General features: G+C 35.9%; 7 protein-coding genes and 1 pseudogene across 34 annotated transcripts in view; 3 read left to right on the plus strand and 5 right to left on the minus strand.

Annotated features, from left to right (window-relative positions):
* Positions 1-5,085: 5,085 nt before the first annotated feature.
* LOC114826423 (protein EXPRESSION OF TERPENOIDS 1-like) lies at positions 5,086-7,629 on the minus strand. 2 transcript variants are annotated; one of them, XM_029106598.2, is made up of 3 exons: positions 6,441-7,629; positions 5,504-5,902; positions 5,086-5,311 (listed from the first exon to the last, which is right to left on the minus strand). In XM_029106598.2, exons 1-3 carry the CDS (start codon positions 7,096-7,098, stop codon positions 5,295-5,297), a joined length of 1,074 nt encoding a protein of 357 aa, XP_028962431.2. In that variant the 5' UTR covers positions 7,099-7,629; the 3' UTR covers positions 5,086-5,294. The 2 variants fall into 2 exon arrangements, with proteins under 2 accessions (XP_028962431.2, XP_028962430.2); XM_029106597.2 differs by having other exon boundaries at positions 5,086-5,902.
* An 8,479-nt stretch (positions 7,630-16,108) lies between these two features.
* LOC114826424 (probable cysteine protease RD19C) lies at positions 16,109-18,461 on the minus strand. The gene is made up of 4 exons (XM_029106599.2): positions 17,795-18,461; positions 17,575-17,694; positions 16,674-16,917; positions 16,109-16,587 (listed from the first exon to the last, which is right to left on the minus strand). Exons 1-4 carry the CDS (start codon positions 18,245-18,247, stop codon positions 16,310-16,312), a joined length of 1,095 nt encoding a protein of 364 aa, XP_028962432.2. The 5' UTR covers positions 18,248-18,461; the 3' UTR covers positions 16,109-16,309.
* Positions 18,462-21,455: 2,994 nt separating this feature from the next.
* Positions 21,456-28,010, plus strand: LOC139198214 (pectinesterase PPME1-like). 26 transcript variants are annotated; one of them, XR_011583503.1, is made up of 13 exons: positions 21,566-21,985; positions 22,618-22,659; positions 22,764-22,870; positions 22,946-22,999; positions 23,090-23,204; positions 23,308-23,383; positions 24,468-24,519; positions 25,202-25,280; positions 25,443-25,480; positions 25,643-25,728; positions 27,135-27,223; positions 27,548-27,671; positions 27,757-28,010. XR_011583503.1 is itself a non-coding variant. In XM_070826564.1 (7 exons), the coding sequence occupies exons 1-5, from the start codon at positions 24,793-24,795 to the stop codon at positions 27,196-27,198; spliced, it is 402 nt and encodes a 133-aa protein (XP_070682665.1). In that variant the 5' UTR covers positions 24,655-24,792; the 3' UTR covers positions 27,199-27,223; positions 27,548-27,671; positions 27,757-28,010. The 26 variants fall into 26 exon arrangements, 6 of the variants coding, with proteins under 6 accessions (XP_070682665.1, XP_070682666.1, XP_070682667.1 ...); XR_011583501.1 differs by having other exon boundaries at positions 21,609-21,985; positions 22,586-22,659; XR_011583497.1 differs by lacking the exon at positions 25,202-25,280 and having other exon boundaries at positions 21,456-21,985; positions 22,586-22,659.
* Positions 27,719-32,454, minus strand: LOC103402155 (disease resistance protein RUN1). The gene is made up of 5 exons (XM_029106479.2): positions 31,459-32,454; positions 30,234-31,335; positions 29,814-30,089; positions 28,556-29,722; positions 27,719-28,483 (listed from the first exon to the last, which is right to left on the minus strand). Exons 1-5 carry the CDS (start codon positions 31,938-31,940, stop codon positions 27,953-27,955), a joined length of 3,558 nt encoding a protein of 1,185 aa, XP_028962312.2. The 5' UTR covers positions 31,941-32,454; the 3' UTR covers positions 27,719-27,952.
* Positions 32,455-38,511: 6,057 nt separating this feature from the next.
* Positions 38,512-42,147, minus strand: LOC103410464 (DEAD-box ATP-dependent RNA helicase 32-like; annotated as a pseudogene).
* Positions 42,148-42,439: 292 nt separating this feature from the next.
* Positions 42,440-44,775, plus strand: LOC103420878 (transcription initiation factor IIF subunit beta-like). Its single transcript, XM_008358920.4, has 6 exons — positions 42,440-42,763; positions 43,009-43,117; positions 43,604-43,734; positions 43,834-43,908; positions 43,990-44,142; positions 44,284-44,775. Exons 1-6 carry the CDS (start codon positions 42,536-42,538, stop codon positions 44,398-44,400), a joined length of 813 nt encoding a protein of 270 aa, XP_008357142.3. The 5' UTR covers positions 42,440-42,535; the 3' UTR covers positions 44,401-44,775.
* Positions 44,776-60,458: 15,683 nt separating this feature from the next.
* On the plus strand, positions 60,459-64,066 carry LOC103440285 (protein WALLS ARE THIN 1-like). Its single transcript, XM_008378962.4, has 6 exons — positions 60,459-60,810; positions 61,048-61,110; positions 61,219-61,335; positions 61,490-61,952; positions 62,605-62,756; positions 63,501-64,066. The coding sequence occupies exons 1-6, from the start codon at positions 60,590-60,592 to the stop codon at positions 63,703-63,705; spliced, it is 1,221 nt and encodes a 406-aa protein (XP_008377184.3). The 5' UTR covers positions 60,459-60,589; the 3' UTR covers positions 63,706-64,066.
* Positions 64,067-66,313: 2,247 nt separating this feature from the next.
* LOC108173828 (protein NRT1/ PTR FAMILY 8.1-like) overlaps positions 66,314-70,345 on the minus strand; it is a 4,100-nt gene continuing 68 nt past the window's right edge. Inside the window, exons 2-5 of one of the 2 annotated variants that reach the window (XM_070827031.1) lie at positions 70,028-70,136; positions 69,069-69,286; positions 67,776-68,335; positions 66,314-67,214 (exon numbers count right to left, since the gene is read on the minus strand). In XM_070827031.1, coding sequence (XP_070683132.1) covers positions 66,395-67,214; positions 67,776-68,335; positions 69,069-69,286; positions 70,028-70,136 — 1,707 coding nt within the window. In that variant the 3' untranslated portion in view covers positions 66,314-66,394. Of the gene's footprint in view, positions 67,215-67,775; positions 68,336-69,068; positions 69,287-70,027; positions 70,158-70,345 lie in introns of those variants that run through there. The other variant, XM_029106601.2, reaches the window with a different exon arrangement.

Raw genomic sequence — 70,345 nt, forward strand, 5'->3', positions numbered from 1 at the left:
TTGAATACCCCTGAATTTGTAAAAAGAATTAAAATCATAAAAAAAAAATCTCAATTGAATACACCTCTAGTATTTTTGTAGCCCCTCATCCAAACAAGTAGATAGGCACAAAGTAAACATTTTGATTAGACTAGTGAGTCTCCTTTTGGATGAAAGTTGGACTCTTCATAATTTAGATCCAATAAAGTTATCTCTTTTCGTTAGACATTAAAATGATAAACACACATCCTTTTTCACACCCTTGTTTAATATTATTTGTTATTTTCGATGGTCAAAAACAAAGATCGATGTGTGAGAAGTTAAAATACGTGGGTGCAAATCATTAAAAAGCAAAACAATGATCTCTCTTCGGTGGCCCGTAAGTAGATTTGCATAAGTAAGTGGTGAATTGCCATATAACATTATTCTTCAATTCACAGCGTTACGAGTTCAAACATCATCACCCTTACTATAAATTAAAATAGATATCACTTGTAATAAAATAGATTTACAAAAATTGTAAATAATTAAATGCAAAAACGAAAGAAGGATGCCTTGAAGTCAGTGCCGGCCGGATTGAGGATGATGGCAGGCGTTATGGCCTTCTTTTAAACAAAAACAATCACAAGGATTAGCAGGAGCACCGCAAGTACATACAGATTACATACATACATATCCTATGTATATTCTCACAGTCACACACTGACTGCAACAGAAAACCTAGCAGTAGCAGCTACATATACGTAGCGGTAGCAGACGCGGATGTGTTCTGGACCACCGTCGTAGCTAAACGGCAATCCGCATGCGGCCTGGCCACAACCCTACGCTCCAACCTAGCCCTGCTCACCCTATATCTATATACAATATATAATAATCAAATATTGGAGGAAGAAATGATAAACCCTAGCTGCATTTGTTCCACTTGATGATCTCATAAATTCTACTAGGGTTTTTTTTTTTTTTTTTTTAACCATCTACATAGCTAGATAGAGAAAAGCGGAGGGATATGGAGATGGAGATGGAGATGGACTACGTGCACACGGCAGAGAGCTATACAACTCGATATCATGCCCATTTCGTGTCCCCTAATTAACGATGTGATCACTATTCTGCTCGACCGCTTTATGTGCTTCAACGGCCGAGCGGGTTAGGTAAGTTTTCAAAAGCAGGTGTTCACCTCTCTTTACACTCAAGTTTGAGTCTTTTTCTTGTGTAAAGCAATATATTTTAGACTGTCGTTGTATCAATAGAAATCTTGAAAAATAAGTTCCGCACACACTTTTCAATCTCTTTTTACATACCATTGTTACGTTTAAATTATCCTTTAATTGATTCAATCTGAAAATAAAAAAACTCCTGAGCCTATAACGTTTCCCTTACTATTTATTTTTCTCTTGTGCATGCAGGGATCCATATTTAAAATTTACTAATAGGGAGACTACTAGTACAGTAGTTCTTATATATATATATATATATATATAGATACCCCACATACATCACTGGTTACTATTAAACACGCATCTCTCTCTCTCTCTCTCTTCCCACGAGCCCTAATTGACTCGTGATGATCTGATAATTCCGAGCACAAAGCCAGAAAATAAGGGTGATTGATTGCATACATAGTAGTAGTGCAGTTGTAAGTCAGAAAGTCAAGTGGGAAAGACACCCGGAGAATTTAAATGACAAAGTAATTAGCAGTACGTATAAGTCCTTGATCAAACCCTTCATTCAACTTAGGTGGGTCAACACAGAGAAATTTTTAGTTGTAACGGGAATACGGATGGTATATCACATGTTTTTATGCAAGTGGAGGAAAATTTTAATTTTTAAGTTATTAACATTTTAACACACATAACCCATCATTTATATAAGGACACGTGGTGTACCACCTCTTGTGACGGTCACACTGAAAAATCTCTCGTCAAAACAAATACTGTTTATTCGTTCCATCTTGATGTGTCAATGTTTTCAAATTTCAAATACAATTAATTTCAGTGATCTCGATATCAGTTTGGTGGCTAATTAAGTTTCCTCTAATCAGTCTGAGCATTAGAAGGGCAGGCTGTTGTAACAGTATGACAACTTAGCCCTCGTTCAAATGAATTGTTTTTCATAAATATGAACTTAGCTAAGTTGATTAGAACTACGTGCTTATCTTGTGCACCTAAGTTGAAATCATCATTTCTCTATATCTAAGATAAATTAAATGTACAATACGGTTTAATCAAAGACAAAGATTGAAAACCGTTATTATTCCTCTACGACTAGTGACGCTATCTAGCATTACCCCAAGACAATAAGGTTCTCACCTTGCGAGGGTCTCGGAGGAAACGTCTATCGTATGCAACCTTACTTTTACTTTGCAAAATGTTGTTTTCAAAACTCAAAACCATAACCTTTCAGTCACAAAAGAACAATATTTTCGTTGCACTAAAGTTTGCTAGCGTTTTATAAATTTAGAAATTAAAAATCTAGACGTACGAGATTTGGGAAGTCAAATGATGGATATATATAGTCTGGCTGCCTATGTCTCGACTCCGTGTTAACAATCTGATCAATCAAAAACCCTTTTTCCTTCCACGGTTGTTTGACCGTGATCATTTGAATATATATATATATATATATATATATATATATATATATATATATATCTGTGTGTGTGTGTGTGTGTATACTTATATACGTATATATAGCCTTAGATTTGACATTTTAGGTTATACATGAAAGAACCTTTCTTTTTCCACATTTTGCTGAGCCAAACAAAGACCAGTCAAATACTAAACGGGAGGGTCAAAAACTAGGGTTCATCTTTTTTCCTGATGCATAAAGTGAGACACTGCTACGTTAACCTAGTTCTAGGGTTTACAGAGATCTAACCTTAAAGATTATAGGTTAAAAGTACAATAACTACTATCTAAACGTTAAGATCTCGAAATATCCACCGTATAATTATATATAAGCAATATTCATTCCAGAACTCATCCAAATTGCGGGTGAGAATCTTATGAAGAAGCACATCTTCTTTAACCAATACACCCATGCCCACATCCAGAGGTGGATGGAAATAGGGAGCAAGGTAGTCCTAGGATCAAGTCTGGAAAATATACATATGAAGGTCTTCTGATGACCTTCCGAATGTTTGGTATGGTTTTCTTTTGTACCTACTAAATATTCGATGTAATGCATGCATGCTAAGTATATCTCGACATGTTGCGTCAACAGCACTCTACAAATTCTTTCAATATCACTTATCAGATTGATTTGACATATGCTGATATCTATTGACAAGTGCACAACAAGCCATCCAAGTGAATAAACTTATTTTTCTTTTCGTGCACGGTTCCTATCCAAAAAACTTGTATTTAACATTGAGACCCCTCAAGATTCAAATTCTGAATCCGACATTGTCCACACATTTACCTAGTACTTCCCCCTTCAATAATTAAGAATATTTGTTATTTTTATTATGACATCCAAACGCTACCAGTTATATATGCATGTTTACCTCCTTAATTAGCTTTTTTTTTTTAAATAAATACCCAAACACGAAAGAAAATCATAAATAAATGAATAAATAAACACGCATACATAAGAAATTGATCATCATCATCAAGTGTACGTAAATATAACAAGGCTATAATGTTTCAAATCGGACGGTGGAGGATGAGGTTGCACACGTTAGGGTCAGAAAAACTATACAAAACAAGGGAAGTTTTGGGGTAAGCTTTATGTTCCCTTCGTGCTTACCAAATGTAGCAGTCTATGGAAGCGTCATTAAAGATCCTATTGAATCATGCATGGAATTTTGTACCTCCGCCTATATCCCCACTATATAGCTATACACATACATATATAAATAATCGAGATCCTCTCTGAATTTTCAAGTTCGAAGCCTCCGTACCCAAAAATTTGGGCCGTTCAAAGGTATATAGAGAGATTCAAACCCTTGATTTGTCTGATGTACGTAGGTCAGTAAAATCAATAAATTAGGATTGTAGGATTTTAAATGAGTGGTCCGGATCTCTTGATCGCCAGCTCCGAACACAGAGAATAAAAAAGGATCTCAAATATTTGTAAATAAACACATCACATGCACACACTTTCAGAGTCTGCATTAAACATTAAGAGATAATGCCCAGCAAGCTGGCTGGATATATAGGTCTTTTCCATGCATGTCACATCGATCCACGCTTGTCAAATTCAAGTGCCCAAATTATGCAGTTTTGCAGGCAAGTTGTTGGCGTTAATGCCTTTGTATTATCCTTATACGTAGCTAACTAATTAAAGGGTTTGTGCTCATCATACAGATACAGTTCTACACACAGAAACACACAGAAGAGAGACAGATATAGAGTTTATCTTTCTGGAATAGGGAAATGCCTACCCTGCCATTTGTCAATGCATGAGCATTTTGAAAGCCTTTCGAATGAGGAGAATAACGTACATAGAACGAGTTCACTGCTATCGTAACGTCACGATCCAATAATACAATAACATATGGAAATTTCTTTTCACATAGTGTTGTATTAGTGAACCGAAACAACACTGTGGCAGTAAATCTGTTCAATGTAAGATTTTCTCTAAAAATAGATGTAGAATACAAAACTTAACCTACAATTTCCGGAACGCCACCATGACATCTCAAACTAATAACAAAACGTCATGTGTAACTTTTAACACCGCATGATTAATTCGAAACACTAGAGTTTAATATGAGTCATTTTTCTAGACCTAGACCTTCCATGTCCTTCCATCCTTTCTCTCTCCCTTTCTTTTTGTTTTACAGAAGATGATGAATTTGGTAGGACCGAAAAGATCAAAACACGAAAGCATTTAAACTCAGAATATTGTTTGGGTAACCAAACACGAAACCTAGTAATTCATCCGGCAAGGGAACGGATAAACTGGAAAAGCGGCTTCGAGTTCACCGCCACTCAGAAAACCCAGATATGATAACACTACTCATATCTAATCACTAATCTAATTAAGATTTAATTCCAAATAACACATAACATTATCATAAACAAACAATTTATATGCAATGCGCACATATCCAAATGCATGCTGCACAAAACAAGTAACCAAACCACACACAAAAACCCACGATAAACAAATGTTTAATTTAGATTAATTCTAAATTAATTTAGATTATTAACGAGTCACCATCATCATCATTGATAAGAGTTATCTTCATCAAATAAATAACCACGAAAAATCAGAATTGAAATTCGAACAAAAACCAAACATCCCTGTCCATCCAAATATATATCGTCTTCGTCATTCATGAGTCGACATCTCGATCCAATTCTCCAGCCCTAGCTAGCCAGGTCTTCTACTTTGAGTGCATGAGATTAAATTAAGAAATTTAAAACCATGATAATCAGAAAAATAAACATCATCAGCTAGACAAATTAAGCTAGTAGCTAGCTGACAATAAGAGATTTTGGTTAAAAGCAAACAAGCAAATACTGCCATTTTTTTGTTTTCGGTTTTTAAGACCTCGGAGGCGGAAAGTATTGCGTACCAGCCATGAAAGCATTGAGTGGAGCTGGGAAGAGAGAAGGGTCAAGCAACGTAGTAGACGGATTGCCAGAGGTCCCGCCGGCAGCTGCGACCGTTACAAGATCATGTTGCTGATGATGTGGATGACCTCCTCCTCCTCCGCTTCCTCCTCCGTCTTGGTGGTGATCATGACTAGTACCTCGACCGCCCGAGGAGCTCTCACCTCCTCCTCCTCCAGAACTCGGGTAATACTGACCATCGATGCCCTGATCGTACAGAAGTCCCTTGAACACATGCCCTCCGATGTTGACAGCCGTTTGATACGCGAATTGCTCATCTACATCGTCCATTGCACTTACTTTTACGCAGCGGAACACCGCCGGTGAGCTCACTTCTGGTGGAAATGGATTTAACTCCAACCCTAGAATTTGTTCTCCCCCACAACAAAGAGAAAAATAAGTAATATCTCGTTGTTATTAATTATAAAGATTACATAAAACGGGAATATATGTAAATTGTGGTGAAGAAATTTCATGGGACTTTTGCTTCGTCAGGTTTACTAACAAACAGTGAAAGCAAAGAACAAGGATGTACAGAAAGAAAAGCATGGAGAGTGGGTGGCTGTGTGGATCCGATGGAGTTCACTATATTCCCACACGCAAACGATCTGTATCGGATTCGATGGCGGAAAAAATTCCAAATGAAATTTTAAATATAATTTTGTCCCTTAATTCCTCGTTGGATTCACACTTTCAGCAAGATCTACATCTTACTATATATTGTGGTTAAATAAGCAACAAATTTCTTTTTTTTTTCAAATTTCTTAATAATGTCAAGTGATTAATTCCGAAATTTCAGTAGATTTCCTCCCAAAAAAAATGTTTATAATTTATAATTAAAGCAAAATTTTGGTGCAATTCTTATATATATTTGTTTGTATTGAAAGCCAAAAGTTTTACCTGACGTGTTGGAAGGAATACGAACGCAGGCAAGAGAGTTATCTCTCAGCCTTTTGGGGTTTTCACCTCGAAACTGTATCTGCTGTTCTTGCTGTTGTTGCTGGTTTTGGTTTTGCTGTAAGGCAGAGAATTGTTCCTGCCGCTCCCGTCGTTTCGCGGCGGGAACCCACGTGCTCTTCACGTGTGTTTGGCACTGAAACCCTCGGCTCTTGCAACAGGTCCGGCACCTAAGGTGCGGACAGTCTTTCTTTGCTTGGTTCCCACAGTCCTGGCAGTTCATGCTGCCGCTGCTGCTTCCCAACCCTCCTAATCCTCCTCTCATCATCGTCAGCCTCAACCCCGCCGACAGATCATCCGCCGAAACACCGTCGTTGTTGTTGTCCAGGTGTCTATGGTTGTAGCTAGGATCCACTCCAAACGAGTAGTAGTTCAAATTTTGGTGTGGGTGGTATTGTGACGGCCATATATCAAACCCCTTGTTGTAGATCTCAGCCTGCGCCTCGCCTGATGATCTGTACAAAAACAAGTTCCCTCCTCCTCCTACAGCCGCCGCTTCCGCTGCTGCTCCTCCCACTCTTCCACTCTGATCCTCTCCCCCTTGTTTGTCACCGCTGGTCGGGCCTTGATCTCTCCCTCCTAAGCAAAACAAGCCTGCCATTTTTTTGATGACCTCAATTTTGGGTACAAATCCATATTAATTAACCACAACTTGAGTTTCCTTTTTTGACCCTGTGATCTTATCTGTGCGCTAGTACTGTGCGACCGTGTGTTTTAAATCTCCGCGATCTCCTTGTGGGGTTTTTGCAGCTTTTTGAGGGGCAAATGTTGGGAATATTTTAGCATTAGGGTAAGAATACTAAGCACTAAGAAGAATATTAAGGAAATATTTTTTGGGTTTTGTTGGAGTTGGGTAAGGTGAGTAACTGGAAGGGTTTAGAAATGAATCTAGTGGTGTTGTCGTGGAGTTCGAAGCAATAACAATATTGGCACGGAATTAGAGCCCTGCAAACGCCGCCATGGAAACTGCACCAACTCTGCCCCTACTGCTGCTCTTTCCCTTCCTTCCTCATTTAAGACAGCTGCCCCAACTTCCCCCTCTCTTTCTCTCCCCTCCCTCCCTTTCCCCCTCTGAACCTGTCCACTGTATGCAAGTTTTAGTGAGAGAGAGAGAGAGACTCTGAGCGACTGGGTGATCAACTAAACCATCTGTAAGTCCTTCCAGTTTCAATCAACCTTCACACGGCCCGATCCCGACGTCGTATCCTCACTCGACGGTCCTCGTTCATCCACGTGTCGCCTCATCAGCTTTGCCTTATTCGTCATTGCACCGTAAAAACCGCTTACTACTTTTTCTGAACAGTCTCTGTAATTAAGATATTTTTTTTACCCCATTTTGATTTCTCAATCTACCCCCCATCATGAGCAATTTGTTGGTTTATCTACAACATTTTTTATCTTTACGTTATTTTTTCACTCAAATTATATTTTGAATTTTGTTAACATGAATCTAAAACCAAAGGAGAATAGGTAAACGGTCATGTAATGTCTGAATATATAATCTTAGTGTAATTTTTCTTGTAACGTTGCATGAATAGGCCTAGAATCTAAAACGATAATCAACTTATTTCATCTAAGTTGTTTTCTTAAAATGAAACACATCAGCACTATCATTTAAAATTTACCATAACATGTAAAATAATACAAAACGTTATATGTGTTCCTGACTCCTAAAATTTTCTAATATCACATCCGTATACAGCCTCACACTTCATGACAGACCTATATCTAGAAGCCATGTGTACTTTAAGCGCCCGTGACATTATCCAACGAGTTTCTAAGGAACCCTAGAAAACATCATCTTCTTTTTTTGGGTAACGTAATTTAGATCGAGATTTACGAAATTCTAGGGGGCCGTATTTGTTTTGACGTCGCTGGATGCCTCGTGTCCCACTAAAATTCTTCGGGTAATCATTTTGTGATTGACTAATTGATTCAAAAAATTTGGTGTTTTGTGATTTAATTTGGGCGGTTGTAAAAAAAAAAGGTCAACATCTTTGATGGCAATATTTAACAGAATTAGGCTTGAAGGGCTGTTCCTATGTACTGTAGGACACATGCACCCCAGCTCCATGTTGGTTATATGCCAGCAGGCACCAAATTCAATTTTTTCAAATCCAAATACATTTATCGATAACATTGATAAAAAGTTAAAAACAACTCGATTTTGATTTTCCAAATAATATTGTACTCTACCCTAAATTACAAAATTGGAGATTTGAATTTCCTTTTTTTAGTGGAAACGAGATTCGGACTAGTTGTAGAGAGAGATAATAGGCTCGTTTATAAATATTTTTAAAATAATTGAAAGTGTTTCTGGTAAAAATATTTTTAGAATAAGTCATTTGTAAAAATATAAGTGAATCTTGAAAAAACACATATCTAGTGTTTATTGCAAGCAATGATGAAGCCACCTTGGACCCATGGGGGCAGATGTCCTCACTTAGTTTTTTTTTTTTTTTTGGGAAAAAAATGTACATATTGGATATAGCAAACTCATGTGATAGACATGACATCAACATTAACTCTTCCAGTTGCTAATGCCACCGTTGAAGAGCATATTCAGACGTGAAATTTTTGAAGAATCAATTGATAAATCAGAAGAGAGATTCATGGATAAATGATAACATGGTTATTTTTATAGGTAGATAGTTAATGGAAATGGAATGGTTAGTAAAGTTGTCATGCAACGCTTTTAAAACATGAAAACGTGTTGAAGGATATTGTAATATGTTATGCGAGAAACCTTACGGATTTAATATATACAAGTGTTTTGTTTATTAAATTTTTGATCTTTTTAATTTGTGACTTTGTTGTTTGAAGATGCCCTCATCAATACAAATCTTTGGCTTCATCTATGTTTCCAATAAGTACTTTAAGTGCTTTAGAAACTCAAAAATATTCTTTAAAACGCTTTTAATCATTTTAAAAGCAATTTCAAACAAACTCAATAGTTATTACTATAGTCAATGTGATTGTGTTCAAGTCCAACGTTTGAATTGAATCTCCGTGACATTTTAGCTGGTACAATATTATATATAGTAGTAAAACGTTTTTAACGTGGGATTAGCGTACCAAATAGTCCCAACGATTTGCAATTGGGTTTAGTCAATATATATGAGACTAAATCGTAGTCTAAATGTTTCAAAATATTTTAATTATTTTAATATGTTACTGTCACTTGTTTTCAATCACACTGTTTTGTTGCATGACCTTTATGGGTAGTAGCGCAAAGAGTATGTATTTGAATAGTGCTTTTTTGCACAAAAATATATGTAGAAATGAGACACAAAGGTGATGCCAAAACATCAACGAGACACAAAGGTTATATAAAGATTTAAATTTTTAAATGAATATCTACGAGTGACAAGAAAAATCTATATGTTACTAAATTGAAGGTATCTTTTCCCCTTTTTAATTTAAAATGTCCTAAAGTTTTATGAAACATTAAAATGTCATAGCTAGAGCACTAACGTGGTATGTTTCATGGTAGATACTAGAGACATTGTACCCTATCCCATGTATGATTATGTTGACAGGTTAAGATATTGAGGAATTCAGCCACATACTTTTTATGTTCTTCTTTGCTACATAATCTTTCATGATATCAAAGTAGATTATTTTAGGTGTGAAGCCAAACGGCTAAACGTGCTTTACGTCATTAGATTTATGTTGTTCTTGTGTTAGGTTTGAAAATTCTCTACGAGCATGTTGAATAATGAATCCTACATTGATGAGATGAGAGATTTTGCATGAGTTTATAAACAAGTTGAGTTATTCTTCATATTGCCAATTGGATGAAGAAAAAAAAAACTATAACTCGTATATAATTCACGAAATTAGTCAGTGATCATTAGCATGAGTTCAGAGGAAATACAATTTTCTTATCGTGCAAAATGTAGTCAGTAAAAAGACCTATCGGTGGCTAATAGGGTGGTAAAATGCATGTCAGTGCATTAGCTATATCGACAAATCATTTAGCCATTGTTTTTTTATTACGAACAATATTACTAAGTTGGAACAAGGAAATGAGAGAATTTGACATCGAAGGATGTAGTGGTCCTGAATTTCTATTTACATTCTTGCGGAGGATGTTAACATTTCAATTAGATTATAATAAAGTCTATTTTTCTGAAAAAAAATAATAATTAATATAATATACTATTTAAGTTTTCTTGTAGCAAGAGTTTTCTACAATAAATAATGGGTTACCAATTCCATGAGGTGGAAAATATAGGTTGGAAGAAACATCAGGAAGGTTAAAATGACTTTATAAATCTTCTCAATCCTCATAATGGTGGACTTCTATAACGAAACCATCAGCTGATCCATAATTATAAAAATAAAAATAAAATGAAAAACTGGGTTTATAAATATAAATTGCCTTTTCACCAAAGACGTTCACGTGAAGCCTCCCAAATTAGTGCCCACTAATTATTGGATTTCCGATTATTGATCGAAATAAGTACAGACTCCGGCCGCCTTAGCCGTACGCTGACCTTGACTCTGGCGAGTGAGGCCCGTCTAAGCAAAGAAAAGCTCCAAATGTCCATCAATGTTGATTAGCTGTACTTTGAATATATTCAGATAAATTAAGCTGCACTTTAGTCAAAAAAATACCCTCAAAATTAGGGTAAAGGGTAGACTAGGGACCCGAGGCAATGGGGGTCTTGTCTCTCCCCCAATCAAACTTTTGAGAAAGAGACAGGGTTTGTTTAGGAATTGCAGATGGGAATGTCAAAAATGTTTTTCGAAAATCGAAAGTGCTTTTAGCAACATTCGGTGTAAATTGATAAAAGTGTTTGTGATTGTAGAATAATGTGTTCATTTCTCTTGAAATTTTTGTTGAAGCTTGTTTGCTAAATTCGCTTGTGAATATTCGTACGTTCTAAAAAAAATTCAAGCATGTTTCATTTAAGTTGAATTACGTCATTATATAAGTTAACATTATACACCCAGCTTTTGTTTTTTATCAAGTTTCATTCACCAAGTAATGTGTTAGGCTCTCGTTTGTTCAAACTTCAATCCCATCTAGACTTCTTTTATTATAAAGTTATGATGATGTAAAATGGGGCAATAATCTATTGGTCGATTATCAAAAATAAATAATAGAAAGGTTGAGAATAAATCGCGGGAAAAGAAACTAATTGGAGATGATGAATTTTTGTGTGCAAGTCCAATTGATGAGTTTTTGTGTGGAAGTCCCAATTATTGTGTCTCAGAGATTCTTCTTTGTTTCACTCTCGAGCCCAGTGCTTTCTCCTTCAAGTTGACTAGCTTCCCCCTTAACCTCAAATATTCATGCTTAAACTATACCCACGTGGAAACTTGATTACCCTTCTTATTTTATTATCAAGATTTTGTTAAATTATATATATATATATATATATATATATATATATATATGTGTATGTATATATATATATATGTGTATGTATATATAGGTCATTTATGCAAAGGGATTCTCATTTTTTTTCCCCAAAAATAAGGATTAGGTGTGGGCTCACTCCACACCGAAATTCAACGATCCGAACTGTCTATTTTGTAAGTCTCAATTCATAGATTATCATTGCAAAAATTCAATTCAATCCGAAACCATTTACCTATTTAATTATCATGATAAAATTTTATTGTTTGTTATATAACAAAGTAGTCGTTAATTTTTTTAAACCCAATTAGATGTCTTAAATATTTCCTATTTGGCTAATATTTTGCAAGGATGATCTATGAGGTGCAACTTGAAAAATAGACTGTTCAGATTGTCAAAATTCGATGTGGTGTGGACCCCACAACTAGTCCTCATTTTTATAAATAAAAAAAAATGAGAATCCCTTCCCTTGAAGATTTCCTATACATACATATATATATATATATATATTAGTATTTAAAAAATAAATAATTATTGACGCTCCAAAAGAATTATTCAACACTATTCACATACTTATTTTAACCTCATGCACACCCTTGTTAATTTTGTCGTTGATTTTTTTTTTTTCAATTCATATAATCTGTTGGCTGAAAACAAAGAGGGGTATGTGAAAAGTATGAGTGTGTGAATATAGCACTACCGTTCTAATAATAATTATTCGCCAAATTGCACTATGCAATTGAAATTATTCTCATTTTTTACACCAAACGTATGTATTGATTGTATACAATTTCGACTAGTTCATCTTATTATTGGAGAATGTAACAATTCCTCCTTAATTATACATATCGTTTCATTTTTCCTAGTAACTTTTCATTTTGGTTATGAATCTTCCTTAACTTTTAATTTATGTCGATGTTTTCATGTTAATTATGTCAAATTCGAGCGTATTTTGGTCCACGCTGTACAATATAAGCCTTTAAATATGCAATATAACAATAAGTTTCAGTTCATCTTAATTTTTCTTCATAACCCAATAATTAGAATTCCAAATATTTACTAGTTTAGTTTACCTTGTGAATGTAACAATTTGTTGACTTATATGCCTTAGGTTTTTGGCAGTGGTTCAGGTGAGTGTGATACTTGTATATAAGAATTAAGCTGTCTGAGTTTGATTCTTATAATACTATTCTTACACTAGTGTGAGTTCAATAACGGTAAGAGTAATGATTGGAAGAAGATGGACCATTAATCTGAGTAATCTCTAACAACTCATACAATCTAGTTCGTCCATTTAAATTGAAAAAGTGAGCCGTTGGTTTTTTTTTTTTTTAATTTATTTAAATGAGCTAATTGCTCATTAAAAATATAACACAAAAAAGTTGTGTGTGTGGTGGAAGAGAGAACACCATCATGGCTCTCCTGTTTTTGAACCTTAGTTACAACAAAGAAGAAAGACTTTTTCTCTTCATTTCTGACGTGACCAACTCCTACCTTTTTTTTAAACTGTTGTATGTGCCACCCAAGCATTTTATTCAGCAAAGGGATGATGTATTACTCAGCCAATATTTTTATACCATATGTTTGACACCATTATTATTATTGTTATTTTTAATTCCTATAAATTCATACTATCTTAGGAAAGTATTTCATAATGTATTATGAACTTGTAGTCGCTTGCACTTTCATCTCATACCATCAAATTCATTAAATTACTAAATAAAAAATTCTATTTTTTTTTGTAACCTATGTTGAATAATAAACCTAATCAAAATAATAAACTTCAAATCCTCAATACAAGTATAATTTTTGTTGTGAGTGTAAATAGGCATTACTTGTATGATATATAGTAAGCTTAGGGTTAGTTTGGTATGCTATGCTTTAAAAAAAAAAAAACTGATTATGTTGTGACATGAGAATAAACAACTGTAAAATAAAGTTGCTGAGTGTTTGGTAATTTTTTTTTAAAGTGCTTTTAATATAAAAAAAATAGTGTTTGAGTGTTTGGTAAACTTTAAATTGCTTTGAATATGTTAAATGACTAAAAAGGATATGGTATTTAATGTGATACAATAATTGTCAAAGACAATAATGTAGGGCAAATATTGTAATATTGCAAAACACCGGGGAGGGGGGTGGTATATTTGACATTTGAAAATTTCATTAAATAAGCACTAATTACTATATGCTTTGAAAAAAAAAAAACAATTTAGAAGCATGTCAGACTCTGCTTCTATTTTTCTACTGTCATTGACAACAGTTTTTTTTTTAAACACTTTTTTTGTTCTATCAAACACATTTAATGTTCAAGATTTTTTAATAAGCTGCTTTTATTAAAAACACCACCATCTCAAACCGGCCCTTAGTTAAATCTGCCTATTCAACCTAGTATGTTGCCTAGATCCCGTTTAGCCGCATAGGCGCCTCAGTTTACCGTTGGATTGACGTCTAACGTCCCTTAGTTAAGATTATCCAAAATTAAAATTCTAGATCGCCCACTAATTCAACTCATTTATGTTATAACTCATTTAGAGGGCTCATAAATAGATTGAATGTCCAGAGGACAAAGATAAATAACGTTCGAAGTTTAGGGGAAGATGCTGAAGTTTTGCTTAAGTACCTGCCTAATACGTAATTACGTATGTAAAGGTGAGCCCAGTGCCAATAGATTTTTTGTAGGGTGGATCCAGCTTGAAGTTAGGGGTAGGGTCATAGTGGCACTGCATGTGGCCACTGCCCGACATGATTGGAATTTAGATTTTAGAGTGAATAATTAGAGGGTAGGTTCCCCTTTAAAAAGTAGATTTTTTGTATATTAGCCGATAATTAAATGCTTTCATGTCTCACGAAAGGTTACAAATCCTTGAATCCTCCTTTGCCAAAGGAAAAGGATCCTCGCCTGGGAATCTCAGGATCTCGTAATCATAATCGTTCATCATATATTGTACGGTCAGTTTTTGTTAGGTACTATTTATATTTGATTTTAAATTTTAAATGATTTAGGACCGCACGATGTTATATAAACGGTCACGATCACAAGATATTTGGATGCACAGGAAAAGGATCGGGTTCCTTTGCCAAAGGCCTAGAGGAAACAGACACACATGAAATAATGTAGAAGACATATAGGTATTAAAAAAAAAAAGGAAAGGAACCATGGATGCAAAGGTGCCCCCCTCGGCTTTTGATAAAAATGAGAATAAGTATTCTTAAATTTTAAAGATAGTGGGAAGGAGAAATTCGAAACTCGACATCTTGGATGTACGGAAAAATGCTCATAAGTAATGCCGTTTGCATATCGAATCAATTTTAAGAAGTGAAATGCTAATGAAACTTTCTTAGTGAGACTCGCAATGATCTCTCTATAATCTTACAGTTTAACGTTAATTATCATTATAAAATATTATGCTAAAAATATAAGTGACATAAAATCCGTAGATAATTCTACTTTTAAGAAAGCTTATTTCGCATTTCTCTTTAAGAAAATGAGTTAAGATTAATTTTCATCAACATAAGTTGGGCCTACGGAGTATGGCTTATGAAGGAACTGGGCATGCCTAACTGACTACGTAAGCAAGCCCAAAAAGGGATGAATATGCGTTTACAGTTACACTAAATACCTCGAGAAGTAATATATGGGTTGGAATACTTAGTTAGGGCAACAAAACCACCTTCTTGCAACTAAACTCAAAATTTCTTTCTAAGCAGGTTGTAAGTGGCTTGCAATTCAGCTTGTTAGGAGCATGCGCTCATGTACTTGAGGTCTTGTTTTTCAATCACTTTCTTTGTAGATTAGACTAATTAAGTATAGATTGTCATATCGTTTGTAAAAAAAAAAATCCAAGCCTAATTTTGTGTCAACTAGTCTAATTTCAATCCAAGGGTAAGTAAACCAATTTTGGGCCCAAATATGTTGAAAGCCTACAAAAAATATGTAATCGTAAAAACCGAATTGAATAATTTAATTTCTCCTTTACAAATTGTAAAACCTGAACCAAATGGTAATTTCGGTTTGATTTTCAATTTTTGGCTAAAAGCAGAATATAAATGAATTGAACCCAAACATACAAGTCACATGAAACACTCAAAAACCTAAAAACGATATTATAATTGTAACGTATAACGTTAAAACATTACATTTTCTCTTGCTAACGACTCTAGAGCCAAAATCTAGGATTTTGCTCTTTCCGTTCTCGTTTACACAATCACACTAATTATAAAATACTATTTACAACACAAAGCATAATAATTAAGTAAAAATTCCATAAGATCAATATAAATACATAAACATTATACAACTTCAACCATCACTAAACCATGACATAAACATAAACTTATTAGCCCCATCTATCTGTATTATCTAGGAGATCGGAGCACACAAGTATATTTACAAATCCCCCAAATTCCTAAACAGGGTACAATAATAATACGGTGCCGTCGTAAACTACTTGTTGGATGTACGCAGAGCTGCAACCGTTGAGACCAAGGAATCCACCCCACAAGAATTATAACCCCTGCAGATCTTGTAATATCCCTGCTCTCCCCAGCTCTGTCCCCATGAATTCTTCAAGATCCAGTACGGCTTCTCCTTAAATCGAATCGGAGCAAAACCCGAAGAACCATAACCCACCAGAAGCACTCCGTGATCAATTCGCTTTCCGCAGATGTAAGGGCACGAAACTCCGCCTACGTATGTTTGCATGAACACCGCATTGATCCCAACTGCACCATGCAAACCAAGTTAACGATTCAGTAAACGGAAAACAAAAATGTGAGAATCAATTTGAAGGAATGCCACGCTGAAGTACCTGCAAGAGGGCCATGGTTAACCAAATTTGCAGCGATTTGATCTTCGTCGGTAGAAATAACGCTGAAGTTATTCACGGAAGAAACAACTTTGCTCTTGTCGAATTTGCAGGTGTCATCAGTCCCGGTATAAGGATAATCTTCCTCTCGTTCTAGCCCGCCAGCCTTGAGTGCGTACTCAAAGGCATTGTTCATCAGCCCGCCATTGCAACCCGAGTCACACGAGCCATATTCTTCCGGATCACACTGCAAAATGTTCAGGCTTGATATAAGATAATGCAATGAGGATAGTCAAATCTATGCAGGATTAAAAAAACCCAACTTCCCAAATTAACACACATCGCCACCACCCTCGACCACGAGATAAACTTACCTACACTTGTTAAACTGCCACAGTGACATTACATGTGTAGGAAAGTTCGTCTTCGCTATCACAAGTACAAGTATCCGCAAAAGAAACTTAACTACACTTGGGATACCGCCACAATAGCATCCCAAGCGTATAAAAATTCTTCTTGTCTACGAATAGTACAAGTCTAAGTTCAGTGTTTTTTAACCATGAATGTCAAACAGTAAACAGTCTCAAAGAACATATATTTCTCTTTGTTTACAATTTCCTCATTAAAAATCAAATTTTCAAATGCATTTAATTGTTTTCAGATAGTAAATGATAATGTAACACGATAGAAATTAGTGAAGCAATTAGCTTAATCTTTCCAGTTTTGTTCTTCTCAATGAGCAAAAAGTTCAAAACTTTAAGCACAGCAAAGATCAAATAATCATTCATTATATAAAGAAAACAATATATATTCATACACACATACATATATACAATATCTATACACACATATACATATATAAATATATACATATACAAGGAAAGGAAAGTATGTAGATTAGAACCTCATGGTCACAGTCAACAAGCTGCTGCTCACTCAGACTGACGAGTTCCCCTGTTTCCAAATAATGAGCTCCTTCCAAAGCTCCCGTCGCACTAAACGCCCAGCACGACCCACAAGAACCCTAATTTTCACCATCGCATCCCAAAACGAAAAATAATAATCCACAGAAATTCCATTTATTTTTTTCAGATAAATAAATAAAATTTTAGAAATATTTGTACCTGGTCCTTCACCGGCGTGACAGCACCTTTGTCGCGCCAATCAAAGTCCGTTGGAAGATCATTGGTGGGAAGAATCGGAGCATTGTTCGCGTCGGCCGGAAGCCGGAGACGACGCTTTAGTCCGAGAAAGTTCCTGCGAAACTCCTTGGGAGTGAGATCAGAGAACTTGGTTACACCGTGGACGGCAGAGGGGTCGAGCGCCTGGTGCCGCTTGGCTCGGCGGAGGTTGGCCTTGAAGACGCCGAACCTGTAGTCGTGCTCAACCTGAGTCGCATAGGTCTTCCCGAACGTGGCTTTGAAGCTGGAGAAGTGCTTGGCGTGGAGGAGATGATCTTCGTCAGTTTCCGAAACGACTTGTCGGATGATAGGGTCGGCGTCGTTGGAAACTGAGGCGGAGGCGAGGGCGGAGGATAGGAGGGAGAGGAGGAGGAGGAGGGAGGCGAGACGATCCATTGTTAGTGGTGAGTGTGACCTTGTGAGGAAGTGAAAGGAAGTGAGTTCTATTGGAGCGGGGAGATAAGCAGATGCTTATGGTTGGTGTTTTGTGCGGGTGGGCTTCCGAGAAGATGGGGAATTTGTAGAGACGTGGGTTGTTTTGGTTCGTACGGTTTGTCAGCAAGTTGAGCTAGAAATCAAATGGAAGAAAGAGATGGGTTGTTTCCTTTGTTCTACGTACGACTCTATTATTCATGGTGTGATGGCTACTACTACATTATTGATACTTGTCTTCTATCAATTATTATCTCCACTAAAATTGAGAACTTAGTAGCACGAGTTTATCATGTGACATTTCATATTAATAAAATAATAATTTTATATGAAACAAGTTCGTCGTTACATTTACGTGGCGTTCATTTTCCAATAATGCATTGCTGAGTGCAAGTTTTTCTTACATAACAATGTATTATGCTATTATTGGATCGAAACGTCACGTTGTAGTAAACTCATTTTATATAAGTTGCTTTTCATTTTTAAAGACATATAGACAAAATTTTTTACATATTTTTATCTCATTGACACATGACGTTACCATAATGGTAAACCTATGCCATATAAATTATTATCTTAAAGTGACACCCCTCTTTAGTCGATCATGTGACACCGTATGTGTGGATAAGCATTCATATATAAGGCATGGGTCACGAGCACTATCTCGACACCCCTCGAGTTGATCTTGAGTTCAATTCAAGTGATCTCTCTTATCTCGAGTATTATATTTGTTTGTTGTTATAGTAGTCGAGGGGTAATAAGATGGGCACGAGTTTTCGATCAACAAAAAAACTAACCACTGACACGTGTATGACTAAGCATCTACAATAATTAGAACATAATTAAAAAACACAGCATGCACAACTTCATGAACTGACCGACCCTAATAAAGCATTTAAAAAGATTGTCTTATAACTAAGAGCTGCTTTCATGGAACGGATTTACCGTCACGTGAGGCTTTAATTTAATAATACATTACCATGTGAAGAAAAACTTACACTTGATTCTGTATTATTAGAAACAGAAAGCCATGCATTTATTCCATGCAAGTCCTGTCTCCTATAATTGCGAGTACATGGAACTTAACAATTTGAGAGCAATAGCTTCTTGTTCCTCCAAAGATAATGAGTCAGCAATGAACCCCGGTTTATCCCTTTTTTTTATCTCCCCATCGCTCTCACTATCAAAGTATATCTTTGGCCTTTTGCGGGGTCGATCTGCAGACGGCTCTCCTTCCGAATCTGAAACATCATCCTCCTCCTGCTCGTCCGTGTTCCCTCTCTTCGACTTAATCTTATCCTTTAAACGCTTCTCGCGGCAGCGATGACGGTATAGAACCTTGTCATCCTTGTCCACCTTCTTCAAATCTTCCCTAAGCTTCCTATAATATTCGTTCTTCTTGTCTACGTTAAAAAAGAGAGAAATTTCAGGGCAATCACTTTCTTTGGAAGAGAAGATCTGACACGAAAATCATGACATCTGACTCGGTCTGTTGATCAAGATGGCAAAGCAAACAGAAAGTGGTCAATTAGTGATCAATTCTATTGAAGATTTGATAATCTTAAACAAACTAAAATAATCGGGGAAAGAACCGCGCCGGCAGGCACTATTGCTTGTTTAAAGTACCTTGGCTAATATATGTAATGTCATGCTAGAATTTTCGTTGCAATCAAAATTCACTATCTTGCATCATTGGTAAGTGAGAGGTCTTAGGTTCGATTCTCGCTAAAGGCGAATTTGAACCACAATATTGATAGTCACCGAATCATACTAAAAGTCGTGGGACTTCAACTCCAATCTGAATTAGGATGACAAACTTCGCTTTCTTTATCAGACACTAGAAGAATAGTGGAAGCGAATGAATTTATGAGGGCTGGCTTATAGATGGATGGCTTCCTAATTTGTATTGCTACCATGTTTAGCGTTACTATCAATTCTTCATTAATCCATTCATGGTAAATCAATTTGAAATTTCATTCATCTCCTACAACTTATCGATTTGTCCATTTTACTATTTAGGTTTGTCGAAAAATTGCTCAAAGAGCAGACTGTCAGTGTGATTTGAGCTGGTTGTAAATAGTATCCTCTCTTTGTAAATAACACTTTAAAATCATCTCTCAGTGTAAACATATTATATGTAAAATAATATCACCTTAAACGGTCATAAAACCCCGGCATCGTGCGGGGGCTCAGCTGCTATTTCTAGAGGGAAATAATAAAAAAGTGGCAAAGCAGAAAGGACTTTTCCTTACATTAATATGTTGCAGGTTTTAAGTATAATTGTTATATAATTCACTTGTTACGTAATTTTTCGCACACTGCCAAGGTTTTAAAAGACGATAAGCGCTAGTTTGATGGTTGACTGGGGCCTAGCAGCCTAGGTGGATCTTTAATTTTTTGTAACATATAAATATAAATGCCTACTTATACTGAAAAAAAAATACATAATTGTAATGTGGTACATAAGTTGCTAAGTAGAATGACATACATATTATAAAGTATTAGGACGTATTGAAAACATGAGGAGCAAACATATAATGACTATTCATTCAAGTATTTAACAAGTATCTTACATGTATTGAAAAAATAAAATGCAAAATGAAAATTATATATTTTTTGTCTAAGTGAGAGTCACGATCTAGGCAGGTGCTTAGGTAAGTCTAGATGGGTGCCTAGACGAGTTTAGGCGGGTTAGGCACTCGTCTAGACTCGCCTAAACACCCGCGTAGATCGTGACTCTTACTTAGACATCAAGTTCATGGACGATTTATGTTACAATTTGTGGTAGAGTCATCGAGTTCATGGTAGGATCGGGATTAACAGTGTTTAGGATGTAATAGTAGGTATAACACCGGTGATGGGAATTTCACCATGGAGGGGCGGCACGAACCAGGATCCTTTCCTGAGCAATTCTCTAGGGATCTCGCAATCTTGTTCGTTCATCGTATATCGTATGGTCAGAAATCATTTAAAAATTAAATTTTAAAATTCAAATATGAATAGTACCTAACGAAAACTGACCGCACGATATAAAATGAACGGACAAGATTGCGGGATCCCTAGGATCCCTAGGGAATTGCTCAGGAAAGGATCCTTGTTCGGGCGGCACATTCTCCATGGGAAGGGTTCATAAATTATCTATATACTAAAACCCGGTGGAAAAGTACTGTTTACCAACAGTAAAATGACGGAATTGCCCTCAATCAACTTTCCTTGCCCCGTAGTTTTTCCGTCTTGGCACAGTTAAATTACACATTTGTCCACGTTGGCCGCGCGTCCATCATGGTCTGAGCCTCTACCTCGACTGCAGCTTCTCGATTTTTCCATCCGTATCCAGTTCTCTCGTTCGCAAATCTCTGCTTCCGTTTCTCTCAACTTGCCTTCTGTCACTCTCAAACGCCGGGCAAGCTATCGACCACCCCTTATCTACCTTCTTCTTCTTCTTCTTCTTTCGCTTCATCCTGTGCAAATCTGAGAGACGCCTACCACAGTTGCTTCACTGGGTCCTCTCAGCATAAAATTAGTTTTTATTATTACCCTTAAACCCTAATCTCTCTCTCGCCTCGCTCTAAAATCCATCTGAAAAAGGTATAATGGGTATTGTTTCTGTTTGCAGGTTGTACTCGGCAAAGTCTGTGAAGGACCAATAAATGGATTCGAAGATGAACCAAGTCAAGGGACACAGAGCTCAGAGTATCGGAGGTATAAATTGGCTGCCCTGAAATTTTTTTATTTAATTAATTTCAACAGGTATCTAAGAAATTCTTAGTATGAATAGTGTCTGTGTTGAGTCCCTGAGCATCTTGATTTTTTATATTAAATGATCTCTGTAGTGTCTGTATATTTGTGCATCCATGCATTAAAATGATTTCTGTCATTCATTGTTTCCTATATCCGAATTTAAATCTATTTAATTTTTTAAATTGATCTGGGATGTTGAGAAATTGGAGCTCTTCTGGGGTCAAGGCCATTTTGATTTGGGGATCTGATGCGAAGAAAATGAAATAAAATTTGGGTTTTGGATTGATGTGGTGTTTGGTTTTATTTCCTGTTATCAGTGCTTACCACCTGTTTGAGAAAATGTATTAAACATTTCTTTGGGCTTTTTTTTCTTCAGATTATCTATATGTTTCGAATGTTTTTTGGTTTGTCATGTGTATAAGAATGTGAAATAGACTATCTGAGGTAATCAATTTGAACATAGCATATAGAACCTTTTGAATTCAGGTTGTCTCCTTTTTCCTTTTATCTTTCTATTTATTTATATTGGGATTGGTTAATTTTTTTTTTCTTCCGGATTAGAGATTTTAACCTTCTGCACTTCAAATTTGAAGCACGCTGTAGTACAGAGTATACAATTCCTTGCTGGCTATGAGGTTTGTTATATGTTTATTTCTTTGTTCCACTTTTTTAGTTAAGGGTTCTTTTTTATTTGACTTAACTTTGATTTTTGAAATGGTCCCTGCTGCTGCTAATGAAGATTTTTCAAGAGGGTTTTGCCTTTCTGAAGAGTTACTTTCAAGGATAAAAATGAGTGTTCCAAAGAAAGCTAGGAGTTCCGGTGATGAAATTGAACTTATCTTCTTGGTAAGGAGTCTTCATTTTTTTTGGTTTTTAAGATGATAAAAAATTATTTGTTTTCTTATTTGGTCTTTTGCCAAGGGATTGAGTTGCTTTTGCGACGGAGACATTTCAGAAGAGAATGAGACTTTCCATGTAAGATAGAGATGATACAAAACTGTAAATGGATGTCTTATTATCTAATTAGGTTCAGTTTGTATTTAATACATATAATTGTATTGGTAGGTCCGGAGTACTTTCTCTGCATGCTTAGGGTAAATTGTTTGCCTATTATGGGAGCAACTATTCCGGGGTTGATTGATAGGGTGAATATTGAATCTGTCGACATTAAAGGGACTTGGTTAGTAAGGCAAAAGTTCAGTTACTTTATTTTCACGGAACTAAGAGAATAATTTTATTCTTGTATCAAAGATTCATTCATGATCACATATTTATGTGCACAGGTCTTTGATTGGTGGTGACCCATAGCAACAATTTGCAATGTGCTATGAATGTTTGCAGATGTGCTTCAACGTTGAGGTCAATTAATTTCTAAACTCATGATTACATTGACTAGCCTAATACCTAGGTATAATGCAAAAGAGTGTAGCCTTAACCACACATGTGCATAATGTTGTTTTTACTAATCGAAGCAACTGCTGACGTTGTTGTAAACTTTGCTTCTTCCTTTATTCTTTCAACGTTGAGGATTATTTGGTTGTTTTTATACAATCAAAAGTTGGTCATGAAACGTGAGTGATACGTTTCTATACAAGTTTCGGTGGGGCACCCCATAGAAAACAAATTTTCTGTTTGTGTAGCAATGTAGTTGAAAGCTACCATATTTTCTGTTTATGCTGAGCAAAACTATGATCAACATCAGCTATATCCATAGAAAACAAATCATCCATTGTGTCCTTATTTGTTATGCTACTTTTTTTACAGTTTCATAGAAAACAAATTGATCGCTTTCACTTTTGGAAGCAACTAAACTCTTTTACCAAATCAAAATCTCTTTTTCAAGTTTTAATATTTCACTTTATTTTTTTGTTTTTGCCTTTTTGAATGGGTAGTATTGTTATTTTGGAGACATGCTACATGAATGCATTTATATATTGTTGTATTAACAAAATATAAATTTTCAATTTCAGATAGAAATGAGTATATTTCCATTCCAAAGTTTGGGTCCATTTGAAGCTAGCAAAAAAATTAAGTTTGTGGAGCAAAAAATTAGATATTTTCAAATCTGATTTTCAGTTTTCTCATTTACACTGCATATTGGTTGATGCATTGATAAGAAAAATATCTACTTACACTTTTCAAATGTAAATATTAGTTAACTAATTTTTTAGTTTAATGGCTGTTTGTTTGGATGCATAAAAATCTTCTTTTTTTTCAAATGTCCTTTTGAATGGATAATCAAATCGATATAGATTTTGTTTTTATCCTTTGCTTTATCTGTTTATCTTACTTATTTGAGCTAAACGCAAATCCCACTATTACATAGTTAAGCCTGAAATTAGAACACAATTTCTTTACATGAAACTGAAGTTTTCTCTAATTGAGAACTTTCTTTTTGTTCAAATTGTGTTACAAATTTTGTGTTTTTTTTTTCTTTTAACAGGACTTAAAAGAGATCAAGTATGCAGGGGATTGGTAGGATCAACATATAAGAGGTAGAGGTCAACTCTTTCTCTCATGTTAACTTCTACTATGATCTTTTTGTTATTAAATTTTGGTGGAAAACATTGTTTAGTATAAACCTTATCACAATACAATAGGAAGATGGATTAGAAATAGAGAGGTGTTAATTTGATTTTCTGTTTACTTTAGCGATTCTGGATAATGATCATGAATGTTGGTGATATTGCATCTCTGTTTTTTTTTTTTATCTTTTACACCACGATTATGCATATTGTTTGTTTCAAGCATGTTATTGTGATAGCTAAATGATTCATATTGCAGAACATGCTTACAAAATTATAGCTTTAACTGATCACTCATCTTTAATCTCTCTCCCTCCCTCTCACTATTGCAGTAACTCCCGTTGTATTCCATTTGCTTTTTTTGCTGCCGGTCTGCAAGTAAATCTTTAATTTCCATACAAAGTTTGCATTTTTCTATTCCTGACACAATTATTTGACACTAAGTTTTTAAGTTGGTGTGTGAGTGCATTTTCCACTGATCTTTCTGTTGAACTCTCACTAAGTTCCGATTTTGATCGCAATATTCTTTGAATTTTCTCCTCTGTCCTATGTTCCACTTATTTCAACTTCCAATTTCTCCACACTAAATCTTCATGGTTTAAGGGCATTGTTCTCATATTATATTATTTTATTTATTTTAACAAAATTGTAGACGGTATACTTCTTCCAAAATAAGAGAAAAAAATGTGTGATTGTCTGCAAAACACTTACCAAAGACAGAAATATAATATGTAAGTATATCTTTTGTATGTTTACATTTTAAATTTTCCAGATTGGGTAATGAATATGATTAAATTTATTCCAGCAGCTTCTATCATGCAAATATGATTGATAAACTTGACGTTTATCCCATTAACTTTCTCTCAATGCATGACATGTTTTTGGTTTTCTAGCTGCTGAGTATGGAACGCCAAAGAACCCACTTAATCAGGTAGCTCCACATATTTTGAGAGATTTTTTTTTTTTGAAATTTAATTTTGGTTAGTTGTATATTTCGATTTTGCTTCTCTTGAGGTAAAAATGAGATTATCGACTCTCGCTAAATAACTGTCTTTCGATTTGTTTTCATTTTATGTGTTCCTTCAATAAACAGCTACATATCAACATCAACAGCATCAACGGTGTGTTGCCAATTCAATTTGCAAGGAAGCTTTTGAAAATGCTCAGGGAGAACAAGAGGTCAGAAATTTCGTGTGGATTTTATACTTTGGAAAACGTTCTACTCCTGTGTATATTTGATTTTTATGAGGTCAAATAGGTTATGTATTAGTTGTGTGTGTTGATGTAGGGATGTTGGGTTGTTTGAGTTGATCCTAGCTGATTTTGATATTACTGATTCGTCAGTGTAATTAAGTTGATTGAATTCGATTTTGAAGCTTGGGAAGAGAATTGGTTCTCAAAGTTTGATTTTCATGTGTTTGGTTTTTTTGTTTAATCAATTCTTTGCTGAAAAGTTGTATTCCGTTGAGCTACGATTTTTCGTACGTCGGCTTTATCGATTTAATCTTTGGTACATGAACATCTTTCTAACGTTTTCAATGTAAATATTAGTAATCTTCTATCACAATGAGCAATCTTTTATATCTTTCAAACATAATCTTTCTCCCGCAACAACGCGCGGGTAGCATTTTCTAGTTATCTATTCTAAAGTTGAGGAGGGATTTGACAGTAGCTAAGCTACAGTCAAATGATTGGCTCTCGATTTTTCTTTATTTACATCAGTACCATCATATCTCGGGCTGGGTTGGAAGGTAATTATCAAAAGTTAGGAGAGTAATTTTGTCCGTAGGGTTTGGGATGGATTGGGTGGCTTAGCGCAAAGAGAGGGAGATGGAGAGAGAAACGGTGTTGTCATTCGGTGAGGGTTTCGGGGATGGGAGGCCATGCTGCCTCTGAGATAGAGATAGAGAGTGAGGGAGACAGAGCGACAGAGAGAGAGAGGGAGACTGAGGAGTAGGGATCGCTGCTGCTGACGACTTGGTCACTGACTCAGATCTCCTCCTCAACGCCAATGCCCACCGAGTCCAGTGTCTCGCTCTCCAAGCTCAAAGAAGGTAGCTTCGCCGACATGATCGATAAAGCTTTGGAGAACGAGTTCAAAGAGAATGATTAGAACGAAGGTTAGCAGTAGATCCGATGTTCTTCCTCTTTCTATGAATTTTGGTTCAAATTAGGGTTTTAGGTCGAAACCCGAAACGAAGAGAGAAGAAAATATGAAGGATCTTTGGATTTTATGTTTGGCTGAGAGGAAAAGATTACAAATTTGTTAAGAAAAGTTCGTTATGGCAAAATTTCATTCTTAAAAATCCATCAGATCATGCTTAAATTGTTAAATGCACACTCTCTTCTTTCTGTCTCGCAGTGGAACTCTCTCCCCCCCATACTCAACCCTCTGTTTCTTCTCTGTTTAATCAATTCTATTAAGACCAATATTAGTTGTGAGATTAAGAAATTTCGTAAATTGTTTTCGGTTCAAGAAATTTCTTCTCTGTTTCTTCTCTGTTTAATCAATTCTATTAAGACCAATATTCTTTGTTGGTCCGTGAGATTTTCATTAGTATTGAGTATAGTGGTTTTTGTGGCAGGTTTGCATGGAAGATGAGAAGACGATCTCTGTATCCTTCGAAACACGTATTTCGGAAAGCTTGATGATTCGCCTATGTTTCGCAAACAGGTTTGTTCTTTTCTAAATGTTTATATTTAGTCTATTTACACTCAAGTGTTAAGTCATGCTAATATAGATGTATGCAGGTTATCTGTTTTCACCATAATTTTCCTATAATTTATGAAGAATGTATAGGAACGACAATGATTGAGTGGATTATGTGAGTCTCACCATATAAACAGTGGATTCCACCTGATTGTACCCCCTCTCAAAACATAGTTTGGGTGGATTAACTAAGATATATGTAGTTAATCTTTTTGTTTGTCTATGAGTCATGGTTTTGAATTTTTGATGGTTGGTGACTAATAATGTAACATATAATTAATGGGACAGGCAGTGGCACATATTTGGACAGGGCTTGGAGAGCCGGACCCCAGATGGTGTATGCGTACACCAGCATGACCAAGGTGGTTGACCCTGCCGGCTGGAGCGACGATAACCACCCCGAACGTGACAAGTAAGCAGATTATGTCGATTAAAACATTATTAAGCGTTTTCATATGATTAGTTTTGAGAGTTAATAATATAATTTGAAAATGCAGAAATGTGGCCTACAAAGAGTACAAGTGCATGGGTCAAGGTTTTCGGGACCCTTGATTTTTTAACGTGCAAGTCATCAACAGAAAATCGTGCAACTTGGTCTTTGACTCCTTTGGAGGAACTTCCACTTTCACTGGGTCCTGCTTCATTACTGTATTGCTCACATGTTTTCTTAATCACGTCTCGTTGTACAGTTTTTCATTCCTCAAAATCACAATTGGTAATATCCTCACACAAAGAAATGCTTCTGTTGGAATATTGTTTCATCATTCGGTTGAGCTCTTCTTCTGTATCTTGTTCATACACTGTTCGGACTCCGCACTTCTTCACCTTCAAGCCTGTCTCGCTTGTGAAACGATACCGAATCTGATCCCAACATTTCTCCTTCCCATGCTGGGTCTCATTGATAGATAGAAAGGCCAACCAAAGGTGATCTGATGCTACTTCCTCGGTAAGCAAATAACTAAAAGGGTACTTAGGAGTGTTTGAACCAAAATTGATCAAACATGTAATTTGATGCCTATGATGTCTTAACCATTTTACTCCACGATTGGGAGCTGAAATATTTTGAGAACCTACAAATAGAGCGCAAAAAGCAAACCCCACCGCCTTGCTATTGCTTGAGTGCGAAGGTAGCTTCTCAATCACCGAATCTCCCATGCTTTGGTTATTAAACCACTCAGGAATTTCACTTCCAGGAATTACTATATGCCAACACTGAGGGAGCTCCTGCACAAAGGAACAACGTAAATAAATGTACACAACTAAGGAGACGAGGGAGGATAGGAGAGAGAGAAATACCTTTTTGAATGTCTTTAGCATTGAATACATTATGGCATTGCAACCTTGATTTCCACCCAAACTGAAGCAATTGTCAAAATGGCTCCAAAAAGTTCCTAATCTGCGAGCATCTGGAAAGGCTGGCAGTTGTTGAAGCCTTTTGCAATTTTTCAAGTAAAAAGACTGCAGCTTAGAAAGCCCACTGATGCTTGCAGGAAGGCTAACAAAATGGTTTCCGCTAAGACTTAGCATTAGTAAAGAGGACAAGAAACCAATATCCTCGGGAATTGCTCCTTCACAAAGACTGCAGTTATCGAGAATTAATTCCCGCAGCTTAGAAAGCCCACTGATGCTTGCAGGAAGGCTAACCAAATGGTTTCCGCTAAGATTTAGTGTTTCTAAAGAGGACAAGAAACCAATATCCTCGGGAATTGCTCCTTCACAAAGACTGCAGTTCTTGAGATTTAAATACTGCAGCTTAGAAAGCCCACTGATGCTTGCAGGAAGGCTAACCAAATGGTTTCCGCTAAGATTTAGCCTTACTAAAGAGGACAAGAGACCAATATCCTCGGGAATTGCTCCTTCACAAAGATTGCAGTTCTCCAAATTTAAATCCTTCAGAAAGCATAAATCTTTCAACGAAGCTAAGACCACACTCGCAGGGTGAGAAATCTTTGCTGGAAATTCACCAAAAGTGAAGAAGAAACGCCATGATCTAGCTGGTGGTGCATTACTTCCCATAAAATTTGATAGTACCAAATTTTTCACTGAAACAAGGGAGGATTCCGTCTCTCTCAAAGCAGTTCCACTTAAATCAATCTCCTCCAAACTCCTACGTATAACTGAGGAAGGGATTTCCTGAACAACAGTTCGGCTTAAAGAAAGTCTCCGGAAATTTTTCATTTCTCCAACAAATTCTGGAATCTTTTTCACTTTTGAGCAGCCAGAAATGTCAAATACTTCAAGAGATTCCATTTCTACCTTGTTTGGGAGACTCATAATACTTTTACAGTCTTTAAGATTTAAAATTCTAAGCCTTCTGAGAAACGCAATGGATGAATGAATCTTAGCTAAATTTGTACAACCTTCAAGAACCAGCTTCTCGAGATTTTGAATACTTGTGAAATCTGGGGTCCTTGTCAAGTTGTGGGAGTAACTTAGATCGATAGACTTCAACTTGTCCAAGCGCTGTACAAAATAGAAATGTTACAACAGTTCATGTTCAGAAACTACAATTATTGTAATTGACAAAGTAAAAATCAATTGTCCAATCATCTACCTTTATTCCATCCCAAAGGTGATCAATTTTGCTATGCCGCAGACTAAGTTCTGTAAGTTCATCCGGTTGAAAAATTGGTGGTAGACATTTGGAGGGATACCAGCTCCATTTGAGAACTTTTAAAGCATTCGGAAGATGCTTGGGGCCCTTAGAAAGGCTCACATCATGAATGTCGAGCAACCTCAGCTTACACATCTTAGTGAATGCTTCAGGATTCCAGTGTGCCTCTTCAAATTTACTCAAGCGTAAGACTATGCCTTCAATTGCCTCTGATCCCTGATAAATAAGATTAAAGGCTCTTACCATGTTAAATAGTATTATAGTGTCCTATACAAGCTTTGGTATTTTCATTTTCATTTTAAATAGTATTATAGTGTCCTATACAAGCTTTGGTATTTTCATTTTCACGCAACTTCTTACCGTATTCTTGGTAAGCACATGCAAGATATCTTTAGGAAGCCACAACCGACTACGACCACCTGGCTCATCGTAAGACTCTTGTCGAACAATCTCCCATGCCATTTCTTGTATCAAATCATGCATAGACAGAGAATTGTATGAAATATACAAGAGAGATTTCTCAATAAGAACTTCAATCACAACGCGAGCGCCAACAAAGCCACAGTTTTCTAGTCCTTCAATTACTCGCTCCTTTTCACAAGACTTATGGAAACATGCAATGTCAAGGAAGATTCTCTTCTCAAACTCATCTAGTCCATCATAACTTATTTTCAATGTTTCAATAATTTTCCTATCAGGAGCTTGCTTCAGTTTATCTAGTGCACTCTTCCATTCATCTCGACCTCTTTTGTACAAAAAAGACCCTAAAGTTTTAAGAGCTAATGGAAGACCACTTGCATAATTGATGAAACATTTAGACAGTTCTAAAAAATCTTCTTCCAACTCATCATCTTTAAAGGCTTTCCGACTAAAGAGAAAAAGAGCTTCATCTTGGGTTAATGGCTTAACCTCATATACCATCTCTATACCATGTTCAACTAACAAACGTTCATCTCTAGTTGTAACGACGACTCTACTCCCAAAACCAAACCACTCTTTTTGTTTGACCAACTTTTCCAGTTGGTCTAATTGATCCACATCGTCGAGTACGAGAAGAACCTTTTTATTACGTAAACACCTACTTATACTAGTGATTCCACTATAAGCATTCCAAATTTGTATGTTATTTTCCCCTAAGATTTCAGAAAGAAGCTGCTTTTGTAGATGAACTATACCATCCTTAGAGCACACCTCTCTAACATTAGCAAGAAAGCAGCTACCTTCAAAATCATGAGAAATTCTCTCGTAAACTAATCTAGCTAGGGTTGTCTTACCCACTCCACCCATCCCCCATATCCCTATAAAGCGAACATCGTTTGCATCTGTTTCTAAAAGCAAATCTATTTCCTCCAGTTTAGAATCGATTCCGACAAACCTCTCTGAGGAATCCAACATTGACAACGTAGGATGCACTTCCTCCCATAGTGTATTGACGATTCCTTGGATAAGCTCTGTTTCATACCTACAAGAAGAACAAACAACGTAAGTAAAAAATCATCACATCCTAAAATAAAGTGCAACGTTGAAACTCAATAGTAAAAAATTGTTCTTCAGCTATAAACGTCAGTTGTTGCCTCATGCTTACCTACAATCCTTTGAATTCCACCCAGCGAGATTAGCCACCCTTTTTAACGACTTTCTCCACTCATTTACCTCCTCCATGTGTTCTCGATAATTTACTTCATGTTCCGCAAAGGCCTCCCCAAAACTCCCTCGTTGATGGCGTACATCAGAAGGATCCACGCCATAAAAAATGGGAAAAATTCTCTTTTTCTCTTTCATGCAACGAACAATATGAGTAAGTTCTCGCAAACACCAACTTGAAGAAGCAAAGTTCGTAGAAAGAACTATGATTGCAGACCTTGATTGGTCAATTGCCTTCAGGAGCTCTGGATTGATATCTGTCCCGCTTTCAAGTTCTGGTTCGTCCCTGAAAGTCCTGATTCCTCGCGCCTCCAACTGTTTGTATAAATGATCTGTAAAACCCCGGCGGGTGTCTTCACCTCTGAAACTCAGAAACACATGGTATTTCCATGGAAAAACTGCAGAAGCAGAAGCCCGGGCCATTTGGCTGCTCAACGCAGATCGGAAGTGTTCCAAGCAATCAGCTCTAAGCACTGAAGTGACACTTGGACAAGCCGACGATATGCCCCGGACACGGATTGGACACGGTCAGGACACCCGTCAATGGGTTGGAAACACCTCCGATACGGGTTGAAATATTTTGAGGCAGTTTTTGAAATCTTGAAATCTTTGGGGCAATTTGGAAATACAAAAACCGAAGCCTAAAACTTCAGTCTCTAATCTAATCTGCGCCTCCCTCCTCTTCTCCCACACTTTCGAAGCGGTGGATGATCTCAAATGGTTGGCTGGTGGAGCGAGGAAGGAAAGGAAGAGAGGTCGAGGTGAGAGCAGCAGAGAGAGAAAGCAATGTGAAGGATAGAGAAAAAAAGAGGATCTGATGGAGATAAGGGGAAAAGAGAGAGTGGTGATGGAGTTGGTGGGAAGGGTATCATATATAATAAAAATAAAAATAGAAGTAGAAAAGAAGACGACGAAAGTACTTAATTTCCAAGAAAGACTTGGTTTAAGGTGTGTTAGTCAGATTGGATTTTGATTCAACGCATCAAAGCACATGCTGCTAATTATTTTTTTCTTCTTTAATTTATGGGCCCCTCACCACTCTTCTTCCTTCTTTACTGTCAAAGTCACCTCGTCCTTTGATTGGAGCTCAAATCTTTCCCAGCCTCTCTCTACCACAGACATCACACCCCACCCACAAACATTTATTTATTATTTATTATTTTGTTTTGTTTCAAAATTTTTGTAATTAGTTAAATAGGAGATTAAAAGTCTTGTTTTAAAAAGATAAATATATTATTAACATTTTTATTAAATGCTTGGTGGAGAAATAAGACACAATGAAAATATCGGTACTCTTCTTTAGTTTTTGGGTATATTGCATTATCTCTCAGGTTGGCTGAAATTACAATCTCATCCAACATTTTAAAAACAATGAGAAAATCATAGCAATGGGCATTTAACTTGAACCGGTTCATCAATTAAAAATTCATGATCATTGGTCCCTTAACACATCAAAAAGTTAATTATGGTCTTTTTTTATCAACTTCGGGATTCCGTCAAGTTGAGTCATGCTAGAAGAACTATTGATACAATTGGGTAAAAATTAAAGAACCATTTCTCCAATTGAATTAAAATTGAGGGACGATTAATTTCTACAATTTTTCTCATTTATTTTTTCATATTCTCCCTTAATTCAACCTCAGAAACTCAGAAACACATGGTATTCCCATTGAAAATTTGCAAGAAGCTAGGGCCATTTGGCTGCTCAACCCAAATCGGCAATGTTTCAAGCAATCAGCTCTAAGCACAAAAGACTAGAAGTTATTTGCCAAATATTTCAACCTCCAAACTGATGGATTACTATTGAATAACTAAAATGATGAAAGGAAAAGATGATTCAATGTTAATTGATGAAAAGAATATGATAAGTGGAAAAGAAGACGACGAAAGTAGTTGGAACGTCATCTTTGAAAGTGATGGAGTTGGTGGAAAGGGAATCATATATAATTTCCAAGAAAGATTGACGATGTTGCGTTCTGCCATTCTTTACTTTGTTTAATTGAATAGTTTGATTTTAACAATTTTTAAAAAATAATCTATTGCGTTTCTTCAAATGAATTTCCCTCTATCATATCACTTGGGAACTACTTTGTCTCTTCCTATCTATTCAGTTTACACTACTGCAGTTGTCAGTTACCACCAAATTGTTTCTTTCCATATTGTAAGAGTGTGTTCAGGGAAATGAGGTATAAATTAAGACAAAATTCGACATTGACAACCTTAGCTGACATTAATTTGTTATCCATTTATTCTTAGATTTAGAAGTGGTACTTAAATTTTCACACAAACTTAGATTAAGTCCCTAAACAAAAAGTTCGTTAATTGAGGTCTTAGAATTTAGCAAATGTGCACTATTGGACTTTGAGTGAGATTTTCATCAATTGTATGTAAAATAACATAGAATGCACAATTAGTCCCTAAACTTTGACCCTAATTTAGATTTGGTCCTCAACAAACATTTAGAATTGATACGTGAGATCTACTTGTACGCCATATCATCAGCTTAACAAAAGAAATTTACAAAAGTTAGTGGCAAAAACCAATAGTACACACTTTGTTAAATTTATTGAACTGAGGACAGTTTTTGAAAGACCTGACAAACTGAACCAAACCTTCTTTGTTATATTATGAATTTTCTTTATTATTTTTTATATATGTAATATTTATTATATTAATTGCCATATTTTTTTTTTTTTTTTTAAAGATTTGTTGTGTCTATTATCCGGTTGTGAGAATTTAAGAGATTCTCTAATTATATCCTTTCATCATATATCGTACGGTGAAAAATTATTGTAATTTTTTTATTTAAAAGTGAATATAAACAATACTTGATAAAAACTGGTCACACGATACACAATGAACAGATGTAATTAGAGGATCTCCTCGAAATCCTCAAAGAGGATCCAGTTGGATCCTCTCTCGATACGTTGTGATTGGCTCATATAATGCTGTGCTGGCAACAATTGAACAATGTGGTCGGTGGAGAGGTCACCTTTCGTTGGGATATTGAAAGATGCAGACCATGTGGAGTGTTACAGAAGAAAAGCAAGAGTAGACTTGCTTTTTGACTTTAGAAGCATTTGACTAGAGAAGCTAGTGGATGAAAGGTGATTGATGCCTTTGGCTTTTTTTTAATGCATGGAAATGCTTGCGTTGGGGTATGCTAGCCGAGTGAGAGGGCAGACATCAGGGAAGCATCCAAAGAGATGGCTAGAGCATTTGGCTCTCCCATGGGCACGGTTGAGAGAAATCAAGAGAAATCAACAGTGAAAGGTCTCTAGTGAAATAACTTGTGGGATAGAGTAAGGTTCTTGGGAAACTTCTCTAGGTGGATGTACAAGATATTTAGAATTAGGTTATGTCGATTTAATTTATGTGCAACTTATGCTATTATTCTCGTAATAAAGAACAATACCTGATAAATGTTATTGTTGCTATTAATATTAAATTTTCCAGTTAATACAACTCATTGTCGTTTACTAATATATTATGTTCAACATGTGGCAAAGAAAGTCTTCTTTTAAATCCATATTATATATGTTACATTATCCCATGCAAACTCACAAACACAAAATTGGACATTATTCTTTGCAACCAAACATCCATTCAAAAGGCTCAGAGAAAAGCAAAACTGGACCTTTCCCAGAATGACCAGAAAACTTGTCTAGGGATGATTTCGTGTTCCACAGGATCGAATAGCATTACAACGAGCCTTGAATCCACTACCTAGAAAATAGAAATGCTAGAGTTTAATTTTGAGAGACTTCATGTACTAAAGCCTGCACAACAGATACTCATAGACCTCATAGTAAGTAGATCAAGATAAAAATAGTTTTAGGATTTCAAACATTCTTCTTTATTATTCTTCTCCCTTTTGGAGGTGGTAATATATATACAATCATATCTCTTGTAGTAATAATTAATGACTCCTAATCAAATTAGGAAATACAATAATAAAGGACCAGTTCTTCCTGTCCATTATTTTCTCCAAGAAATTAATTACCGAGTTATTGACAACTTCTTTTTCATTTTTCTTTAAATGAAAAAACTCCGAACCAATCAACATAAAAAGGGAGGTAGAGAGAGGCTAGCTTCGTGTAAGAGATGAGGAATTTTCTAGTTGGTTTAGGTGTGTTAGGTGAAAGTGAAATAGGAGAGAAACAGGCTATTTTTTAACTTTTGTTAGGCTTGGACAAGATCAAGGCTGACCTTGAGAAATTGGGGGCCCTAGGCGAGCCTTCGAGTTGGGGCCCTAAAGTTCTTTGATACCCGACTCGTTGTACATTTATATGCATAAGAAAAGGTTTCGCTAAATACATGAAAAGGTTCATTTCTACATCAAAAATCATTAGAGTTCATATCCAAAGAAAAAAGATATGCAAACATTACTTAAATATTACACGTCTCACGTTTTTAGACGCAAATGTGCTAATTACGTTGAAATAATCTAACTTTTCAACCAATTATTTTTCAATTGACAAAATAGCTAACCCATTCAATCTTTCTTGTGGCATAGTTGATCGAATATACGATTTGATCAACTTTAATTTTGAGAAACTTCTTTTGCAGAGGCAACTGTAACTGATATGGTTAACAAAATACGATAAGCAACCCATGCATTCGAGAAACAACCATCTATTTGTCTTATATATTTCAGCACTTCCATTGCTCGATTTATTTCTTTCGGCAAAGTTTCTCACAAGATGCTTAGCTCTATAAATAAGTCGTTTCCATCAATATCAGAATGCTCACCATGTTTCGCATAAACAATAAGCATTAAAATAAACAAATCACAAACCCTAGAATCGAAAATTTTAATTATATTTACAAACACAGCACCCACTCACAAATTAAATTATAGAACAAAAAGCAGAAGAGAAGAAAAGCATTGATCGGTGACGGTGAAGAGATTACCTGACCTCTGTAAGTGGGAAAGAATCGATTCGCAGGTGCTGACTTGCGTTAAATTCCGAAAAAAAAGAAGTTGAATTGTTGCTAAAGTTGCACCCCACCCAAGTCACTTTGTACGCCAAGTTTCAAGACAATTATATTTAAATATTTTATTAAATTCAAACTCTAACTATATATATATATATATATTATACACACATATTTAAAAAGAAATATTTTGGTCCCCCCCCCCCACCCCCACCCCCACTCAAAACGCTGCACGGCAAGTTCCAAAAAAATATTTATAATCTCATATTTGGATGTTTTACTCAAACTACAAAATTATACATACATACATATATATATATATATAGAAAATTGTTATTGGCAGTCTAAAATTCTCATTCTACATTCCAAACTTTCTATATTCGAAAAGAAAAATACACTTGTATAAGAGTGTATGATGAGATTTTTGAAGTGTCAATAACACTTCCCTAACACTTCCCTATATATAAAAAAAAATAAAAAATTTGGGGGCCTTCCCGAAGTGGGGGCCCTAGGCGGCCGCCTACTCGGGCTACCCTCAGGGTCGGCCCTGCGAAAATGCATACCTTGAATTTGATCGAGCGGACCACTGTCATTGTTGGTATCAGCCAGCCTTGCTAGTGGTGGTAGCGTGTTGCCTTCCTCGTAAAAAACAACTCTAGTTCCCACTGGTCTATGGATATTGATCTTTAACTTCTTGAAAACCCGAGTTGATGCTGTACAATGCGACCTGCGAGTCACATAAGTATTATGGGTTCAAAGTTCGTCGGCCGGAAGTGTGCCGACGAGGACGTCAGGCCCTTAAGAGGGGTGGATTGTGAGATCCCACATCGCCCAAGGAAGTGGATCCTATAAGCCTTATATGTATATTCTCATCTCTACCTAGCACGAGACCTTTTGGGAACTCACTGACTTCGGATTCCGTAAGAACTTTGAAGTTAAGCGAGTTCGCGTGAGAGCAATCCCATGATGGGTGACCCACTGGGAAGTTCTTGTGTGAGTTCCCAGAAACAAAACCGTGAGGCCGTGGTTGGGGCACAAAGCGGATAATATCGTGCTACGGTGGAGTCGAGCCCGGGATGTGGTGGGGGCCCGAGCCGGGATATGACAATTTGGTATCAGAGCCAGGAGATGGACCCGTACTGCCACGTGATTAGGTGGGTCCCCGTTTGGCCCCACGCGATGGGTGAGTCTCGACATGGCTCCACGTAGGCCAAAGATGCCATGTGATTGGGTGGGTTCCCATTGGCCCCGCGTGATGGGTGAGTCCCGACATGGCTCCACATGGTTGCCGATGTGTGGATCTCCACGTGTGACCCATAAAATGGGGTCTCACGTGCGGGGGAGTGTTGAAACTCAGTGTGTCCCACATCAGACATAGGGAAGAAGAAAGAGCAGTTTATATAGAATTACCCCACTCTAACTAACATCGAGGCCTTTTGTGATAAAACCCCACACATGAGGATTGTGCAGGTGGTTAAGTGGGGACAATATCGATGTTGTTGGAGTGTGCCCTCGGCCCGTCGACCTGAAAAATTCTACAAATGCATCCACTATTACTAAAGCTGGACAAGATCTTCTTCGATAACCAAGTCATGTTTAGCTTATAGTTTTTGTTGACTCCATGAAAACTGAAAACAAAAAACTATAGAGTAAATTGTACAAATGGTTCCTCAACTTTAATCAAATTGGAGCAATGGTCCCTCAACTAAAAATCCATTACTTTTGGTCCCTCAACTTATCAAAACGTGCAGCTATGGTCCCTCAACTAAAAATCCATTACCATTGGTCCCTGAACTTTAATTCAAGTTGAGAAATGATCCTTTAACTTTAACCCAATTGTAACAATGGTCATTCCAATATAACTCGTTTTGACAAATTTTTTGATATAGTTGACGAAAAGAACCATAATTATACACTTTGATGAGTTAAGGGATCCTAATTATATAAATGGTCATTCCAACATAGCTTATTATGACAAAATTGATGAAAATGACTATAGCTACACATTTTGATAAGTTGAAGGACCAATGGTAATGGATTTTTAGTTGAGGGACCATTGCTCCAATTTGATTAAAGTTGAGGGACCATTTGTACAATTTACTCAAAACTAAAATGTTATCATACTGCCCTTTAAGCTAATCATCTGAGTTAAAACAAGTATAAAATATGCAAGAAACTTACAAAATATGTTCAATTTTTCTTCCTTCCCCTTCTGCGGCATGTGCTATATCATTTGTTAGAAGAGGATCTTTATCCCCTTCCTCGTCACTAGAATAACCAAGATCAAGCTCCTCTTTACGAAGCAGCTCCAATTCATTGTCCTTGTCCAAATGCTCTGGTTCAACAGTGGGAGATAGTTCTGATACTTTCTTGGATGCGGACTTGATTTTGTTGTTTAAAAAGCGGATTCTGGGGGTCGATGCAAGACCTATCGATGCAGAAAACTCATCAATTGGTAGTTTTGTAACGTCGAAAATCTCTTTGTCCTTCTTGTCAACAGACTTCAGATACGTTTCAAAGGCATTTTGAGCCAGACCGTGTAGATCTGGGTCTTGGACTATAGAATCTGCCAACTTTCCAGACACTGATTGCACTACGTTCTTGTTAAGCTGAGAAATCAGTGGAACAGCTAATTTAGCGTAGGCCACAAATCAATGGCAGGAACAATAGAAAGATGTGGAAAATAGAGAAAAAGTACAATCACTTTACCTTTATTTCCCGTATAGGTATTTTTGCCGCTTGTAATTTCTCAACCATTTTTTCTTCCGACGGCATCAGAAATAAAAGTGATTTCCCTACCGAGTCATAGCGTGCGGTTCGACCAACTCTGTGTATGTAAGATGCAACATCTCCTGGACAATCCACCTGCACATGCGAAAAAGATGCAACATCACAAATTCCATCAGAGCTTCCCTTTACCTTTCTAGCTTATGGTGAAGACAAAAACTCACCTGAACAACCCAGTCGACTCCCTGGTTGAAGTCAAGGCCTCTTGAAGCCACATCAGTCGAAAAAAGTACTGAAGGTTGTTTACTAAACTCTGAGGCCGTTGCCATTCTTTTAAGTTGATCCAACTTACCATATAAAGCCATCAAGGATATTCCAGGACGAAGTGTTGTAAATGCTTCATATACAAATTGTACCTATAAATACACCAATTCGACAATCATACTTAGTAAATCATGGATCGGTAGCACGTGAAAAATGTACATGAAGTATTATTCAGCAAATATGATTTTTCAAAAAAGTGTACTTTAACGAATCATTAAGAAATGTACAAAAGACGATAACATTTATCAAAAAACACAAATTTACATAACACAGGTCGACTTACCTGCTTTCTGGTTGATAGAAACACTAGAATCCTAGATTTTAGATTTTTTTTTTATGAACCTCCACAACATGTCTAACTTTTTGTGAAGAGGAACGATGACAAATGTTTGCTGCAAATTACTAGGAGCGGCTGTCGCAGACTTCTCATGCACGTTTAGAAATTCTGGATCCTTCAAACATAGAGCTGCGAGATCCTTAACATCCTTCGGGTGAGTTGCCGAGAAGATTAAGGTTTGCCTTTGCTTCGGTAGCTGTGAAATGATTGCATTCATCGTCTACTTAAAACTTGGATCGCTGAGCATACTATCCACCTCGTCAAGGACAAAAACCTGTTCCACAGCCGTGAAAGTCCACCCAAATCAGCAGTAAAATAAATACATACATACGCGCGCGCGCACACACACACACATATATATATATAGGAGAAGCTTCATAATAGGGATGCCTTTTCTACTAATCATGGAAGGGGATTGCATGTAAGATTGCATATGAGCCCAAACATGTAATGCTATATGGTAATCTGAACCGTTCAATTTTGAATCATTAAATGGTCAAACGGTCTTGGATTTTGACGATTTTTTGTAAGGATGATGTTGGATAATGGCCAAATTAGTGGCCAAGTGGACAACAAGCCAACTCTCCTTTGGGCTATTAAACAGACCAAAAGAATGAAGGACATAATGATGTGGGAACATCATTAGGAGGTTTTCCTTTATGATGTGGCCACATGAGTGACAATTATGATGTTTGTTCCTTTTGTTTATATTAAGGCATTTGGTTATGCCTTTGGTTTTGGGGGTTGGGAACGGCAGATTAGAGAGAAGAAGAGGTGGGATACTGTTTTCTATCCTCCATTTGTGCCATCATTCATTCTAAGATATTGTGCTACATTTTGTGGCTTTTGGAGAGAAGAATTTGATATGTGTTTCTTCTTCTCCATTTGTCCTTTGTATGAGTGAGAGCTATTGGGTTTGAGAGTTAAAACTCTATTTGTAATCTCCTTTTGATATTAGTGGAATTTCCTCGCCGTCTCGGAACTGGACGTAGGCTTACGCCGAACCAATATAAATCCTTGTGTCATTTGGATTATTTGTCTTATCATATTTTGCCGTTGTAGCTTATTGGTTTCATATTTGAAGCTTCCGCACAACAGATGATTCTTAGAAGGGTATCTAAAAACTAGATGGTTTTGATTATTGAAGCCGACTGTCGGAGTGCCCTGAACAATGGATCCCTCTTAAGAAAGGGGTCCTACATATATAGAGACAATGGAGAAATACTACTGTCATGGATACCCAAAAAAAGGGGACAACTTGAGTTCCAAGATAAAAGACTTGACGGTTTGAGTTGCACGAGGTTAAGTGAGAACAAGTTTGAGTTCCAAGCTAGTGTGGATGTAATTAAGTCAAAGAATAAAGCAAATTAAGAAGCAAGAAGCAACTGCAGATTCAATACAATATTACTGAAAGAGATGATAAAGTCGACCTGAAGCTGTGAACAGTCAAAATGCGGCGTTTCATCCATGTGCTGAAGAAGCCGGCCGGGCGTGCAAACCAATATGTTGCACTCATTTACGAGTGCCTTCTCTGCTTCAACATGTTTTCCTCGGCGACCTCCAATTAGGAGGGCAGCACTAAAACTATGGTGCCTCCCCACCAGTCTCAACACATCAAATGTTTGACTGGCTATTTCCCTTGTTGGAGAGATTACGATGCTGCCCACCCCATCGTGAGGACACCATCTCTCTCTGTACAATTTTTCCACAATCTAAAAACAAGGCAAAGGCAACTAAGTTCTTAAATTGTTTAATAAAATAAAAAAAATAAAAAAAAACCAAAAAGACGACGCCACCCAACAGACTTACCGGAATAACAAAAGCAAGAGTCTTTCCGGAGCCAGTCTTGGCAGCACCGCGAACATCTCTGCCGAATAAGGCGTGGGGCAAACACGCCCTCTGAATATCGCTCATTTGGACATAGTTCTTGGATTGGCGTAAGGCGTCCTTGGTCTTCTTAGAGATGGGCAGCTGGTCGAACCTGGTGGCGCCGGCGTAGCGCGAAAATCTTGTGGAGTCGAGGCGGCCAGCGCGGGCGTCCAAGGGCAAAGCGGGGAGAGATGTGGGGTTGGAACCACGTTCGGGTTGCTGGGATTCGATCCACGATTTCAGAAGCTCGACTTCCTGGAGCTCCGAGTGTTTACTTTGCATGCGAGATTTCTTTGATTTGGGTTTTCTCATTGTCGCTTCGTTGGTTGTGTTTCTACTTTGAACTGTGGAAATACGATCAGAGAGTCAGAAACTGACAGATGCCAAGATCGACAGAGAGAGAGAGAGAGAGCGAGCGAGAGGCAAAGGTCTCCAAGGTAAATGGTAGGGTTTAATAATAAGGAAAACTGAACTTGAAAACTTTGAGTTTTATCGATAAGAGAAAAATAAAACGTAAATAGTATCATGATTAACTTTTTAATATCAAAAAATGTGATTTTTTGTTAAAATGAAGAATCGGAAGCTTTTCTTTAAAATTCTTTTTAATAAAATAGAATAAACTTGTAAATTTGGGCCGGGCCGAGCAGTCCAGCCGTCCAACCGGGCTATAAGATTTTAGGCCCATAAGTTTACAGGTTGCTCCCTATAAAAGCTGCAATGCAGGGGATTATAACCCAAAAGCCAAGACAGCGTCCCCGTCTCTTGACTCTGCGGTGAAGCTTCAAGTCTTCCTGGCCAGTGACAAACAAAATCCCTAAAAACTATGGGCGTCGAGAAGAGAGAGAGAGATTCGACGGAGGAGGAGCGCGGGAACAGCAGCAGCAGCAGTCGGATGGATACGGGGAGGGCGGAGGCTCCGGTATGGCTGATGAAGTGCCCGGTGGTCGTCGCCAAGTCGTGGAGCTCCCACAACCCTTCCGATCCCCACCCGATCGCCAAAGTCGTCCTCTCTTTTGACCCCCTCCGCGCCGACGACCCCTCTGCCATGGAGGTTCTTATTGCTTTCTATCAATTCGATCGCTTGTCGGAGTTATTGATATACAATTTTGAATTAGGGTTAGAAATTTGAAGGATTTGGGGTTAGTTCAGTTGACTAGTAGCTTAATTGAGGTTATGACTAGTGATTTTAGAGCAAAACCCTAATTGTTGTTATGCTCTGCCACTGATTGATTGGTTTTCGAATGCTCCGTTTGCATTCTGCATTTGGTTGATTATGATTTCTGGTTTTGCAATCAGTTCAAGATGGAGATGCCTGGCTCCGCGGCTGCAAATTTGCCACAAAGTTATTCCTTGAATATGTTTAAAGACTTCGTTCCCATGTGCGTTTTTTCGGAAACAAATCAAGGTGAGGTTTAGGAATTCAATTTGCTGACACTCGTTGTGTTCGTAGATTTCCTTTCGTAAATATCTAATAGAGTTGAGATTCTTCATTTTGTTTACCGCACATTTAAACGAATGATCAACTCCTTTGATTGCAAAAATTTCTTCTCTTTCACGATGTGTTTAGGGTTTAAGATGAAGAAGAGGTTTATGCAGGGTTTAGACCACTGCACATTAGAAAAAATGCCGAAAATTGAGTCTTGGGCTGTATAAATTGATTGGTTCCAAGACATATGATGCATCTATGTTATAGATAATATGCAGGGTGACCTGCAGAAACTTGTTCCCTGATAAGTATAGCTCTATTGATGGCCAATTTGTTCATCAAGTCATAAGTTATATCTCCTGCTTTTGTTTTCCTGCTCACCATTTTACTACCCCCTCTCTTCGATGTACACCGTTTAGTATTGAGGTCGATAAAAATAGTCAAAAGCTTTTGCTTTCATTGTAGGCAAAGTTTCCGTGGAAGGTAAAGTGGATCACAAGTTTGATATGAAGCCTCACGGTACTAACATTGAGGAGTATGGGAAGCTGTGTCGTGAAAGGACAAACAAATCCATGATCAAGAACAGACAAATACAGGTACCATTTTCTTCCATGTGTTTCTGATACAGCAGTTCCGATGGTATATGAATAACAGATTTTGATTGTCTCTCTTGTTGCTTTTATTTTATTCCAAAGATGATCGACAATGACCGAGGAATACTTATGAGGCCCATGCCTGGGATGATCGGTTTGGTTTCATCCACCTCAAAGGTATCCGTTTGCTTCCTATTCATCCATTTCTACAAACTAATACCAAAACAAGGAATAATTTTCTTGAATTATCTATTTCAGGATAAGAAGAAAACGGCACCGGTTAAACAATCAGACATGAAAAGGACTAGAAGAGATCGTGGGGAACTGGAGGATATAGTGTTCAAGTTATTTGAACAAAAACAACCAAACTGGACCTTGAAGCAGCTGGTGCAAGAAACCAATCAACCTGCGGTTAGTATTTTAGTCGTTTTGTTTATGCTTAAGCTAACTGCTATACTCCGTATTTTCGAAAAATTTGGAATTAGTTTCATAAATGCGACCAATAATGCTTCAACTTTGCAATCTTACAATTTTTGGATGTTTCATCTGCAGCAATTCTTGAAAGAGATACTGAATGAGCTCTGCGTTTACAACAAACGGGGAACGAACCAGGGTACTTATGAGCTCAAGCCGGAATACAAGAAATCTGTTGAGGATACTGAAGAATAAGTTTTACACTCCGCCTAATCGAGCGTCATCCATCCATTGTTCTCTCGAGAACAGGAAGTCGAAAATGAATTAGCAAGAAGAATAGGCAGCTGGTTGTGTGGGGCAGCAGAGTAACAACATCAAGAAGAACTTTAACCCTCGAAACATTGGAGGCAATAGTCTAATTTTCTTTTTCCAACCTGAAATGTGCAACTATAATGTGTTTGATCTGACGAGAGAGATAAATGCTTCGATAAACTAAACTTTCGAGGCAAGCGTGTATAATTCTGTATCAGCTTGTAAGATAATACTTTCACTACGGTTTTAGCTAAATAGTTTAATTACTTTTGATACTTTGCTGGACAAATGAAACCATAGATGCATTGTTTTGTTGAATGATCTTGGATGCCTTGTTCGGTTGTTCCTCTGTCGTCGTTTTTGTTCACTCAAGTTTCGTCTCTAGAAACCTATCAATTTTATTTAAAATAAAAACTCTTATATCCATATATAAAAGTATTACATAGGGCTTAGTGATTTCTTAAGAAAAACAATTATTTTCTTTGGGTTTGAATCCGGTTTGGAAACAAAATAATGTGGTAATCAAGCGACTGTCGAATCTCGCTTTATTGTGCTTATCTAAATTTCAGTTTGTCTCAAATACAAGGAAATGGGTATAGAGAACAATGAATTCATAAAAAATAAAAGAGTATTCTTGGAAGTTTAGTAAATTATTCTGGGTGTCTAAAGAAATATGAGAGTAAATTGAGTGTTCAGAAAAACAAAGCTGTTCAAAGAGAAAATTTGGGTTTACACAAAACCATTCTAAACTTGACTACTTAAGGGCTGATTATCCAATTGATAATGATGTGGGCTATACGTACATGCTAACTGGCCTGCTAAAGGCCCAATCATCCCTATTGCAGAGAGACTTAAATTAAAATGGAGATGCCAAATTGACAGTGTCCTATACCCAAATCACGTGTTATTATGTGGTTTAACTTTTATACTTGGTCTTGCATGATCGGTTTGAGTCAATCAGCTTAACGTCTTTGTTTCATGTAAGCATTCTCTGATCATCCACAAATCATATTATCATTGTTACACTGGCGGAGCTACACCCACGACTACAGTGGGCTATCGCCTAGAGAGGATTTTAACAAACTGCAGCTATAATAGTTTATATATGAACTTCTTGTTGCATATTGTAGGTATAATAACTCATCCAAATCATGCCAAAACTAATAGTTAATGTGTTTCTTAATTTATAAATAATACTTTTTTTTGTCAAATAATACTTTTATTACCTTATATATAATTTTATTATTTTTAGGCTAAAAGTAAAAAATGGTAAATTAATACATAATTAGGTTTCTCCTACTCCCCATGCTTTTTACCCTATTCGTTCAAAACAAAAAAAAAAACCTCTACCCTATTCCACAAAGTTGCGTTGCTTTCCCAAGAAAAGAAAAACTATGAATCACCATCAAATTATTTTCTAATAAAATTCAACACTAGGTATGTTCTTCATCTCTTCATTTAACTTATTTCTTGATTCAATTGTTAGGTTAATTTTTTTTTAGTCCTTGAATTTGTCAATTAGGGTTAAAGATTTTGGGAATAGTCCATGTTTCATGGTTCTTGAATTTGTAACTAATAAAAAACGCTCGACAACAATATCAATTCTGATAATAACAAAAGATTTTAATTCCATTACAGATATCTACAACACAACTTGAATTGGTATCCCCTAACCTTTTTTTCCTTTGGGTACTTGTTATCAACAAAAGTGATAATATTTGTTCTCTTTCTATTGCTTTTTTGTCTGCATGTTTTATTTGTGTAAAAATTAATTGGAAAGTAATTAATAAACTCATTTGGATTAGTGCTTCACGTTCTTACTTTATGTAGATTATTATATAATTTTTGTAGGCAAAAAAAATATCATATGATTACATGCTAATAATTTTAGTTAGCCCACACAAGAAAAATTTTCTGGCTCTGCTATTACATTGTTAGTACAATGGTGGTTGTGTTGGTTATAAAGTTCTGAAAAGATATCTTACATAGTTTTTGTGAAAGAAAAAAATGTGCAACATCTGCTTTTTATTTTTATTTATTTATTTATTGATATAAGACTAAATTGATGAAGACAGATCGAAGAATTATAGTATAAAATGTAAAATGACTCAATCAAGCAAATGAAAACTCTGCATGTCTTTGACCGCTTTTTGAAAAAATGTATGATGAACATGTATGAAAATGGTATACGAAAACCTAACTGGTTGAAATGTTGAGAGCAGCGGCCGCCACTAGAACAACACGTAGAATATTTTGGATTCAAAATACCATGATGCCAATAGGGCATGGGGATATATATCTATAATTTTCTCCAATACCATCATTGCCCGCACTATTTCTATGCAAAAATGCATAGATATATATTATTACTCATGCCAAACAAAACAACTCGTTTCAATCTTGGCACACATGTAGATTCATCACGCATGTTTTCTTAATTAATGTCAAATTGTTTACAGTCGTTTAATAACCATTTTATTTTGTCTTTTTGAAAACTTACAAAAGTATTCAAATTTTGATTTTCAGCTTAAAAAGTATAAAATAATTACCAAACTAAGTTCCAGCTTCTCAAATTTTTTTATTAAAATAAATAAAAAGCGAAAATAAAAAATGAAATGTTTTCAATTACAGATTGATATGGTGTGAGGATACAAACCCTAATCAATTATTAAGTTCCTTGATTGTGCCGCGATTAGACCAGTGACCACGAGAGTCTAACAACTTGGAGTTTCAAGGCAACTGACATCCACTAAGCTCAGTGTGTGAGTTGATGTTTCAATAAAAATGCATGAAAATGCATGATGCCTATCTAAAACAAGGCTGATCACGATCGATGCCAGGCCTTGTCAATTGTCAAGCACCAAAGGCCACTCATTGTTTCAAGGTGTATATAATAGGATGATGAGGATTGACCAACTAGGAATCTTCTTTGTCAGCTTTGGAAGATTTGCAAAAGATTCCAACACTATCTTCTCAAAGAACGTGCTCGATCATGGGAGAGCAAGGGTAAGAAGGTATCAACTTGTTTATGCAATTGCGGTAGTGCATGGTGGGTTAGGGTTTGGGACCCTTCTTTTTTTTTTTTTCACGTTAATGGTGCGATTGAAAGCGAAGGGTAATGGGAACTCTGTCACTCCCATGAACGTGGATGCCAAGAGTGGCAAACAAATTGATGAAGAGAGAGAGAGAGAGAGAGAGACGACAGAGAGGGTTTCAGTTCAATGGGGAAGGGTAGGAGTGGTCTGCCACAGTATGTTGTGGACATATATGTGGAAGGCAGATGGCAATCGATGACAAAGTCGCATTGGTAAAATGCATGTTTTTGTGTTATTGTTCTTGTTTGGGGGATTAAAACAACTACTTCTTCTACGTGCATAGGCTTTTATGCCCAAGTTAGATCTCATGGTTATTAACGTATCACAACCCTAGAAGAGAAATCGACTGCTGAAGTAACAGATTATATGATGGTTATATATACCAAATCAACGAGAGTGAGTTGGTTATATTTGTATATAGAATTTTTGTTGTTGTAATTCAGTACCTACATGCTCTTAGTTCAACGATCATCATTCACTAAATTTAAGTCGTTGATCAAATTCAATGTTCAATGTACCTACACAATGCTTGTCGATACTCTAGAATAGCCGATGCTTCTTACCTATTAAATGTCTTCGGTCATAGGACATGTGTTTAAAGTTGTATATGGGTATGAAAGACTAAGGTAAGTGCAAAGATATGTAAAGCTAAAAGTACAACTGAAAATTTAGCAAATTAAGCAGACTTGGGCTTCACCAAGTCAACAGCATTAACCCTTCACGTAGATTAATTAAACAAATGTGGGTTATCTCAAAGTTGATTAGTAACATAAAATTTCAATCCTACTCCTACTATGCTAAAGCAAACCAATTAGTTAAATAAAAAATGCCCTGCTCAGTAATCACCAACAAAGATTTTTAGTCAAAAGGAGAAAACTATAATTGACTTTGATGGGTACCTTAGTCGGATTTTTTTATACTTTAGATTAATCTACGATAATAAACATGAGCCTATCCAATAATCATGCAGTTTCCTCTGTTTTTTCATTAATTTTTTTTTATTACTATTAAGGGGAGGGAGACGGTTAAAAAACGTTTACATTAATTTAAGGAAAAGAGGAGTTTCGAACTAGGAAGTATGGATAGAAACCTAACACCATATCCATTAGGATATTGGACCACATGCATCAGTTTTCTCTAACAAAAATAAGTAATAGTATATATAATATATGTAGTATGTACTCGCAAAATATCTGTCCTATCACTTTTTTACAATGTTTACAAAGTGTTGCCGGTGGGTGGAATCATTTTTGTGCCCAAAGAGCCAAACAAAAGCAATAAAGAGTTGCTATTGGAAATTATGAAAAAGAAACGAACCAAGCCACATAAAGCCGTAGGGATCTTTTCCAAACGAGGGATCATTTGGTTTGCGTTTACATGTCAATCCGATTTCATCTACCAAAAAGGGAGATATGGATCTTCATATATTATTTGCAGTTGTAGTATTCACGTGATTCTTTTGGCAGATTGTATATGAATTCATATACTCTAAGAAAACAAATTAAAAATGAGAATAATGTGTAAACGAGAATCATGTGTTGACATACCAGAGCTCATCTGAATTGGTTAGACCATTGTGTTTTGTTTTTTGCACTCAAAAGTTTGAATTCTCCCCTTTTCTATTTATATGAATATTCAATCATTCATAGACCATTCATTAGATCTGCTTGATTTTATGTTGAAATTTGATTAGAATCCACTATACTGAAACTCAAATTATCAAATTATAATTTAAACTCAAATGATCAAATTAGAATCCATTTTTGTAGCAAACAAAAGCAATAAAGAGTTGCTAGTGGAAAATATGAAGAAGAACCGAACCAACCGAGGGATTATTTGGTTTGCCTTTACATAGGCTCTTCAATGGAAGGGATATCCATTTTTTTAAAATGGGGATTAGTTCTGGAAACCACTCCACATTGAATTTCAACGATCCGAATGGTATACTTGGTAAATTTATTTGAACTCAAGCAAAAGCCTCAAATATTTTTTATTTGGCTAATATTTTGCAAAGATAATCTATAAGGTGCAATTTAAAAAATAGACGGTTCAAATCGTTAAATTTCGATATGGTGTGGGCCTCACAACTAATCCTCATTTTTTATATTAAAAAATGAGAATCCCTTCCTTTAAAGGCTTCCTTCCTTTACATGTCTATCCGATTTCATCTACCAAACATGAACATATGGATCTTCATATGTTATTTGTAGTTGTAGTATATTCTCATGATTCGTTTTGGAAGATTGTATATGAATTCATATACCCTCCAAAAGAAAACAAATTAAAAATGAGAATCATGTGTTGACATACCTGAGCTGAGCTGAATTGGTTAGACCATTGTAATTTGTTTTTTGCACTCAAAAGTTTGAAACCTCCCCTTCTCTATTTATATTAAGATTCATACATTTATAGACCATTCATATCAGCTCGATTTTTATGTTGGAAACTCCAATGATCAAATTAAATTGAAATTCCTCGAGCTACAAAAGAAAAAGAGAACAAATTTCAGCATCTCAGTGGGGCAAACGCCCACACTCAGTCATATACAACTTCAAGGGATCACCTTAATTGTACAATTATTAGTTGGAATATCAGTAGCTTTAAATATAAGTGGGACTGAGTTTAGTTGAGCGGCGGTTCAGATATATTATCGGTGTGAAAGCTTAAATGCCAAACATAAGTTCGTGCACATTGTTAAACTAACAAGTTCGAGACGATAGCGTAAGACTAAAAGAGAAAGCATAAGAAACGTCCAACCGTGATAGGGTAGGCCACATTACCTAATGACTGTGACCCAAAGGCCAAAGCTAGCTATTCTTCAATCAATAAGCTATGGTTTACACCCTTATAGCTTTTCATTTATTTTAAATAATTGTTGGGAGAGCACTTCAAAATATTTATTATACACTTTAACTGATGATTGTTTAATTTGGAAGGAAAATTACAACTCTCTTATTTTATCTCCAAAACTTGTTGGCTCTGAGTGATGTAGGATAAAAATTACATTCCTTCACATGCAATAAAATTAAAAAAAGGAAGCGGCGAACAATCGAGAAAAGTGATTGGCGCATTAGTAATTCATGTGTTAATAGATTACTTGATGCTGCTATATCTTGGAAGTGGATGTTTTGGATCGTGCATATTGATGCATCGGTTGGTTTGGCATATCTGATTTGGGACCGTAATATATGAATTCAAAGCAACCGAACATGACACATGGTACACCATGAGTCCGACACGTTTAAGGCCAAAACAATCGTTAGGCTTCCAAAACAGTGTTTTAATGTTTGTAATTTAAATCAGACTTTTGATTTTCCATTTGATTATTGTCATTTGTTTTTGTCTTATTTACCTAATTAAGTCTTTGAGATGCCCAGAGGATTGTAATCTGTTTGTTTAAGCTATTTGGCTTCTTATTTGTAATGATCTTTCAACCAATTAATTAAATTATCCTTTGAGATTTCTACAAACTGGTGGACTCCAGACATTTACCCTTCAAGGATTTATGCTTGTAATCCTTACTAGCTTTGTGTTGCGTCATTGAGAGATTGGAGGGCATCGGGGCAATATCGATTGCCTAGCTACCTTGAACATAGTATCGAAAGTGTGAATCTCATTCAAGAAATTAGGGGACATTTTATGTGCATGTCTAGGATTGTACTACATCTTATATTGCCAATTAGTTTTATGATAGAACTTCAATTTTCTTTGTGGCATAAAAATAGGTTAATTTTATGATGAAACTTCAATTTTCTTTGTGGTATAAAAATAGATACCCATGTGCATGCATGTTGAGCTCAACGGCCTACATCCTCGTGCGTCATCTAATATGGATTGTCCGCTTGTTTGGCTAAAATAAGTTGAAAGTGTGAATCCCCCCCTCAAGAAATAAGGAACAATGCGCACCTTTTTTTTACGATTTGGATTACTCATCATGTATATGCGAATTAATAATTTTATAATAAAACTCAAACTTCATCCACAGTGTTTAACCAATACAGCTGAAAAACTCTTCTTTTCTTTGTCAATTTGAGATTCATTAAATTGAAGAACCCTAGCTTGCTAACACTGAATGTGACTTAACATTAGCATTGTGTGATGGGTGTAGCTTTTGTCCATGTTGATCAACTAGAGGGAAAGGTACAAATGGGGGCAAAAATAAATTAAAGAAGACAATAATATTCATATTGTCTCGAAATTGCTAAACATTTGTGTTCAATTTTGTTAAGGCACGAGTAAGACGACTCTTGTGTATTCAATCAGTTGATCATTGCTGCCTCCCAATTTTTTCTAACATCTTAATCATGGGGTTTTTCCTTGATTTATGTGAATTAACGTTAATTAACTCTAGGGGATATGCTGGATGCATATCCTTGATGCTCATAATCTTTTTCCATATCAAGGCAGAATCATAGTATAAAACGAAAGTCCACTATAGTTATCTACTACTTGCCCAACAAAAAATTCTGGGATCTCTCTTTTTTATTTGCACCATCCAATATTCCAATCCAAAAGAAGGATAAAAAGCCGACGGCAAAATAGAACATGCGGTTCTAACCTTACCTTATTTTATACTCCAAACGTTTACCAAAATAAAATAAAACAAAAGTCGTGTAGCTTAATATATTGTATACAGTGGCAAAGCTAGAAATCTTTGTGAGAGAGGGCTTTCATATATATTGAGAAAAAATTTTGAACTCATAACATGAGCAATTGAAGTAATGTTCACAAAACCGAAAGGGGCTTTTAGATCTAGGTCCAAAAATATAGATGATTTTTAGGAGTGAATCCAGTTATCTAATTACATGTTTTTATTTCTTTTGTACTCATTTTATATATTTTTTTAAATATATAAAATCAATTAAAATATTCTAATATTATGCATTTTTCAACTCCAAAAAATCTAATTAATATCTTATAACAAAAAAAAGAACTAATATACTAACATAAATTATCTACAAAACATTCTACCTTAACTCAAGCAACAAATATATGAATGTATATTATACCTGTAAGTGAGATATGAAACCTAATTAAAAGGTAGGAAAAAAAACATAATATACCTACAAGCAAGACACATTAATTTGTGATTATAAAAAAGAATATGTCATATAGATACATAAAAATAATTAACCTGTGATATAGGTTGATTATAAAAATTAAAAATAAAATCTATAAATGGGGGTTTAAAGCAATAGGAAGAACAAGAAATAACAAAAAATAAAAAGAAATAATCAAAGAGATAATTAGGAAGAAATTTGATTTTTATAATAAATCTTATCATTGAATAGATAATTATTGATAATAAAATAATTAAATTTAAGGAATTGGACTATTCCTACTATTGGCTAAAAAAATTGACTTATAAAATACAAAGAAATCTAGTTTGAATCGTTTGCCAAAAAAATTGAGGGCAAAGAGGGGGCTTGCAAATATTGATTAGGTTGCTTCAGAAATAACATTAAAGTCAATTTTAAAACCCCATTCCTGAGTTTCACTAAACCACAAAAACAAAACAAATAAAACTGTTAGAAAAATATAAGACACAACATCATTCAAATCTACACTTTCACGAGGACAATTAATTTTCTTCCTCATGTCTAACTTTTCTACAACTACAGGATTGACGCTGCTAGAAATTTCTTACAAAGTAGTTGGGATAGGCCCAGAACCCCTTGGTGGCTCCGCCCATGTGTATAGAGGCTCAAACCAACTAGTTTTGCTATACATGTAACACACCTTTATTCACACTATGGAAGTAAGGATATTCTTTTATTTTTATTAAAAATGAAATCAGATTGTGGTTTTGCCACGACACTCCACCATTCTAGAGGCCTAAAAGTAAAAATATTCTTGATATGATGATGATCTCAAGTTGCATTATGTACTTTCCCATTAAGGCTTAAAAAGAATAATATATAACTGAATATATTGTTTATTTATCTTGCCTACCTTAGGATCCTAAATTCATAATTCCATATAACTTATTTGCTTAATAAGTATTTTATATATTAAACACGTTGATACATAAAATCAATGAGATTTTGGAACAATGTAAAGTGTCAAGTTTGTAATTTTTACAAGGTTGCTCCAGTCACTTACTGAGGATAATTTGTAAAGAGATATAGATAGGGAAGCAAACACAAGATGTACGTAGTTCATCCTAAGTTGGGCTACGTCCACAGATTGAGGAGTTCTCATTAATAGTGGAGAGTTTACACAATATATAGGGTTCAAACACAATCATCATAGTGAGTTCTAATGATAGGTTTAAGTACAATAATTACATTAGGGATTAATTGTAGGAGAGTGGTCTCGTTTTATAGTTGAGAAGAGTCTCTTGCTTTCATCCGCGGTCAATGTGGGACTTTAAAAGTTTTATTCTGATATTGACATGTGACATTATGTGATTGGTCTCTTGATTAGAGAGGAACTCATGTGCTTCGGTAGAAGTGTCTTAACATGAACGCTTCAATGGATCCCTGAAAATACAAAGTTGACCAGAGCTCGATAATTTTAAGATTAGTGAAGTATGGTACAAATAAAACATAAAAGGAGAGAAACAAAAAAGAAAACAAGATACAAATGGTCGTGAAGATTTTAAGATCATAGGATCAACTAAAACCCTTTTTCGATTAGGGTCCACCATTGGTTGAGATCGATCAGAAAGGTAAGAAAAAAATGTACGCCACTTTGATAGGTGATCGATCAGGACCTTTAGTATATTTTTCAAAAAGATAAAAAGTAGCAGCCAACAGGAAGAATCCATATTTTCTGCGCGTTTCTTTTGATATAAAACTCAAGAAAAAATTATTTTTAGGCGAAACAATAGTGGTTCTATTACAAACATTATACAAACATTAAAGATGGTATCTTATATCAAGTCTAAAAGGTCTGCAAACTTAAAAAACTCGAAACAAAATATAAGGGCTAACTTGACAAATTTAATAGTCACTATATTGTTAAATGAAAGTGCTTTTAAAATGACTAAAAACGTTTTTTGTGAAATAGTTTTAGGTTTTAAAAACACTTGAAGTGTTTTTTAAAAGAAACATATATATGTGCTTCTTATAGAAAGTATTGAACCAAGATTCACTTACATTTTTACTAAGGATTTATTCAAAAAACATTATTGTAAAAAATTCTTCCAGTTATTTGAAAAGCAGTTTCTAACAAATAATAATTAAATTGATGAAGTTGGCATTGTTTTTTGTTTTCGAGTCTTTTTAGTGCGAGAACCCTTCAAATTCAATCCTCGATGCCATCTTTGCAGTTTGTGCTTAATTAACTATCAAATGAGAATTAAAGCGTCTTTAATTTGTTTTAATAAGATGTTTGATGATGCATTGATCCTCCTCCGAAGGAAACCTAATGAAGTGTTTCCACTAAGTGAGAGCTAGTAAAAATATTCTCCCACTGCTGACTGGCCACCCGAAGGAAACCTAATGAAGTGTTTCTCGATCAATTGTGTAGGTTGTGTTGTGATATGGTGATATGAATCCTCTTCACTTTAAGAGACATGCTGCCTCCCCTCAGTTGAGACCACCATCATTCTATAGTTCAAAAGGAACCAAAGGCCTGCCCAGGAACAATATATTTATTAATTTGAATTAATTAGGGGTTCTTTTATCGTTAAAAGGTGTTGCTAACTAACAAGATTTTTAATGTACTGGAAAAACAATTTGATACACTAAGTGTTATAATATAAGTGGTTAGATATTTAAAAAATAAATAAAATTATCAACCATTTACATTATGAAACTTAATTTATCAGACCGTATTCTTAACACGCTAAAAAATTTCTCATTTCTGACAGCAAAGAGGACTTTTGTAAAAGTACTGTTTATTGTAAAAGCTAGGGTTTCGGAAGAGAAGGACGGGGTGATCTGACCCGGCCTGCATGAACCGGTCGGACACCACCCTGTCCAACCCAGTTGTGATGCTAATTGCATTTGCTCTGTTCCGTTCTCTTTTCAGGTGCATAAGTACATCAGTGACAGATAAAATTAGATTTTCTTTGCACGAGAGAATCTTCCGAGCCAGTGTTTGGTCGAGTCCATCTTTGACTCGTTAAGATTCAACGTTATGGTGTGACTTGAATGTTACATATAATATAAGTTAGGTGTTGCAAGAGTTTTAGCCGTTATATTTGGCTGTCGTGGTTGCACCTGTCAAGTTAAACGATATTTTTGTTTACCTGCTTTAAGTATTATAATTTATATTTTCAAACTCAAACATTATCATTCAATGCTACGTAATATTGAACAATAATAGTAAACGGAAATCATTTTCTTTCTTTCTTTCTATATATTAGTTATATTTTTCCTTTTACAATAATTCTTTTCTGAGTGAGTACTATATTCAATAGAAGCAATAATGTATAAACTGTTTGTTGAATAAGTATTATATAATCATTAGGAGCAAGATTGTTAACCATTTTTATATTTTTATTAAAATTATTCATTTACTTCTATAATGTGACAACCCGTCCCTAAATTTAAATTTTTATTTATTTTAATCGAGGGAATTGATGGGCAAAATGTAATTTTTCGAGGATGTATTTGATCCTCGTATATTCTGTCATGTTTCTTGACATATTTGGATAGAGCTCGACCTCACGAATGAGTAGGCGCAAACCGTTCGTGAAATGTAGTTATAATGAAGGAGTTATTAACGAGTGAAGTGGAGGGCAAAATAGATCATTTACCATTTAATTGGAAGGCTCCAGAAAATCTAGAGTAATGGGATGAGCCACGCGTGTGGCTGAGATTGAGAAGGGGAGTGAGATGGACAGAGGAGATGAAGGAAGCAAGGAGAGAGAGGAGGGAAAGGAGGGAGGGAGATGGCCAATCGGGGGAGAGAACAAGGAGGGGAAATGAGAGAAAGGGGAAACGGGGGATTCTTGACCCGCACCCTTTTGTCTCGACCCAGTTGGCTCTTTACTTTTCCGACGGCTTTCCGCCCATTTTTTCCGACGAATTACATCAAACCATCACTTGGAAAACCCTCCATGATCTTCCCTCTTCCTATTACACCCCAAAAATCAAGGGATTTGGCCTTGAAATTAGGTGAACCAGCACGGTGGGGTGCGGCGGCTTTGTGTTCGAATCACCTAAATCTGAAGCCAACTACATGCATCTCCACCACCATTAGACTTCCCTTGAGGCTTGGAACAAATCCCAAACAACTATAGGGAAAGCAGAGCACCGTAAGTGACGAATCGAAGCCACTCATTCTTAGGGTTTCGGCGGGTTCAAGATGAATTAGAGCCTTTCCCGGCCAAATTAGACTTGGCCACATGTATAAAACTTGCTCTACTCATTGAGATCTTCATTCTTGTAAATTTTGGTAATTTTTGGAAATAGTTGGATTTTCTGGTGAGTCAGGGCGGCCGACTGCCACCTGCGGCAGCTTATAGGCTGAGGTATCCTCTGACCTTCCTAGGCTAAATTTGATACCCTAATTCCATATGTGAAGTCTGATTGTTGAAATTTCATTGTTTGAACATAGTTTTGATAGAGATCGTCACTTGATCCTTATATGAAGACGATCCAACCGTTGGATTGTCACCAAAATTTACTACATTATAATACGTAATATTTTAGGACAATAGGAACTAACGAATTGGGAATCTAACATACAAATCTTTCCAAACTGAATTTGTAAGCTCGTAAATAAAACGTCGGCCGCCACTTAATTCTAGCAATTGGCAGAGATTCGACCGTTGGATCGTAATGAAATTTTAGTATGATGTTCTAGAAGCATAATGTGCATCTTTAGAAGTTACGGATCGCAAATCCGAGGAGCGGATCTTCTGGATTAGGTTACGTAGGATTGTGGACCCTACCGTCGACCTTTGACCGACGGTTGACTTTTGGTCAATGGGTTTCAAATCATTCTAGAACATCCTTGGGGATGTATTTTATGTAAGTTATGTGTTCTATCGATAAGAATTCTGAGACGTTATTTGATAATTGTGCTAGGCGTTGATGGTTCGTGACGCATCGATATTCATGCTAGGGAATTGTAGAGCTGACTTTAAGTGAGTGGGTCTTTTCCTTTTTATAGTATATATATGATTGATAGTTCCACAAATGCTTTTAAATTGATTTATGCATTTTATGTCATGTCATATATATATATATATATTTAAATACTATGATATGGTTGAGTTTTAGACTGCATCATGGCATATCCATATGTATATTACCTGCATATAATTGTTGTGAATGATTGGAAGTGCTAAGGTGAACGCAGGACACACATGTAAGTTCAGGTGAGTTTATGGTGTTATTTGAAATGATTGAGTTATGACATGACTATATTTATGTTTTATGCAACTCTGACACTGTCGTACAGGTTGCAATAATAGGAAACTCTGACACTGTCATGTAGGTTGTGATAGGCAACTCTAACACTGTCGTACATGTTGCAATAATAGGCAACTCCGACATTGTTGTACAGGTTGCCTATGAGTTGTACAGGTTGCATTAGGCAGCTCCGACTCGTGTGTTATCATAGATTGATTTATGAGTCGTACAGGTTGCCTTAGGCAACTCAGACTCGTGTATCAGCATATATTGATGAGCACCTGATTTTTTTTTATGTTACTGCTGATGTGTAGTGATTTGGAATATTTATGGATTTACTGTTGATTTGCATTTGATTTCATACTTATACGTAGTATGATTTTTTGAAAACTATACAGGTTTTACAGCGAGGGGTTATAACGTTTTCAAAAGATTTTTATTAAAACTTTATTTCCAGGCTCATTCACACTTGTTTTTCGCCCCTCCAGGTTTTAATAACCGAGCTTTCTTATCGACGAGGATTCGTGGAAAATCTTGGTATTGAAGATTACCTTCGATGGTATGATTCTCAATCCACTCTACTGTACTTTACTTATGCTTTGACGTCACGCGTGAAATGAGTTCATTCCCGCTCACAGCGCACTCTTGTATTTAGGCACTTTTAGGTTTAAATTCATTCACATTTTCCACATCACAACACCTTATGGCTTCGTTGCCTTCCAGGTGTCGGCCATCACAACTCGATTTAGAGTCCTAGTGGACAATCCGGGTCGGGATGTGTCATATAATATGTTAAAAATATGTATATAAACGTAATCATATATTGGAAAATGTGTCAAAATAACGTGTTTTAAACGTAAAAATACATATGTTTGTGTATGATAAATGTCTAGTACTTCAGAATTATAAAGACGTGCGATTTAATGAAACATTAAAATATGCATGGAAACAGGAAGTACTTTTGAAGAATAAGTTTGTACGTGTATTTTACGTAAATTTACTAACCTAAATTTTTCAGAAACCAAAGCTCTAGTTTTCTCCTGCGTGTATAGTACTTTAGAGTTGCCCAAAATAATTCTTACAAGGAGGAATCCGCATGCCTGGAAATGCCTACTTCCAAAAGAACGAGTCCAAGTACTTTTCCTATATTAAAACTATATTTGTGCACCTGTACAGAAACAGAAACAATACAAGAAATGATGAGACTTGTACAGGAGGAAAGTGGGATTTTCATATATATATATATATATAGATGAGACTTGTACAGGAGGAAAGTGGGGTTTTCATATATATATATATATATTGTTGTACAGATACAATACAAGAAATGATGAGACTTGTACAGGAGGAAAGTGGGATTTTCATATATACAACAATACAATACAAGAAATGATGAGACTTGTACAGGAGGAAAGTGGGATTTTCATATATATATATATATATATATATATATATATATATTGATTGTTTATGGGGGAGGGGGGTTGGGGGAATGGGGATGGGTGGTGGTGGTGGTGGGGTTCTAGGGTTTCACAGGGGATGAGAACGCATGGGATGGGGGATGGGGGTTTGGGGTTCCTACATCCCCGATGAATTTTTAATTGTAACGGGAACATAAGTGATATATCACGTGTTTTAATAGAAGTGGTGTGAAATTTTTATTTTTTTAAGTTATTAACTTTTTAGCACACATATCTCACAATTTGTATAATAATATATGATGTATCACTTCGTATACCGATTACACTGAAAAATCTCTTCACATCCCCTCGTGAGCGCTATCTTTCTATCATGGATCATGCAATTGGGCGATGGCGAGCTCTTCCCCCTCGATTATCATCATTAATAGCGTGCTGCCAAAATAGAGAATCTGTTTAAGCCTTTTGGGCTTTTACATTTTTAACCTTTTAAGATAATTTTTTTACTAAGTCAAGGTAGTAGATTAGATTTTGACTTTCGTTCTTTGAATCAGGCAAAATTTTTATTTTTTTTTGGTAATTTTAATTAGGTTTTTTTTTATGGTAATTTCATTAGGTAATATTGCCTTGTTTGGTAATTTGAATTAGGTATATTGTTATGGTTGTGCACAAAATGTATCAACATAATATACCTACCAATTTGTTGGCGTGAAGTGCAATTCGAAAAATATTATTGATACTCTAAAAATTTAATTGAGTACTTTTTATGTAAGTAATTTTCTTTTTAAATATATAAAATTTGGAGTGCACAATTAAATTTTGAAAGTATCAATAACAGTTTATTTAGAATTGAACGTAATTTATCTCTGTTTCTTATTATGTTTTATTTCCTATTGTATATTTACCTAATCTTCATATAGGTGCATTCATAATAGTGTACACTAATTATTGATTAAGAATTTTAATTTTAATTTTAAATTAATTTTATTTTTCCATATTAGTGCGATCCATTGGAGAGTTGTCTTTTCAGCCAAGCAGAATATATGTGAATGTGGGAGACAAATAAAAACATTTGAAGGTTAGCAACAGTTGACAAAATATCATTTTAGGGCCCTGCACATGGGACCCACATCCGTCTCCTCACTCTATCTCTTGACTCTGTTGACTCCCCCCTTCCTCTCTATATTTATACCTCTAATTCCATCCCTAACTCTCCACCTCCACTTCTCTTCTTCTTCCTCTTTCTTGTCTTACGTTGTTAATCTCCATTTTCTAGCTTAATCAGCTAGATTAATTAGGTGATTAACCAATGGCTGACGCAGTAGGTTCATCCTCTGCAAAGAGAATGTGTTCGGTGCCTGAGAGGCTCCAATTGCATGGCGCCATGCTGGTCTTGCAGTTTGGCTACGCTGGTTTCCATGTCGTCTCAAGAGCTGCCCTAAACATGGGCATTAGCAAGCTCGTCTTCCCAGTTTACAGAAACATCATCGCTATTCTCCTCCTCCTTCCTTTTGCCTATTTTCTAGAGAAGTACGCATATATTTAAAATAAAAAAAATTCGGCGCATCTCTTTTCTCTTTATGATGCTCAAGCATGTTTATTTCTATCAACTGATTTGTTTTGATTAATTCAATCCAAATAAAAGAAATAAACATTAGCGAGAAGGAGAGAAAAGCAGTTTGTACTTATTTATAATTAATCAATATTGCGTAATGGAGATTAATTAATTAACGTGTTCATCTTGTTATTGATTTTTTGCTTCATCAGGAAGGACAGGCCTGCAATCACTCTAAACTTTCTCATTCAGTTCTTCCTGCTTGCACTTATTGGGTATGATTAAAAAAAATTACACATTTGAAAAGCCAAGACATATATTCTGCTAATTAACTATTTAATAATCACCTTTTGTTTCACTTTAATTATTTTCTTAATTTACAGAATTACAGCAAACCAAGGATTTTACTTGCTGGGGTTGGACAACACATCACCCACCTTTGCTTCTGCAATCCAGAACTCCGTCCCCGCCATCACTTTCCTCATGGCAGCCATACTCCGGTAACGTTAATTTATTAACTTACATAATAAATCATAATATTTTTATTCCAAGTTCTTCATCAATATATATATATGTACACACACACACACACTTACTTTGTCAGCGTCACTTTTGCATGTTTAAATAACATTATTTTATAAATTAATATTGCAGGATAGAGCACGTAAGACTAAACCGCAAAGATGGTATCGCCAAGGTGGTCGGAACGGTCTTCTGCGTCGCCGGAGCATCGGTAATCACTCTATACAAGGGGCCCACCATATACAGCCCAACTCCTCCACTTCAGATGATGAGCTTGATGAGGGGAACTACCGCCTCTGCAATCTCATCAACTTCTTCATCAGCAATAGTGTCGACTCTCTCATCGCTCGGCGATGCAAATGGAAAGAGCTGGACACTGGGCTGCCTGTACCTGATCGGGCACTGCCTGTCGTGGTCCGCCTGGCTCGTGCTGCAAGCCCCGGTTCTGAAGAAGTACCCAGCTCGGCTCTCGGTAACGACGTACACGTGTTTCTTTGGTCTTATACAGTTCATCATTATTGCTGCCGTTTTTGAGAGAGACTATCAGGCTTGGATCTTTCACAATGGTGGTGAAGTGTTCAGCATCCTCTACGCGGTAAGTACTTAGTAGCTAAGATCATTACTAAATTATATATGTATATATATGATCGATGAAAATCTCCTAATCCTCAACTAAAACTAAAACGCCTTTTTAAGTAATTAGCTATTTCTCTTTTAGGTTAAATCCGTACCCAACTTATTAAAAGAAAAACGCCTAGTTTATATATAGTTTTATTTTTATAAAAAAAGGTTACTTGTTTATACTTTATATAAACATATACTACAGTGTGTTAAATTAAAATAAAAAATAAAATTTATGCGAAGGAATGTGACATTTTTTTTCCTTATCTTTCTTATTATGTAACACGCTCAACCCAATTTAGAAGATGAATTTTTTTTCCTCTCTAGTATGGTGTCATGTGCCATATTTTTCTGGTTAGTTAACCAAAAGAAGTCAGAAGCACAAAGTTAAAGTCTGACTAGTCATAAAATAAATAAAAGGCACAACTTGTTCATGTGTGAACCGGTTGCTTCTAACTTAAAAAGCTTTCAAGGTTCAAACACAATAATGCAGGGAGGTGGGTGTTGAAAGTGAAACAAATGATACTGTTTAAATCTTTTCTCTTTTTTCCCTTCCTTTTTTTCCTTATATATTTTTGTTTTGTCGTTAATTAATAGGACTTGTATATGTATAATTGCAATTGCAGGGAGTGGTTGCATCAGGGATCGCATTCGCTGTACAGATATGGTGCATCGACAGAGGGGGCCCTGTATTTGTGGCCGTATATCAGCCTGTTCAGACCCTCGTTGTCGCTATAATGGCCTCCGTCGCTTTAGGCGAAGAGTTCTACTTGGGCGGGTAAGTAGTTCATACTCCTGACCACCACCACCACCTGGGTCCATTAAACCCTAAAAATAATCATTCCCGTCTCATTTCATCACTCTCTCTCTCTCTCTCTCTCTCTCTCTCTCTCTCTCTCTCTGGCATTCATCATTACCCTCCACTGTTTGTACCCAACATTTACTTAATCTATGCATCCCAACACCATTAGTATGATATTAGAAGAGAAAACCATAGAATCGATAGAAACTTGAGTAGGGTTTCCGATCACGTCTTTTGTATGGCAGTACACAAATATGAACTCTCATTTTGTCCTACTTAACTTCACACTGATTCTATTATAGTGTGGGAGTTAGAGTTATTCTAACCAAGCAATCATCACAATTTCTCTTTATGGAATATCCATTCAAAAGGGTTAGATTCATTGACACATAGGTTGACAAGTCAAAACAAGTTATATATATATAAAACATAATAACATTTCACGTGTTTTAACATGTGTTTTTTGTACTTTTCCTTAGAATTTATACTCGATTTTACATAAATTTGATGTCTATGTGTTTCAATACCACATATATACTAATTTTTTTTGTAAAATATTATGTTTACACTTGAAAAAAAAAGACATATATAAATAATAAACGAACAAGATTTGAATGATTCAGAAGTTCATGTAAAACACATATATCACAATTTGGTCGCATCTTTGTTGTTGTTGAATATACCTATACTTAAATATTGGTCTTGTATAATATTGGACAGGATCATTGGGGCAGTGCTGATTATAGTGGGACTATACCTAGTGCTGTGGGGTAAAAGCGAAGAAAGAAAGTTTGCTCAGCTAATTACTCAAGGAAGCAGCAGGGCTGGAATCCAGTCCACTCCAGAGCACACAAACAACAGGAAAATCCAAACCAAGACTTCCCTCACTCAGCCGCTCATCCCCCCATCCACCGAAAATGTTTGATCGCCATTTTCCAACTTTTAGCGACAATCTTGGGCCCTTCTCCTTCAAGAGATATCAGGAGGACAAAAAAAAATTCTGCCCTAGCTATATAATATATCAGAAAGCTTTGTGTGTGTAATGAAGGTGTTCTTTTTTTTTTTTTTTTTTTTTCTCTCTTTGTTTTTTCACTTTTATTCAATCACTTTCTTTAGTAGGGGGAGAAGGGGGAAAATCAAAGAGAGGGAGAGATCTCAGGGGGATGAATATATTCATCATGATCATTGTCAGCTATGTGGGGGACTCAGAGCCTTAAATCTCAAATGCTTTAATTATATGTTAATTTTATGGTTTGATTAAATGAAAAAGATTTTCCTACACTGTAGTCAAAGCTGGCTAAATTCATGCTCTTCATATCACAGCAAACAAACTCATATAGTTAAAGTACATTTAACACAATTGAAGTTTGGAGTCAGTTCAAAATGAGCCACAAAATTTTAATTTTATAAGAGGTGCAATGTTAAAAAATCACATCCTTGTGATCCATTTTGAAACTAACCTGAAACTTTGATGGGGAAAAAATCATTATTTATATCACAATCACCTCAACTCATGTCTATATAATCACAATTAGAAAAATCTGATATCGAGTTTTTTTATATTGAAAAATGATTACGGTTATTTATTCTTTTAAGAATCGAAATGATTCACAGGAGTATTATAATTTCTCCAATTAAAAGTATAATTATTTACAATTCTTTATGTTAGTGTGGTGACAAAATTGCAGGTAAGATTTGATGCATGATTATTGTCAGATCCTAAATCACATCAGCAAAGAGTACGTTATTTGAAACTTGAAAGGGTCCATAATAGTAATGACATTAGGTTTTTTATTTTATTTTAAGAAACATTCATTTCTTTTATAATGGAAAGCTGCTTTTCCTTTTAGTGATGTGAATGGCATCAATTGTGTTCATTTATCCCCATATATTAGAGCATTGTGCAAGTAGTTAGTTATTTTGTATCATGTTCCAGGACTTTTGTCCGTGAAAGTATGTATTTCTTTATACAAGCACTGTCAGTAAGAGAATGAAATCGAACTTATATATATATACACTTTTGATGAGCTAAATTACACGCTTTTTGCATCTGAGGGCTTTCAGTGAATTGGAAAATTTGAGTGGTATGAGAGTGAGTTTTATTTTTGAGCTCAATATATGGAACTCATTAATGTGATATCTATATCATAAATAACAAGAGAAAATAAATATTCAACCATAAAAAGAGAAAATGAAAAGTCAATGGGTCTCACATTTAAGATATAAAACTCAAGCACTATGGCAAATGTAGTATGAATTAAACTTACGGTATCTGATTTTTATATATAAGTATCACATTCACCTAAACCATTGATGAAGGCTCAAACAGATATTTTCACTCCCCTCCTTCATGGCAAAAAAAAAAAAAAAAGTTGAATTGTTACCTGCCATTAGTCTTGTAAACATTCTAAGAAAATATATAAAAACTAGGATAAAAGACTGTTTACCACCCTCATGTTTCGTGGTTTTCAACATTTAGTACATCAAGTTTTTTTCGTCCCAGAGTCATACCTAAAGTGTAAATTTTGGGACAGTCTCATACATCTGTTAGTCAAACTATTAGTTCTCCCGTTAAGTGATGATGTGGCGCCCTGATTGGACGCCACGTGTCATTAAAAAAATAAAAAATTTATTTAAATAAAAATAATATTAAAAAATATTTTAATAAATATTTAAATAATAAAATATTTTTTTTCCTTATTCTCTTCTTCTTTTTTTTTTTTTTTTTTTATTCTTCCTCCTCCTTCTCCTTCTTCTTCCTTCTTAAGAAGGAAGGAGGAGAAGGAAAAAAAAAAAAAAACCGAACCCAGAAAAGAAGAGGAAGAAGAGGAAGAAGAAGGAAGAAGAAGGAGAAGAAGAATGAGGAGGAAGGAGAAGGAAGAAGAAGAAGGAGAAGAGGAAGGAGAAGGAAAAAAAAAAAGAAAAAAAGAAGAGAAACCGAACCCAGAAGAAGAAGAAGGAGAAGAAGAAGGAGGAGGAAAGAGAAGGAAGAAGAAGGAGAAAGAGGAGGAAGAAGAAGAAGGAGAAAGAGGAGGAAGAAGAAGAAGGAGAAGGAGGAGGAGGAGGAAGAAGGAAAGAAAAAAAGAAAAAAAAAAGAAACCCAACCCAGAAGAAGAAGAAGAAGAAAAAAAAAAAAAAAGAAGAAGAAGAAGAAGAGAAGAAGAAAAAAATATATATTTTATTATTATTTTATTATTTAAATATTTTTTTAAATATTTTTTAATATTATTTTTATTTAAATAATTTTTTTATTTTTTAATGACACGTGGCGTCCAATCAGGGTGCCACGTCATCACTTAACGGGAGAACTAACAGTTTGACTAACAGATGTATGAGATTGTCCCAAAATTTACACTTTAGGTATGACTCTGAGACGAAAAAAACTTAATGTACTAAATGTTGAAAACCACGAAACATGAGGGTGGTAAACAGTCTTTTACCCTAAAAACTAATATTAGTGTATATTGTCAATTTTTTTTATAGTGATTATTCAATTTCGATCATTGAAAAAAAAAATCTTAAATGAATCTCTATTGGAAATGGCATGACCATATATTGAAGAAACTAATTAATACACTGTCAAATTGTATAACACCTTCAAACTATATATCTCATCACTTTTCGTCCCCATCTATCACACTAGTGCCGGTACCGTCCTTGCCTTTGTAACGCCGAGCCACCCACAAATACACCAAGAAATTAGCACCGTTAATGGCGGTCAAAATCCAATAAAAGTAATTAAGCTTGCTCTTATTCAAATCATTCCTCAGCCACCCTTCTTGTTCTCCGCCGGTCGCACGCCCAATGATCTTAACAAGCACCGTGCTCAGCCAACTCCCGATCCCAATCTCACTCAGAAAAATCGCACTACTAATGCTCCTCGTACCGTCCGTGGCCTCATCGTAAAAAAACTCCAACTGTCCAACGTACGTAAACACCTCGGCGGTTCCAATGAGAAAGAACTGCGGAACCAACCAAAACACGCTCATTTTTCTCAACGGACTGAACTCGTCTCGGCGCTTCTTCTCAACCAAGGCAGCTGAGGCCACGGCCAAGATTGAGATAAAGAGTCCGACCCCCATTCGTTGTAACGACGTCAGGCCACGCGGGTGGCCTGTGCGTTTGCGAATGATGGGGACAATGAACTTTTCGTAAAGGGGGATGAGGATTAAGGCGTTGATGGCCGCGAAGACAGGGACGGAACCTGGGGGAATTTCGAAGTTGTGGCCGAGTTTGCAGTCGGTTTTGATGGCTTGGCTGACGAACAAGGTTGAGAGTTGAGCGAATGAGATGGCGAGAGCTAAGGTTGATGCCCATACGGGGAGAACCCTAATGAAGCATTTGAATTCTTCGACTTGGGTCACTGTGCATAGCGTCCAACGACTCTTTGGGTTGCCTTCTGGGTCTGTCATCACAGCTGCCTTGTCCAAAAACCTGCATATTAACAAGTTGATTAAGTGGCCAATTAATATATAACTTACCTAAATCACACAAAAACAGTTAATTCACAATCTTGATACTACATTTTTCAGCAAGTTCATGCTCATTAAGCTAGCGCACAATACACAAAACAGTTATATGTAGGTCTTTTATCCAAAATAATCAATGAGATTGACATATAACTACTTACTTTGGTCCCTGATATTTAAAATCGATAGAAGTGGTTCCTGATATTATCCATCGTCAATCATTTTGATTATTCTTTAAGAAATCTCCGTTAAATTGAGGGTATTTTTTGTTAAATGAACATGTGGTTTATTCAATTTAACGGAGATTCTTCATAGAATGACCAAAATGATTGACGATAGACATCTCGTCAATCTCAGGGACCACTTCCATTAATTTTAAATATCAAAAACCAAAATGAAGAGTTATGAGAATCTCATAACCATTTTGGCTAAAAAACTTTATGTATACATACTATCTGACAAAAGATAGAACTTAATTATATGTGCATTGCTATGCAGCCAAAAAACGAGACATATTAAAACTCACTTGAACTGTGCAGTGTGCGCTAGCTTCCGTGCACCCAGGATGTCAGACTCGTCGGTCTTAACCTCATAGAGCTCAGCATCACGCACCACCTCAACTCCGCTAACATGGTTCCTCACTGAGGCCACAACAACCTGAATGAATCTAGTGAAAGGACTCCCCATAGGCTTCTGATAACGATAGTACGGAACACCAGCGGCTAGAATGATAATGGAGCACATCGTGAACGCGGTCGGGATTACAAAACCCCAAGTCCACCCCTTGTTATCTTGTATGTAAACCAGCACCGTGATCCCCAATAGTACGCCCATGTTTATGGCAAAGAAGAACCAATTGAAGAACGAGTATTTCTTTACTATTTCTTTTGAATCAGCCTCGTCGAATTGATTGGCCCCAAAGGACGAAACACATGGTTTTATGCCACCGGTTCCAAGGGCGATGAGAGCGAGTGCGCCGTAGAGGAAGGCAGTCTGGCTGCTGGTAGCTTGGCTGCACGGTTCAACCGTGCATGGCTGTGGACGTAGGCTGTCCACGGAGGCTGATACTGTCAACAAGATCATACCCTGTAAGAAAAACATTGGGTTAGTTAAATTTACACCAACTTCTTTTGAGAATTTTTGTGTTTCACAAGATTTATTGAAGTTTTATAAATATGTCAACATTCATTGAGATTTGAAATCGTTTTCACTTAACATCAATATATCCAAACATTAATTTAACCATAAAGTCTTTTTGAGGGAATTTAACCATATATTTTGAATTATGTATACATCCTCTAGTTTTAAACCTATTTTCACATTAAGTAAGGGCTTTTGCAAGAAGCACTTACGTTCATAAGCTATTTATTGAAAAATTCAAGTGTTTCATGTATATAACATAGACAAATTCTATCCGGAGAGCGTTCATGATGAAATTGATGAGTTCGAAATATAAAAGACTAAACTGATGAAATGGTAAGAGATAAAGGACCATTTGGGATTAAAATGGTTGATGTTATTCACACACCCCTTTTTATCTTCTACATATCCCTCTCAATTTCTAGTCGTCGGATCAAAAGAGTTAAAAAAAATCAAAGAAAAAAAAATTAACAAAAAGTGTATGAGAAGTAAATATAGCTATGTGAATAGTGGCGCCCTAAAAATACCCTTGTTAAAAAAACACTTTTATCACTTCCCAAAAGTCCCAAAACAACCCCATGCTAATGGGTCCAATTATCTGAATTTCAGCCCAATAAGGCTTGTGGGCCTAACCAAGTTGATGAAAATCCAAGATGAAAGTGGAAATGGGCTTTCATACCACAGCATAGATACAAGAGAAAGTGATGATGGTTTTGAAGCGGCCCAAATAAGCATCGGCTACAAAGGCTCCAAATAGTGTGAGGACGTAAGAAGCTCCGATCCAGTTCGTCACATGAGTCGCCGCTGTCGGCAGCGACTGTCGCATCTCGTATACCAAATAACGCACCATGTTCACCGCAATTGCAAAAAATGCCAGCCTCTCAGCCACCTCATTCACTACAATTAATTAAGCCAAAACAAAAAAAGTTAATTTAATCTTAGTACTACGGTCTTGTGGTATTTCTCTTCACTTTGAGGTGAGAGGTTTCGAATCTCATGGATGACGAATTCTATACCAAATTAGGTTATCCATTGTATAGCTTAGTCGAACTCATATTCTCCTTAGTGTAAAAATATCGATATACTCAATAAATAAATAAGCTTTTTAGTTAAAATGGTTTCTGAGATTGTTATAACTCATTACTTTTGTCTCTAAAATTTAAAATCGATATAAGTGATCCTTGAGATAGTCTACCTTAAATCATTTTAGTACTTGTATGGAAAATTTTCGTTAAATTAAAAAAATGGAACTTTAACGAAAAACTCTCGGTACTGTTCACTTTAACGAAAAACCACATTTTTACACTAAAAAGTCAATCATGGTACTATTCACCTTACCCTTTATTTTGTCCTTATCGTTAAAACTCAAAGTTTTCAAGTCATTTTCATTAGTTTTCCTTTAAAAAAACCACAAGTTCAAGAAAAGGGGTTGATTGACAAAAATCTCATCAGTTTAACATAGATTTCTCACAGAATGATCAAAATGATTGATGGTAGACAATCTCAGGGACACTTCTATCGATTTTAAATCTCAAAGACCAAAGTGAAACGTTATGCAAATTTCAAAGATCATTTTTATAAAAAGCCTAATAATAAAATTGTAAATTTGTAATGCATATAAGAATTACTATAAAGTACCTATGATAAATGGTGCGGCCTTCCATCCTCCTGTTGTTTGCTTGTCAGCAATTTTTCCCCTGAGGTCCACACATCCATTGCTTACCAAAGTTGTGGTTACGCTTCCTTCCTGCATGTTGATGTTGATTAGTTATAGCATAAGTGTATAGCTATTTAGGGGCATTTAGTCCGTGTCCAAAGTTTCAGCTGCTTTCGGATTTAGTTCAGTGCAATTTTCGTATCAATGCAGGTTCAGTTGATTTTTTCTTATGAACATTTTCCTCTTTATAGTAAAACTGAAAATATATTTAAACTATGCATCATGTACTCAGATTTGAA

The sequence above is a fragment of the Malus domestica genome, chromosome 08 (genome assembly GCF_042453785.1).
Source record: "Malus domestica chromosome 08, GDT2T_hap1".
Taxonomy (NCBI): domain Eukaryota; kingdom Viridiplantae; phylum Streptophyta; class Magnoliopsida; order Rosales; family Rosaceae; genus Malus; species Malus domestica.

Excerpts from the sequence above, each read along its gene's own strand:
- LOC114826423 (XM_029106597.2), bottom strand. The coding sequence starts at position 7,098 with ATGGCAGGCTTGTTTTGCTTAGGAGGGAGAGATCAAGGCCCGACCAGC. Across the intron at positions 5,903-6,440 it reads TATTCCTTCCAACACGTCAG|GGTTGGAGTTAAATCCATTT; the intron begins GTAAAACTTTTG and ends AACAAATTCTAG.
- LOC103420878 (XM_008358920.4), top strand. The coding sequence starts at position 42,536 with ATGGGCGTCGAGAAGAGAGAGAGAGATTCGACGGAGGAGGAGCGCGGG. Across the intron at positions 42,764-43,008 it reads ACGACCCCTCTGCCATGGAG|TTCAAGATGGAGATGCCTGG; the intron begins GTTCTTATTGCT and ends TTTTGCAATCAG. Across the intron at positions 43,735-43,833 it reads TCAAGAACAGACAAATACAG|ATGATCGACAATGACCGAGG; the intron begins GTACCATTTTCT and ends TTTATTCCAAAG.
- LOC103440285 (XM_008378962.4), top strand. The coding sequence starts at position 60,590 with ATGGCTGACGCAGTAGGTTCATCCTCTGCAAAGAGAATGTGTTCGGTG. Across the intron at positions 60,811-61,047 it reads TTTGCCTATTTTCTAGAGAA|GAAGGACAGGCCTGCAATCA; the intron begins GTACGCATATAT and ends TTGCTTCATCAG. Across the intron at positions 61,111-61,218 it reads TTCCTGCTTGCACTTATTGG|AATTACAGCAAACCAAGGAT; the intron begins GTATGATTAAAA and ends CTTAATTTACAG.
- LOC139198214 (XM_070826563.1), top strand. The coding sequence starts at position 24,793 with ATGATTCATATTGCAGAACATGCTTACAAAATTATAGCTTTAACTGAT. Across the intron at positions 25,281-25,442 it reads CAAAGACAGAAATATAATAT|CTGCTGAGTATGGAACGCCA; the intron begins GTAAGTATATCT and ends TTGGTTTTCTAG. Across the intron at positions 25,481-25,642 it reads CAAAGAACCCACTTAATCAG|CTACATATCAACATCAACAG; the intron begins GTAGCTCCACAT and ends TTCAATAAACAG.
- LOC103402155 (XM_029106479.2), bottom strand. The coding sequence starts at position 31,940 with ATGGCCCGGGCTTCTGCTTCTGCAGTTTTTCCATGGAAATACCATGTG. Across the intron at positions 31,336-31,458 it reads TGGAATTCAAAGGATTGTAG|GTATGAAACAGAGCTTATCC; the intron begins GTAAGCATGAGG and ends TTCTTCTTGTAG. Across the intron at positions 28,484-28,555 it reads TGCTAAAGACATTCAAAAAG|GAGCTCCCTCAGTGTTGGCA; the intron begins GTATTTCTCTCT and ends TCCTTTGTGCAG.
- LOC114826424 (XM_029106599.2), bottom strand. The coding sequence starts at position 18,247 with ATGGATCGTCTCGCCTCCCTCCTCCTCCTCCTCTCCCTCCTATCCTCC. Across the intron at positions 17,695-17,794 it reads TCACGCCGGTGAAGGACCAG|GGTTCTTGTGGGTCGTGCTG; the intron begins GTACAAATATTT and ends GGTGAAAATTAG. Across the intron at positions 16,918-17,574 it reads TTGTTGACTGTGACCATGAG|TGTGATCCGGAAGAATATGG; the intron begins GTTCTAATCTAC and ends AACATTTTGCAG.